General features: G+C 42.3%; 1 long non-coding RNA gene across 1 annotated transcript; it reads left to right on the forward strand.

Annotated features, from left to right (window-relative positions):
* The first annotated feature begins 8,488 nt into the window (after positions 1-8,488).
* LOC142503397 (uncharacterized) lies at positions 8,489-28,630 on the forward strand. Its single transcript, XR_012804009.1, has 3 exons — positions 8,489-8,838; positions 10,205-10,318; positions 27,472-28,630. It is a non-coding gene; the product is annotated as an uncharacterized LOC142503397 (long non-coding RNA).
* Positions 28,631-72,089: the final 43,459 nt, after the last annotated feature.

Genomic DNA, 72,089 nt, shown 5'->3' on the forward strand with positions numbered 1-72,089 from the left:
CCCATACAGTAGGGCTAGATTAATTTAGCAGTGCTTAACCATAAGACACACAACCGCATAATAACAAACTGTACAGCCCATTCACCCTATTGGGCCATATGGCATCTTATGGCCCTGTGAGTTATGGTGCAGCACCATACTCTTTCTTATGGCTTAGCTATGTAGTAAATAGGGTCCAAAGTAGGTTAATTTCTCACAATCAGGAACAGCATACAAAATAAACACAGGTGAAACAAAAAAGTTACTCGGCGAGCAATCCCTTTGAGGTTCTGCTTCATGTCTTCGTGATGAACTGCAGTTTGAATTCGATGTCTAAGTTAAATAAAATATTGGGAAGTTACTACAGGGGGCAATATTTCTCTTTTTAATGTGCAGCCAGACGGTAGAGTGATTTCCATGCCTCTGTCACAGAGTTTAGAAGGTAATGTTCTGTGTCACACTTGCTAGGCCTTAATTACGACCAGCTGCTCTCACTTACTGAAGCTACGTCTGTAAAGTTGGCTACAATCTGCAAATGTCAAAGTTCCCCAGCATGCCTTACAGATGTACCCAGTTTTACCTACTGATAACACAGAACATCACGTTACAATGCAGAATATCACCGAGTTTCCATAGGATTCCATGGCTATGATAACGCTGAATATAATATTCCACCATAACGCGCCAGCGGGAGCAATAACCTCTGCTTTCTGGATATTCATTTTTTCCCTCTAGCACCAATTTGGTGTTGCTTTGGTAGAAATTGAGTAGGAACGTGGCGAACATACTCAGACCATATCTGGTCAACCTTTAATCTACTTGTACTATAGAAGTATTGTAGATGACCTCCAAAGAGGTCTATTGGGAAGATAAGTAACACCAGCCAATAATTTTAGACTAGGTTGGTACAAGCTTAGTTCTACTCCTCAAGGCTCCGAAATTGATCAGGTTTTCAAGATATTGCTAATTGACGTAATTAATCCATTAAAATTGGTAAATTCTGAGTCATTGATGTAACTGTTGCGGCCCCTTCTAACCTCCTTTGTCACGGACTTTGCCGCGCGTCAGCCACATTCACCAGACAGCGCTAATGGCGCTTAACATTGAAAGCGCCCGCGGCGCCCAAAATGGACGAAAATATGCCGCATCTGCCCGTGATTTTAAAAATCGCGGGGAAACGGCCGCAGGAGGTTAAAGGCGGCCACCACTGTAACCTCCAGAGAGAGGACCCAGTGGGATTTGGGGAATAACTAAATGGTATTTTATTGGAAATGTGGTAGTGATTTGTATAAATGGGATTCCATGAGATGCTGGTGCTAATCTGGTGCTATCATATCAAAAGCCCCAATTACTTCAAGCTTATATTTAGCAGTTTTGGTAAAAGTCCAGTGTTGTATTTTTTGGGGAAAATCAGAATGGTAGATTTGAGAAGTGGAATAAATTAAGTCTAACTGAAATTCTGTGCTTTTTGTGGCTTCCTTATAATGACCTTGATATTCTTATGCTTCTCCATGACATGACAATAAATGCATGTGCAATACTGTATTTGTAAGGGTGAGCTATATGTATAAACTTTCTAAAATGTTCATCTAATGCTTGAGGAGTGTCTCAGTGAGTAAAGGCTAAATACACATTTATCTCTCTCAGGCAGCAAATATACGGATGCAGCGGACGGTATTTGAACATTTCACGCGTCATGTACAAGATTGGAAACTGCGGGATGAATTCCAGCCTTCCCGCACTAAGATACGAGCGCGGCGAGAGCATAAAAACAAATTTTAGTGTTCTGGCTTTAAAAACATGAAATTGACACAGTAGCACAGTGGCACAGTAGCACAGTAACACAGTAACACAGTGACACAGTGACACAGTGACACAGTAGCACAGTGGCACAGTAGCACAGTAACACAGTGACACAGTGACACAGTGACACAGTAGCACAGTAGCACAGTAACAGTGACACAGTAGCACTGTAGCACAGTGACACAGTAGCACAGTAGCACAGTAACAGTGACACAGTAGCACAGTAGCACAGTACTGTACACATTACAATTCATCCATTTTATTGCAAACGAAGAAACAGAATCCATGAAATTCAAACAAAATATCCGCGATAAGCGCGGGTGCCTGGGGCGATTGGCTGCGTTCATGCTGCGTGGGGAACAGCAGAGAACTCAAAATCGGCGCCGAGATGTGTTCGAATAGCGGCCGCTCCATAAGTAGATTACAACTCCAGTCCAAGAAGAGCAGATAGTGGGAGGAAAAATATACTATAGTGTGGATATCCCAGTGCTCGGGAGTGAAAACAATCAGATCTAATTGTAGTGGACTCACATTTATATAGTAAAATGGGGGGTGCACAAAGTTTTCCCCCTCCGCACCCCTGCCTGCTCTCCTCCCCTGCTCATGCCCCACCCCTGCTCGGCTCCGGCGTCATGTGACATTACGTGACCCCCGCGACTGCATGATGCCGGGTTACCATGGCGACGCGTCGCCGAAGACAACACCAAGACAACACCATCTGAATTAAGGTAGGAGAAGTTACAGTGGCCTTGCACGGTCCCCTGGCACTTCATTTAAATGCATTGAGGTAGAGCACGGGACCTCAGTAACTGCCGCGCCCTCCTGGAAAATCTTGCGCCCCTCAGTTTGTGCACCCCTGTAAAGTAAAACACAAGCCCGTGAAGGTTTCCAATAATTCAGGATGTAGTTAACCAGCTTTTACTGTCCCAACAAAGAAAAACAGAACAAATTGTATTAGTTCAGGAGACAAGATACAAAGTTAAGTCTTATTTATTTCAGTCACAAAGGTAAGAAGAAATGCAAGCCTGTGAGGGAGTGAAGAGTTAACTCTCTCACTATGCATGCTCAGGAGACCATGCCTTAAGCTGCGGCCAGGGTGGCGCTGAGCTGGCGAGGGCCCTCACGCTGGCCGCGATGAAACACATTGCAGCAATATGTGTGGCCAGTGTGAGCAAGCGCATGCGCATGCTTGGTGCTTAGCAGCTTGCCGAAACAAGAAAAAATTAATTTGTCTCTTGCTCGCGCGTCAATGAGGGCAAACCAGCTCCGTGACATCATGGCCGCTCCCCCCAAATCACCCCCCCCGTGCGCGCACCTAGCTGGCCACAAATCTCCTGGCCAAACAGGGAGCGTGATGTCACTGCGCATGAGCGCCAGCGTGCCCGCTCCCTGCCTGGCCACAGCCTTAGCTGTAAGCTCTGCTATGCTGTTGGCTATTAGCTAACGGAGGAGAGAGCAGAGAGAGAGAGCAGAAAGCTATGTTATGGCCTTTTAAAGCTTGTTTTCCAGATGAGATCCTATGGATTGTGAAATTTAATCTGGTATCCAGGGAAAGGGAAGAGGTGGGATTCAGTAACGCTGCGATCGCTGCCAGCCAGGAGGCTCCCACTGACCCGCCGCTTCTGAGCAGTGAAATGTCCCCAGACACATCAATGGAGATCAGTCCGGTAAGTCGAGCCTGATGTGACTGACCTCCCGACCACGGGCAGTGTGACTCAGGACAAGGTGACTCAGTGGAACTACGCTTCCTTGAGTTCGGAGGGGATGTGGAAACATTGATGCTGCCTCCGAGCCCTGGGCAGGTCTGCTGTATATGGAGAAGGTCCAGATGACACAGACCAACAGGGGACCCATGTCCGACAGCTATTCATTCCTGAGGCATACTGAGCGTAGCTCCAGCGACTGGCCAATGAGATCCCGCTGCCAGAGCATCAAGAGGTGACTCGGATCAGCTATTCCAGGTTGGTTTAGGAAATCTTGCCTACAATATATGTATTTAATGGCCATTATATACGTAAGTATGATAGGCCTAACACTGTAACGCTCGGCATGCCCACAAGCCAGACGAGACCCCGGGACTGAGGTGGAAAGGGATAATACCACACACCTAACAGTAAACGGGGGCACGTCCGGAGTGTGGAAGTAGCGTAGATGGTCCGGGTAACAACAATAGAAAGAGTACCGTACTTGCCAACTCCAGCGGTGGTAGGTATAGTCCATAAGCCAATGGTCGTGGAATGGAGAGAGCAGCGTAGTTGAGTGTCCGTAAGCCTGGGTCGTGGAGTGGAGAGAGCAGTGAAGTAGATTGTCCGTAAGCCGTGTCAAAGGGATATAGAAGTCTGCAAGGTAAAGAGTCCAACGCCAAGTCCAAGGGTACCAGAGAGCAGTATAAACGGAGTCCAAAGCCAATGGTCAATATCCAGGGAGGTCAGCAGAATATCCAGGGACAGGAACAGGGGCTGAAAGACAAAAGGGGCCAGGCAACAGCAGACAGCACCAAGGTACAGAAGCTATGCAGAGCAAGGAGGTAATGGTGAGGGGAGACTAAATATGGGGTTGGGGACCTATCAGAGGAATGGGAGGAACAGAGGAGTGGTCAGAGGAAGGACCTGATAGGAGGGAAGTGTTTGGGAAGCTGTGGCCTATTGGAGCAAGGGGAGGAACGGAGGAGCGGCCCGGGGAAGGACCTGATAGGGGAAAGGTGTCTGGGTAGCTGGGGCCTGCCACAGCAAGGGGAGGAGCGGAGGAGCGGCCCAGGGGAGGACCTGATAGGGGAAAGGTGTCTGGGTAGCTGGGGCCTGTCACAGCAAGGGGAGGAATGGAGGAGCGGCCTGGAGAAGAGCCTGATGGGAGAGAAGAGCCTGGGGGGCGGACCTGACGGGGAAGAGACAGGGAAGCGCGTGGAGTGTGCGCCACGTCATCGGGGGCGGAGTCAGGCACCAGGCACCAGAAAATGGCAGCCTGGGTCCGCACGCGCCCGTAGGGGTGACGCGCGCGACACGGAAGTGTGGAGGCAGCGGGAGAGGGAGCCGCAAGGAGCGAGGTACGCTACCGGGGAGCCTGGGCGGCATGTCAGAGAGGTAAGGAGGCGCTGGCAGCGGGTGTGCCCGCAGCGCGGATCCTTACAAACACGAGCCTGGAGTAGGGGATAACAATTGTGTTAAATCAGCCTACCGCTAGTCACCAGAGTTTTGGTGACTACCATTACAATGAGTAAAATTACTTTGTTGACTCATTTTCATGCTCAGTTGGGATATATTTAACACACACATTAAAATAGGAGTTATTTGAGAAGTTAATAATTGGCTCACTAAAAACAACATATTTTTTCAAACAAAACAATGTCACATGTTTAAAACGGGTGGCACCCCCACAACTCTCCTCGGGATGAATATTTCATCAAAACGCATTTCACAAATGGATGTACTGTACAGTACAACACAAACAGATTTTTCTACATCTGGAAATTAAACAGCAAATGTGTTAGAGGTGGCGATACCTTCACTATCTCTCCATGTGGATGTTAGATCACAACCCTTTTCAATGGATTAATATTTTTTTTATAAAAAGAAAAACTCATGGTAGACTAACAGTTATGAGATTTAAACTATTGTTTACTTAACCATGATTTTGTGTAGTTGTATTGAGCAATGGTTGCTATCCTTTATACAAAAATGTTACAGAGCCACACTTTACATAATGTTCCTGTAATAGGCTCCCCATAGATTTCTACTAAATTGAATTGTGTGTTATCCTGTGTTGTAATGGCATCATAATAATATTCCCACCGCTGTTTTTAAATCATCAGGATTATTATATTATAATGTGAACTTTTTAAGTTAATTTAAATTGTGCTACAGTATATTAGAGGAGATGTTAGTGTTATTAGCTCAGGGGCGGACAACTCCAGTGCTTAAGGGCCACAAACAGGTCAGGATGTCAGGATATTCCTGCTTCAGCACAGGTAGCTCAATCCGTGGCTCATTCGATGATCACCTGTGCGGAAGCGGGGACATCCTGAAAACCTGACCTGTTTGTAGTCCTTGAGGACTGGAGTTGGCCATCCCTGTATTAGCGAGTTGGCCACCCCTGTATTAGCGAGTTACCACCCCTGTATTAGCTTCTACATGTAATCCCTACACGTGTACACATCTACTGTAGTTCTCCCTATATAACTATATTGAATGTCATAGTGGTGTATGCTATTGGAGAGAGAATAGCAATGGTTGAGAGGAGGAAATCATCAACTTGGAGTCAAATAAAGCCAATGAAAATCCAGATGAAATGGGGACATCTCAGGCCATGTAAATCTCACTACTAAATAAGGGATCCTACAATGCGGGCTAAAAAAGACAAATTAGGCAACAAAGTGTAAGATTGTCACTAAAAGACAGAGCAAGCTATCTGACTGTTAACGCTCTGCAGATAGTCGTGTTAGCAATGTCTATGCTTTTGTAAGAAATAAATAATAATAACTTTAATCATATAGCGTTTTTCTCCCAAAGGGACTCAGCGCGTCACAATTACAGTATAGCGCGCAGTACGCAGCACGTAGGATTGTTACAGACACAGTGCCGGCTTATTGGTTCAGAAGAGGATAGAGTCTGTATTGGTCCTGGAAAAAGGAATATTCAATGTAGGGATTTAATGTAGAGATGTGTGAATTAGTCTAAATCCGAGCTGCGGCCCTTCTGGGGTGATAGCCGCATTACGTACAGGACTACGTTTTCCATGTCAGAGAAGTCTAAAAATGAAAGATGTGTCAGGCAAAAATAATGTACAGCATTGTTAGCATGTATGTTCTCCTAACACTACTTACTTCCTAGTAACGAAAGACCCCATATTGTGTTTAAATAAACTCAGCTGGCAATTTATTGAAATATAAAAGAGGCTCATTATCCCAGTTATGTGAAAAGTTTTCAAGTGGTTTCAAGACATTTCTACTGTAGCTTCACATCTCAAATGCCAAAGTGGTTTTTCCTGCAGGTAAGTAAAAATGATAAACCCCAGACTGTATAAACCTGATATTCAGAACGTAATAAAACAGAATGATGTTTCTTGTTACACTTTAGTATTTGTGGTGATGGCGCCTAAATCTTCTTCTTTCCCTAAGCCGAAGATGACTAAAATGTTTGTAAAAGTACGATATCAAAAGTTCACCGTTTAGATTTTTTTTTTGTTTTTACATTTTATAAATAAAGAAATACTTTCATAAGAATCTGGAATATAAGCTATAAAGGACATAATATATTGTTTCTGTACTCTGGAAGTTGTAGTATAAGATACCATAAAATATGATGGTGGACACAGTAGACATATGCAGGTAAGCTACAGTAGATCAATGCCACAGTCATTTGAGTGTTAATATGTATGATGTACCTTGAAATATTAGACATTTTTCTGCTTTAGAAGCTTATTTACACAAAATAATTTAGAGCAATCCCTTGATGCATGCTAATGCCTTCCCATTGAAATTAATAGTTCACATCATTTGTTGTTTATAATTTCCCCAAGTTGCATACCAAATGACACACCTACTGTAGTATTTGTTTATGCAATAATTAAAAATGCATCCAAGTTTATATTCACAGTTACTGTATAGTCAACTTTATGCATTTGAAAAAGAACCAGGATATTGAGTCGATTTGAGTCGTTATAAAAGGATTTGTTAGGTGGAGTAATAACTGAGACAGAGAGAAACACATGCTTAAAGCTGAAATATTTATTGTGTTTTTTATGTGCTTAGGTTTCTGCCAATTTTCTCCCTACAAAAACATAACTGTATATATGTACAGAATGTTATGGTAATAAATGCACAGTTTAATATTGACAATACCATTCTCCAAAATGATTACAAGTAGCTTACAGCTGCAAATAAAATTCAGTGCGGTAATTTGACTTCAGCAATTTGTCCCTCATATTCCGCCTTTTGTATGCAAATGAAGTACTTTTTTCTGCTCAAGTATTATTACTATTATTATTATAATAATTTATTTGCATATTCCGCCACGCAGTGCAAGTGGGAGGGAGGGCACTAACATTCTGTGACAAAAGAGTACATACTGTATACTGACAAACTGAGACCCCAAGGAGCTTACAATCTAGAAAAATCTAAAAATGCTGTGAGGCTGGTTCCCAGTTTAGGAGAACAGTTCAGCGCTATTCAAATGAATGGGACTCAAATCTCTAGCGCAGAGGAGACCGCTTCCCGGCATACTGAATAATGGTCGTAGGTCCATATTTAATATGCTATGGAGACTCCATGTCAAAGACTGCTTCTGAGACATATTTACTTGAACTAAACTGAGCTCAGATCCGACCCTGATATGGCGAAGTGGCCAGAAGTTTAAATATAAACTACTGAATTCCTATACAGCTTTCCTCTATACCCATGAGGAAGTGGGAGAAGTCTCCACGATAAAGAGAAGCAACCACGGCACTTTGGATTTGTTTCATCTAATTTATTAAAGCCAATAGCTGTACGACATGTGGCATATGCCATTCACTTGAGAAAGACCTATAGGTCGAAACATCGAACAGCTATTGGATTTAATAAATTAGATTAAACAAATCCGAAGTGTCTTGTGTTGCTTCTCTTTACCATGTTCATTGGGTTACTTGCAGGCTATCCCTGAACACAAGAGCACCAGTAACGGTATTGTTTTTGTATTTATAGATTGCAGCATTTGCCATTACTTTTGTAGGCCTCCACGATACACGTAGGGTATTACAATCATGATAACCCTGAGGAGAAAATGCATTCCCTGGTGACATCACAACACTGTGACGTCACAACACTGTGACTCAACAAGGCCGGATTCTCCTTCCAATGGAAACACTGTGGGGAAGTCCCCCACGGCCGCAGCAGGGGATAAGACCACATTATCCCCGCCACTGCAGACTCTATCCCCGGCACCGCAGACTCTCTGCCGCCGCGGACCCTATCCCCACCGCCGTGGACTCTATCCCCGGTGCCACAGATTTTATCCCTGGCGCTGCAAAACTCTATCCCCAGAGCCACTGACCTTTGCTTGCTCATCCACGACACCGAGGACAGTGAGTGTCTCGATCTGTATTTTGTATTTTTGACAACCCTGGATTTGGGAACTTTTCAACTAATAATTGGATTTTTTTGGACCAACTAGTAACCTATAGTATCTAAGTTACATTCTTATATATTTCCTATTAATGTAATATTTGTATTACAGACGAGCCAACGAGTATTCTAAAACTTGCCTTAAACTTACCTTAAACTAGCCAGTTTACATGCTGGGTACATGCTTGGTACATTTCAGTGACATTTCTGCAGAGGCTAATGGCCCATCGGATTAACACAGCAGGGGTTCCTGGCAGTCCCATTCAGTTTGAATGGGGCTCCCAGGGACCCCCACTGTTAATCCGATGGGCCATTAGTCTGTCTGCAGAAATGTGTGAAATGTTGCAGCAAGAACCCAGCATATACCCAGCATGTACCCAGCATGTACCCAGCATATACCCAGCATGTACCCAGCATGTACCCAGCATATACCCAGCATGTACCTGGGTCTTTTTGGAGATTGCCCCAGGTTTGTTTTAGAATAATCGTCGGCACTACAGTACTTGTTTTTCATCACCTAATTTATTTCACAGGCTATTTATTATGTTTTTACTCGCTCCCTGAATTTTGGTACACTTCCACACTATTTATAATGTACTGTATATATGTATCCCTTCCCATATACAGTATGCGAGTCCTTCCATATAACTGATACCAGTGGAACTACTTTTAAATATCACTATTTACATAATGCTTTGTGTTTCCAATGCAATTAAAAATGCATTAACTGCATTTATATCTTGTAATGCATTGCCTTTTATTATTACCTAAACTGATCTCCTACTTTGTTGTTCTTAATCATGTCTGATTTATTCTTGTTGAATCTCATTAATACTCATCTGTTTAATTATTGTACTAATCTTTCTGTTGGAATTCAGCTCACATCTTTCCATTTTTGGGGAATAGCTTGTTTTTTTGGGTATTAAAATATGAGCTTATGATTTAACAGCACATCTGTATATCTTTTCAAAGATTACTGGCAAATTTGAATTTCAAGGCAAAATTATTTAGATTGTTAGGATTGTCATTTAATTGTGACTACCTCCTTATTTAATATACACATGTGAATTGTTTGAATGACAGTATAATAATGATTTTAGTTTATATTGAATGTTCAGAAAACCTTGCTTTGAAATTGCAGACTTTTGGGGAACAATGAATTTCTGCCTAGAAATTTTGTTTATGTTTATTTACTAGATGATCAATGAGACAAAGATAATTGGCTTAGTTACACTAAAGCTGTAGAAGTTCACTTGAAGTTGATACCTTACACCTTTCTCTTACGTATGTGATGTGACAACTTTTATATTTGTCTTGTGCTTTCAGTGGGCAAAGAGAATTGTGCATCTGGCAGAAAAAAATCACAGAGATATGAAAACTTTGCTGGAAATTACCAACTGTGAAAATCAAACCTTGGGATGAGCTCCTGCTGTACAGAAGGTACCAATTTGTGCATATATTTAACCAAAACAGCTTATAAAAATACAGGCAAAATTCTGCTCATTGTATGACAGTTTAAGAAATTGAAATTGAGGAGTACTTTTTCTCACAGCAACAATTTCCCCTAACTTGTTAGAACAAGAGTTTCCCCCTCATGCCGTATGGTGCCACTCCAACAACCAGAACAAGTGCAAGGAAAAGATGATGAGGGTGTCACCCTTTTGGGTTACAAGAGGCACATAGTATTATAATTACATATTTACATATTACGTACTTACCTAGTAGATGAGGTTGAAAAAAGACATCCATCCATCAAGTTCAACCTATGCTAAATCTATAAAACAGATATTTATCCTATATTTGTATTTTCATTATTTTGATCCAGATTAAGGCAAACAAAAGATCCCAGTGACACATTATCCAATGGTGTCTCTCGATTATGTAATGGCCTCATATTGAGATGTGTCAAGTTCTGCAAATCTGTGCCTCACTTTTCCTCCGATCTTTCTGTGTCAAAAACGTCACCAAGTTTAAGGCACAGTAGCGTAATCCTGCTTTACAAATTTGCTCCACATGCAACATGCTAAGGCTATAAACTTATTATATAAGTCGCACTTTCAAGCACAAAACAAGATTCTCTTTGTGTTGATAAACAGAAGCCTTTGACATGGGAGGTTAGATTATAAGCTACACTAGTTGTAAGGTTCAGAATCTGTACAGAAAAATGAAATGTAAAGTGTAACTCTGAACTCCTGTAATTGAGCTGAAAGCCAGGCAGTGCTTTTTGGCAATGTTAGAGAGAGAGAGAGTTGCAGATGAAAAGCTATTTTATTCAGACAATAAAAATACTGGAGAGCTCAGTAATATGATAACAATGGTGCATGTTCCAGTGCTTAGTCCGCCAAACAATCAAGATGTGAGCTTTGTATTCATGAATGGATTCAATATTTTCAGCTGCAGTGTCTCTAACAGTCAATAAAATGTCCCACACTATAAATTAATGATATATTAGCCATCATTCGATACCCCCACTGGCTGTTCTGTTATCTTCTCTACTGTCTGGACCGATGGAAACTGACTTTGAAATGGTGACATGCTGTAGATGGTCAGTGTCACGGTAGACCAAGCTTATTAACACTTTACCATCTGGGTCCTTTGATTGAATAAAGCATGAAATAAAATAAATTGTATTTATTCACATAAAGAACACACACAGCTTGAATTACAAAAATATCACGCATAACACACTTACTGGAACAAAATAAAAGGTTTCTGGAACGAATGTTCATGCAATCCGGTCTCCAGGTATCAATTCCCAGAGCGGGGTTGATACGCGAGCAGGAAACAGTCTTTTGGCTAGGGGTGCAACTTGCCACCCCTATATCTTCGCCAAATTAAATAACTTCATTCTGCCCTTGCAGAATTAGTTTCAAAGTCCTTAGATCTACTCTCGCACTTTTGAAGCAGGGTGCAATCCTTAGTTACGATGTTATGACCTTTGCACCGCACGCTGTAGGTCAGATGAATCTGATGGAACTTCTTACAAGATGGAATTAACCCCTGACTGGCTGCACCCGGCTTTTTAAAAATACCAAATGCCTATCTTTACAGTCTTAGCGAATCACTGTGTGGGAACCAATTATCCCACCTGTAGCAGAGTTCTGCCAGGTTCTTAAAAAACTGTCACACAGCCTCAGTATCGCAACTGAGCATGTGCAACAAAAATGTCATCTTCCCTCACTGGCCACTTAGCATATGGCATCCTGCTTTCTTAATGAATGCCGCTCAGTCTAGGAAAATTTTAAATTTAACAGATGGCCCAGTTCAATTCTCTTCCTTTTCCCCCTCCCTGTTACCAAAAGGTTAACACCTTTGAATCCTGCTAAGCATTTCAAAGCCCAGTATTACACAACCCAAGTGTCATCTCCTGTTCTGGACTGAATGGGGGAGAATCTCCTGACTGCCATGTAAATTCCCCCCCAGCTCGCATAACTTTAAATGTACCTAAACCAAGCTATGTCTTTTTATGCATTTATACACATGTTATAAATATTAAAACCATCTCAATCTACATGATTCTCTTCTAACCTTCTGCAGATAAAATTTCAGAAAGCTACGACCTCCCTAACCCCCGGTACTGAGTTAATTGGGTGAGGGCTTTGATGTTGCTTATAGGTTAACACATTTTCTAAGACTGCAATCAGCCCTGGACTGCAGAGCTGACACTTAACGCTTTAACTTAAAACCCCTATAACTCTCTTCACCTTAACCCTGGTGAGAGATTTACTGAACCCCACACTGTGGTCTGGGGTTTGGGCATATTCCGAGAACCTTTAATGTAATTCAGTTCCCTGCCCGGTTTTACTGTCCTGGTTTGTGCTGAAGCAGGAGGATTTGGTGGTGAGCTTCAAACTGTGTTCTAGGGAGGAGTTTGTCCAGTGATCTGTGTTGCTCGTGTCCTCAGGAATCTGGGGGGATTCCTGAGTACATGTTTCAGGGTAACCCACAACAGTGGCCCCCGTCTACCCAAACACACCCTTACAACATTTTACCGTAAAGTCACCCCTGAAACTCACGCCCTGCACATCCCCGCTGGCTGGCACTCCTGGAACTGTAAAACCACGTACATCTTTATTATACCAACAGTTACATACCACAATTGGGTTGAAGAGCTGACACTCACAATTCCCCAATATAGCTCAGGGGCACATTTCACACACTGTATTATACCTTTTCAGGACTGCAGCCAGCTCTGGGCTGCAGAACTGACACTCCACAGTCACCTTTTATGACTCAGGCCCCCCCCCCCCAGCTGGGCATAATGCTTTAATTGGTGGCCTGGGGACCCCTTCACCGTCACAGTCAGTTATTTTTTTTCTCCATTCCATGAAATCGGGTTTAAGTGCAGCAACGTAGAATGCAGCTGGAGTCTTTAGTACGGGTTAATCTCTGTGCCTGTACACTTTCAAACATCTATACTGTATATGCTTCCAGAGCCACTGGATGAAAGACCAAGGGAAGGGGAGGGTCTTTTGAACAGGCCCACCCCCACGGAAACATTTCCTTCTGCCAGGGGACACTACTGTAATGATTTTGTGTGAGCCCCCCCCCCGTCCCCAGCTGCAGGAACCTTTTGTGTGAGCCCCCCCCCGTCCCCAGCTGCAGGAACCTTAAGGCTGGCTACATCTGTAGAATAAGCCCCTCAATATACTTGATCTAAGTGACTAATTTGGCTAAAAACTCACTGTCACTGAAGGAGAGGAAGTGAGGGACAGTATATAACTTGACTGATTTATAGGGAGCCTATATAAAAGGCAGTTATTAACGGTTCATAGGAACCATAGGGGCAATATCTTAAAGCTGCAGTTCAGTCAATATCCTGCATGTGTGTTTTTTTTTAATAAATCAGTTCTGTAGTAAGAAAAAATACTTTTAGCATTTTCTGTTTGTAGCATTGGTGCCCCTAGACCACCAGAGACCCCCTCTCCTTTGTGTCAGCGCAAGCGCGGGTGCCGTCAGAGGCAGCGACGGACCCGCAGGCTGTTCACAAAGGTGGGGGCCAGTGCAGGGAGCGCTCGGCATCCCTGGAGCTCCGGCGGCACAATGCGAAGGTGGGGGCCAGTGCAGGGAGCACTGAGAGTCCCGGCAGTGCACCCGGTTAGCGGGGGCTGCCATTGCCGCTACTCGCGCATGCGCAGTGATCGCGCATGCGCAGAAAGATCCCCAAAGCCCCAGAGAGGTCGCGAATGCGCAGGACAGAGCCTAGAGAGTCGCGCGAGGGCAGGGACTGTTCAGGAGAGGTTGCGATGGCCATTAGGGGTTCGCGCAGGTGCAGGGAAGGCGCGCACGCGGCCCCAATGTATTTGCAGCCTCCACGGGACTACAAATCCCATGAGGCTTAGGGGCAAGCACACCAGGTGCCTCAGTGTGGCCAATGAGGGCCAAGGATCTCCAGAGGGAGAAAGTGGATACATTGTTTGGGCTGCAGCACGTTTGTCAGTTGGAGCTGGGGAGCTGTGAGGGAAGGAAGTGTGCAGAGAGCATGTGCAGCTCCTGCATCGAGTAAGGTCCCCCACATCCCAAGTAAGGCCCCAACTCCCCACCAGGTTAGTGGGTAACTGCTGAGGAATGGCCCAAGACAGGGACGCTGCCCTTAGTGCGTGTGTGTGTCGCTGCATGTGCTGGGCGCAGTGTGTGCAGCGTGTGTGAATGTCTGCAGGCTGACGGTGAGAGCTGTGTGTCTGCTGCAGGCTGTTAGGAGTAGCGAGTAGTTAGATGTTAGGGAGGATTAGGGACTTGGGTAGCTAAGGGAGTGGGGCAGGTTATTACTCCGCAGGCCCTAGGAGATTTCCCCAAGCCACCCCAGGTTGCGGTTCATCAGGGACAGGCCCTAGGTTAGGGTTCCTGTCACGTTAGGGTTAGTTAGGGATAGACAGGGATAGCGGCGGTTGCTGTTCCCGTGATTCGGTTGCTGTTACCGTGAGACGGTTGTGTTCCCGTGAAGCGGTGGGACCCTCGTTGGGGTTCCTGGAGAAGTACCTGGAAAGGATCAGATGGATGCATCGCACGTCTGACCCTTTGAGAAGAGTGTTGCAGGCCCGAGCATCGGAATGCTCGGAAGGTATTTCCACACATGTGCACCAACAGGCCTAACAGTTAATTAGTGACTGCGCAGTCACCCACGACCTCCGTAGGAGTACGGGACATTGGGTGTGGGGGATTACAGGACACTGGGTGGGAACACCAGACATTGGGCCTGAGGTGATAAGGTTAACAGGTTATGATGTTATGTAAATGTGATGATATTCTCCATGCATGTTAGTAAAGTCATATAGTTAATATACATGCTGTCTACGTGATTATTATTGTGATTGTCCTGCGAGGAACCACTCCCCCTCTGGTGGGAGCCATCGCAGGTGGAGGCGCTGTACCGAGAAGATGTTGTAAGTGATCACCCCTAGTATAATTACCCCAGGTTCCCCGTGGCGGAAGCTCAGCCCTCCTGTGAGCCAACAGGTATAGCACCACACTGAGAAGTAGTCAGATACACCTACACACCCCAATCTCACTCAAGGGGGGGGGGAAAGAGGGCTACATTTGGAGGCGCTGCTGAGATTCAGACCTGGGGTGCCCTGTTCCATTTTTTTCCCCAATTTGTCCAAGTCTCAATTTTTTGTCACCATGTTTGGAAAGTCCGGCCATGAGGTCCTTGCCTGGGCTTTGAGGCAATGTATGGAACCTGGCCGGGTGGTGGCGGTTGGAGGCCTTCCCGCAACTATGCCCGCGGTTGAGGTTCAGTATTATATGCGTAAAATTCCAGGGTGGCCGTACGCATGTTTCTTAGAGGAAGAACACGATCCCACGGCCCTATGGAAAACGATACTTTTTGTGGCCATCCCCACTGCAGATATATGCCTGACAGAGGCACCGTCCGCCCTGTGTATGCCCGGGGGCCCGTCTGAGGGGTACCCCCTAGTCTACGCCGACCCAGCCAAATGGCATCTCCCGCCAACGCAGGAGAGCGCACGTGCTGTTGGCTGCAAGCCTGCACTAAATTGTGTTGAAGAAAACTGTCCGGGATTGGCGGGAAAACCAGAAGGCTACCCCCCTATCTATACAGAGAGCCCTAGTGTAATTTCAGAGACTGTGATTAAAATGGAGTCTCTCTCTAGCAGTGAGTCACACCTAAGATGGCGGCTCCCGCCAAGTCGGGAGAGCACCAGGACTGTGCAAGAAATTGTTGCAGAGTATTGTCCGGGTTGGGCGCAAAACCCTGAACCCCGCCCCTGCACTGTGAGTGACTCAGCACAGAGCCAGAACCACTCCCTTGTAGAAAGTGCCCCTCCTTCAGATTCCACCAGGGGGAGCAAGCACTGTGACTTTCAACCAAACGTGGATGAGACAGACAGTTCTAGGGAGGCATTGGCGTGGGAGCCTAAATGTGACTGTTGCGGTGCCCGGTTATTGAAGTCTATTGTGCCCCAGCCTGTAGAACCAGCAGAGGACGATGAGCCGGTCAGTATAGCTAACCTATCTACCCCTCTCATAGAAAATTCTGAGGATCCGATCGTGATAGCCTCAAAACAGGAGGAGGATCCTGACCTCTATATTACTCTGAGTTGTGCTGAAGTTAAGTCTGTCTTCAGGGAGAAGTTACTTAGGGATTCCCGCTACCAACAACCGGTTGTGGAGGGCCCGTGTGCCCGAGTGAACATTTCAGATCCGGTTCCTGAGCGGGACGAGGTTGAAGTCCCATCGGTGGCGATGCGCCTACCGGCGAACCACCCCAGCGATGATACAGAGGAATCACAGGGTAAGGTGTATATACCCCCACCTTCTTCTAGTGAATCCAGCGACCAGTCACTTGTGGTGATGCGCCTGCCGGCGGACCACTTTAGTGACAGCAATGAACACCATATCTTGGCGGATGCAGAGCCTGCTGTGGGCCCGTGTGCCCTAGAGGAGGTGTATCCCGATGTTGCGGACCCTGCTGTGGGCCCGTGCGCCCTACAATGGTCAGTCCGACCTACTACCGAGGTACCATCGGTCCTAGAATGGGGACCAGTACCAAACGACGATGAGGGTGAGTCGACTGCCCCAGGGGTGTGGGGGGTGAGCCTCCAGGTGACCGCGGAGCACGATGGCTCCTTAAGTCTGGTCACCCGGGCAAAGGGCTCCCCTCTGCATCGCGTCCTGGCGGAGGTGTCCTCCTTGGGAGAATCCATCCCAAGCCAGTGGAGTGGTAAGGAACTCCCTAACTCCCCACAATCTCCGATGGAGGTGGCCGTGAAGAAGGCCAGAGTTGCGGCTTCTGAACGGAGTATGAGCCCGTGCGCTCCGACACAAGTGGTCCCAGGACTGGGATCCAACGCTCCCGAGTTTTCCGCGCGTAAGTGGACTGCCCCAGAAGTGCCGGGGGCAGGTCCCAAGACAGCCGAGGTGGGAACTGACAGCATCCCCGAGGACCTGTTGGCCACCGTGAATCACCGCAGTGGTAAGGTGTCTACTCTTTACCCCCTGCCAGGTGAAACAGAGACATTGTCCAGTGCTCGCTTCTCAGTGGAAGCCTCGCAAGTCCGTAGGGACAAGGACTGTGTAAAGGAAGATCCAGGGAGACTGGCCTCCTTTAAGCCCAAAAAGGAGCGTGCCATTCGCCAAGTAGTGGACCGCGGAAAAGGTCCTGGCCTCCTGGTCTACCGCATCCCTGCCGCGGGTGACCTGGTAACGGTCTGCTTCAGAGACATTGTGCTACTCCATCCACCAGGGGGAGGAAGTAGCGAGGAACCCGTGACTTTTGCCCTCCGGTGTGCTCTTCAGGAAATTTATTTTTCTGGGGGAGGCTCACGGACGCAAAAGTGAGGTACCCCCACATGATCAGTTAGGGGCACCCCACAAATGGTCTCAGCTCGCTTCGGTTATCTGGTGTGAAGTGCATTGTAATCAGATGTTTATAGTCAAAATGATAAGTTGTATTTTCTGTGCAATGCATTTTGGTTATATAACTTTTATGCCGTGTGATGTCGTTCCCCAAGCGGGGACGTTGGATTTTCCACCAGGGGGAGAGTGTAGCATTGGTGCCCCTAGACCACCAGAGACCCCCTCTCCTTTGTGTCAGCGCAAGCGCGGGTGCCGTCAGAGGCAGCGACGGACCCGCAGGCTGTTCACAAAGGTGGGGACCAGTGCAGGGAGCGCTCGGCATCCCTGGAGCTCCGGCGGCACAATGCGAAGGTGGGGGCCAGTGCAGGGAGCACTGAGAGTCCCGGCGGTGCACCCGGTTAGCGGGGGCTGCCATTGCCGCTACTCGCGCGTGCGCAGTGATCGCGCATGCGCAGAAAGATCCCCAAAGCCCCAGAGAGGTCGCGCATGCGCAGGACAGAGCCTAGAGAGTCGCGCGAGGGCAGGGACTGTTCAGGAGAGGTTGCGATGGCCATTAGGGGTTCGCGCAGGTGCAGGGAAGGCGCGCACGCGGCCCCAATGTATTTGCAGCCTCCACGGGACTACAAATCCCATGAGGCTTAGGGGCAAGCACACCAGGTGCCTCAGTGTGGCCAATGAGGGCCAAGGATCTCCAGAGGGAGAAAGTGGATACATTGTTTGGGCTGCAGCACGTTTGTCAGTTGGAGCTGGGGAGCTGTGAGGGAAGGAAGGGTGCAGAGAGCATGTGCAGCTCCTGCATCGAGTAAGGTCCCCCACATCCCAAGTAAGGCTCCAACTCCCCACCAGGTTAATGGGTAAGTGCTGAGGAACGGCCCAAGACAGGGACGCTGCCCTTAGTGCGTGTGTGTGTCGCTGCATGTGCTGGGCGCAGTGTGTGCAGTGTGTGTGAATGTCTGCAGGCTGACGGTGAGAGCTGTGTGTCTGCTGCAGGCTGTTAGGAGTAGCGAGTAGTTAGATGTTAGGGAGGATTAGGGACTTGGGTAGCTAAGGGAGTGGGGCAGGTTATTACTCCGCAGGCCCTAGGAGATTTCCCCAAGCCACCCCAGGTTGCGGTTCATCAGGGACAGGCCCTAGGTTAGGGTTCCTGTCACGTTAGGGTTAGTTAGGGATAGACAGGGATAGCGGCGGTTGCTGTTCCCGTGATTCGGTTGCTGTTACCGTGAGACGGTTGTGTTCCCGTGAAGCGGTGGGACCCTCGTTGGGGTTCCTGGAGAAGTACCTGGAAAGGATCAGACGGATGCATCGCATCGGAGTGCTCGGAAGGTATTTCCACACATGTGCACCAACAGGCCTAACAGTTAATTAGTGACTGCGCAGTCACCCACGACCTCCGTAGGAGTACGGGACATTGGGTGTGGGGGATTACAGGACACTGGGTGGGAACACCAGACATTGGGCCTGAGGTGATAAGGTTAACAGGTTATGATGTTATGTAAATGTGATGATATTCTCCATGCATGTTAGTAAAGTCATATAGTTAATATACATGCTGTCTACGTGATTATTATTGTGATTGTCCTGCGAGGAACCACTCCCCCTCTGGTGGGAGCCATCGCAGGTGGAGGCGCTGTACCGAGAAGATGTTGTAAGTGATCACCCCTAGTATAATTACCCCAGGTTCCCCGTGGCGGAAGCTCAGCCCTCCTGTGAGCCAACAGGTATAGCACCACACTGAGAAGTAGTCAGATACACCTACACACCCCAATCTCACTCAAGGGGGGGGGGGGGAAGAGGGCTACATGTTTTTAAAAAAACAACTTTTAAAGACCAATTTTCTTGTATTCTATTTTAACAGCCATTTGCTAAGGCACTGCCCCTTCATGTCCTGTCACAAGCCCTGGCACACCCCTTTGTCAGCCCTGCCCTCCCTCTAGCACATGTCAGTGCAGGATTGCTCATGAATATTCATGAGCTTCCACTGACTGACAAGCAGAATATAAGCAGATCCCTTCACTAATTATGTCACCAAATTTCGACCTATCAATACATGGAGAATGAATTGACTGGCAGCTATACAGTTCTTTAGGTAATTAGAGATTGCCCACATAAAACTATTGAAGTAAAAAAATAAAAAAAGACTGAACTGCAGCTTTAATGGCCAGACTGAGTCGCTGGGAGAGACAGTCTAGGAAACAAGGAAAAGGGAGAAGCAGTGAAAGAGTGAAATAAGAGTGCAGAAGAGAGTGACAGATAGAAAGAGTGTGTGCGAAAGAATTGGAGAGTGAGACAGAGTTAAAGGAAGTGAGAGAAAATCAGAGAAAGAGAAATAAAAATAAATCTTACAAATATATTTATAAAAACAAAGAAAGAGACAGCGCAAAAAACCTCATTGTGCAATATATAAACAAAATTGTATTTGTAAACTGGTGAGTATCACACGTACATCAATATAGTTAGATTTAAGCAGAACATGTTATGGACATGTTACCAATCTGTGCTCAGGGTACAGGACTTCTAGGTCAGCTGGCTTCTCACAGGTCTCGTGGAACAGCATGCAGGATACAGCAGTCGTCACCGCAGGGGAACTGCCACTCCAAATGAAGAGAACACTCCGATACCGAGTCTCACGGTGGAAAGTCCTATCAACTGTATCCAGCCCTCTGAACACCAGCTTCAAACGCCACACGGGGCGGAGAATGATTCGGCTAGGTATGCCGCTGCAGGGAACCTCACCGTCAGCCGCTTACTCGGAGAACGCTAGACGCACATCCGTGACGTCATCGGGCGGCGTCAGCGTCGTGCGCGAGTGAGTCACTGCTTGAGGAAGCTGGAAGTCCCAAGAAAGTCCCGTATAGTGCCCGCTTACAGTCGCGAGCAATTAGACAATGTATAATATTAAAACATCCAGTATATGGGAATAAATGAATGCGCCCTCAGTCCAACGCGTTTCGTGTTTACAACACTTCCCTGACGGTGACGACTGCTGTATCCTGCATGCTGTTCCACGAGACCTGTGAGAAGCCAGCTGACCTAGAAGTCCTGTACCCTGAGCACAGATTGGTAACATGTCCATAACATGTTCTGCTTAAATCTAACTATATTGATGTACGTGTGATACTCACCAGTTTACAAATACAATTTTGTTTATATATTGCACAATGAGGTTTTTTGCGCTGTCTCTTTCTTTGTTTTTGCACTAGTTTGGTTGTGGAGCGGTACCACGAGCGCAGCAGCATAAACCTCTCATATTGTAAACAGGTTATCTTATTTGTATTATTAATATCACTAAGAGCACAATAACACATTTTTTAGAGCGCAATTCACTTTTTTCTTCTATAAATATATTTATAGAAAGAAAGGACAATAAGAGTTTAGTAACTGATTTAGTGTACGTATGGTTAGGGGCAATGTATCAGGAAAGGGGATTCACGTATTATATCAATATATTGTGGGAGAGAAGTAATAGGCAAAATGTGCGCACAAATAGCGAGCTTGTGAAAAAACGGCACAATTCAAGCCACATTTCACGGGGTTTTTTTTATCTACTACTCGTCTGTCACCAAAATGTTTGCAAAATTCAGGAAAAATGTTGCAAACTACACTGGCACAATTACGCACATCTCGGCTGTAGAAGGAGTATATATACGATGTAGATATAAAAATATAGGATACAATAAATAAAGCAATAAAGGTATAGATCAGGGGAGGCAAACTCCAGCCCTCAAGAGCTACCAACAGGTCCGGTTTTCAAGATACTCCTGCTTCAGCACAGGTGGCTGAATCAGAGGCTCAGTCTTCGACTGCACCACCTGTGCTGAAGCAGGGATATTCTGAAAACCTGACCTGTTGGTGGCCCTTGAGGACTGGAGTTGGCCACTCCTGGTGTTGATAGATAAATACTCTGTTAGATATACAGATATGGAGCTTCAAGGATAGATCTGTAAAACTGGGCATACATATAAAAGAACATCATATACATTTGACCTAATTGTTTAAGTCAACTTACAATGAATCTGTTTTTATTTGTTTTAAAACTGTTTCCTGGTTAAAATAAGGGACTTTATAAGCATTTCCATCAACAGGCCACTGAACATTTGAAGCACACAACGTGAAAAGTTGAGCCATATATTTAAACAATTAAAAGCCATAATCATGGTGAACAAATAAAGAGCGACATGAATACCATGCCTTCCAGCTGTGACTGTGGGAGTGGAAAAAAGCCTCACACACTCGTTGCAGATTTTGTTTCTTTACCATCCAAAAATATGTCTGCTGAATCGCTGGAAATGTTTCTATTTCATTATTGTATAGATAAGTCATTAAAAAAATATTTACTCAGTAAATGGGCAGTGACTTTAACAGGTCAGGTTTTCAGGAAATCCCAGCTTCAGCACAGGTGACTCAGAGGCTCAGTCAGAGACTGAGCCTCTGATTGAGCCACCTGTGCTGAAGCTGGGACTGATTGAGCAACCAGTGCTGATGCACAGACTGGTTGAGCCATCTGTGCTGAAGCAGAGACTGATTGAGCCACTTGTGATGAAGCAGAGACTGATTGAGCCACTTGTGATGAAGCAGAGACTGATTAAACCACCTGTGCTAAAGCAGGGACTGATTGAGCCACCTGTGCTGAGGCTAAGATATCCTGGAAACCTAACCTGTTAGGGAGGCTTGAGGACTGGTGTTGAGCACCCCTAACCTAAGGGTTAAACTCATTATACTCAGAAGTGGCCATTCAGCTCGTTTCCAGAGGAATATGCACATTGACATGAATTGCCGCTTCAGAGTATATTGAATTGACCCCTAAATTACAATGAATTACAAGATTTCTATGTACTGTATATTGTAGATTCTATTTGAAGCTGCAGTTCTCTCAGCAGCATGGGACCATGTTTTGTTATTGGCAAGATGCTACAAAGCTGTTAAATGAAACTCTTGAGGGAGTTCCTTGATTCTACGAGACCTCACATTTAATATTTCATCGGGAAATCCACTTTGAAGAGTTCTCTCTTGTACATCGCTCTTTGTGGTTTGCAATGAATTACGTTTCGAGTCAAAAATATCCAACTGATATCTTTAAAGATAAGTTTTTTGTAATTCAGTTTCTGTATTTCTATAATACGACGTGGCAAACATTCAAAAATTAAGTTTGGTAAATATATCAGATAGAACTTGTGTTTCTTAATTCCATTATTTTCAGGGCGTATTAATCTAAAATTAGGAAACACTTAGTACAGTAGTGACCAACTCCAGTGCTCAAGGTACACTAACAGTTCAGGTTTTATGGATACCCCTGCTTCAGCACAGGTGGCTCAATCAGTGGCTCAGTCAATGATACTATTTACTGTATAGAATCTTGCAATCTAGAGTATGTGACAGAGGTCACGACAGTCCCCTATTAGTTGCACTCAAGGCAAATGCTTAAGGATACAATATCCACTGAAAGACTGATATGTCTGAAATAATAACATATAATCCAAATAAAAGGACCATATCCGATTTGTCGCTACCCTCCTCCCACCCGCACCCCTTACAGGGGCATTTTAACATTTTACACATTGTTTCCTTTTCTTGTCACTTGCTTTTCAGCGTTATTATGGTTTATTAAAGTTTTTTTATTTTTTGGATTTTATCAGTGGATGTCACTATTATACTTAGGGCTATTAGACATTAACTGTGGACACATATGGTCCTTTTATTTGGATTATATGTTTATTATTTCAGACATATCAGTCTTCCAGTGGATATTGTATCCTTAAGCATTTGTTCTATTTCATCTGGGACTCTTAGTCCATACTGTGGATATTAATATCACTATGGTATTTACCTTGACTTTGCCTGTCGTGACCTCTGTCACTTTCTTCTGCTATATTCATATGTTTTTTCCCCGTGCACCAGGCTTACTTTATATTATTTGATATTATGGTTTGAGCGGCGTCCCATTCTCTTATCTTCAAATCTAGAGTATGTGCCATTTTAAAGGAGTAAATCCAAGCACCTTTTTATTTATCTGTATTTATTTTATTTGTTTAACAATGATTGAAGCAGGGCATCTCCGAAATGGAACCCCATTAACTTCAGCTCTGGGGACCCCCTGCTTTCGGAGATACTTCCCTCAGTAAGTGGCTGCCGGTAGCCGCTCCGGCAGAGCTAGCTGGGGTTTAAAGTTTAAAGCTCCCTCGTTACGCTGGCCAATAGGAACCTGAACCTGATGATGTTACTGCTTCCTATTGGCCCGCAGGGCACGGGAGCTGTGAACAGCAACCCTTACATGATCCCTGCTAGCCGAACATAGTGGCTTCCATCACCTACTACGGAGGTAATTATCTCTAGAAGCCAGGGGTTACCCGGAGCTGAAATTAATGGGGTTCAGCTCTGGAGAACAGTGCAAAAAAAAAAAAAAAAAAAAAAAAAAAACTCGGGTTGTCTCTATAAGTGATGGTGTCTAAAAAAACATGTTAATTAATTTCCAAATTCTGTAAATTTTTAGCCTTTTTCCTTTAATTGACATATTACCAGCACAATTACTGTACAATTTCAGTGACTGTAAAACAACCCAAGCACATCTTCATACAATCACATTAATGACTCTAAAGCATACAGTATATAATTATGCGTCCAAAAATTAAATAGCTATCAGGTACTTTGAATGTTTTATCAAAGCTGTCACAGTTATGAGGAATATAGTCTTATCCTAAAAAGAAGCAGGCAGTTTGAACTACTTCAAAAAGACAATCAATTTTCAATTCTTTGATTTAAACTGTATTATTAATGTTGTACCAAAACAGTGGGGAGTAATTCATAATAACATACCCAGGAAATGAAATATGTCATAATTTAGATGCAATTGGTGCTGCTGAGAAGTAAAATCAGAGGAAGATACAATTGGAGGTATTCACATCGTTAAACCAATCCAATAGATGGAGCAGATTTCATAGCTGATACACAACATATGGCAAGTTTCCTTAGTATATAGTGGCAGCGATAAAGCAGAATATAACAGAATATCTCACCATAACAAGCCAGTGTTAGCAACCACCTTGGCTACATCTCTTTATAATATCCATTGGTTCCCTTATTTGCTGGAAGAGAGGGCACCCCCAGTGTACACAACACAGGAGTTGGAACCACAACTGAATATTGAAATGCACTGACACAGCGATCATTATTGCAGCTGCGAGCGCAATACGATTTCTCCTGCTGTCACTTTGCCCTGATACAGGTCCTTAGGGCCGTTCTATAGTGGCGGGGCGTGCTATGCTGTGCGCGCGCACAGCAGTTATAGATGGCTGAGGTCAGCCAACCCTTCTATACAAGGGCCGCTCGTGCGCACAGCAGAGGGCGGGGAGCTGACAGACAGCGGCGAAGACGGTGGGAAAGATGATTTTGCGCCCCTACCAGCGCTCAAATGTATGTATGTATGTGTGTGTGTGTTTGGATGTGTGTGTGTGTGTGCGTGTGTGTGTGTGTGTGTGCGCGTGTGTGCGCGTGTGTGTGTGTCAATGATTGCACAAATAAAAAATAAAAATATTTATTAAACTATTTTTTTCTTTAAAAAATCTTATTTAGGACTTTCTTCACTCACACAACCCATACACATACACACACACACACACACACACACACACACACACACACACACACACACACACACACACACACACACACCTGTATCTCCCGGCTCTATAACAGGCAAAAAAAGCATGCGGCACGTGCACGCTCACGCACGTCCGTAACCAGTATAGAACGGCCCTTAGAGAAGACTGACATGTTGGATATTTGGACATTTTCCTGGAACCAGGGTCACGAATGATGTTTGAATAATTCCAGTAAGCTTAACTCATGCCTTCCCTCTTCCAAAGCACAACAAGTCGTTTTGTCTTTCTTAGTTTAATTGAAGGAAAATCACAGGAAGAAAGGAACTTGCAGATGTAGTGTGGGTAGAGAGTGCTTCTCTGTCTGAAGTGCAGTGTATCAAAGATAAGGCAGTGTAAAAACAGAAAGGCCTTGCTGGGGCAAATAGCAGACAGGTACTCACTCAGAGTCCAGGGTGAAAAGGAAGTGAGGAGCAAGGGTCACACTAGAAGGGAAGTGAGACTATACTAACTGTCAGCAAGGACAGGGGGGTAGGAATAGCCCACTCTCAGCTAGGAGAATAGGAGATTGCAGGCAACCAACAGTGTCTAGGACTGTGTAAACAACATGTAACAATAATGTTGCCTTTTCACATGCAGCTAGCTGCTGGGACAGGGAAAATAACAGGCAGCTAAACTAGGGAGATATGAATCCCATGAGCTGCAAAGGGAGACAGAGAAATGTGGAATCTAGTTCCAGGACAGACATATACATCTTTAATTGATGCTACTTACCTGCGTAGTGCTGTCTTCATTGCATTCATCTCTGTGATTCTTGCTGTTGTGGGTGATGTATGATGCTATTTAAATATACAAATTGATATATTAAATTGACACACAGAGTTCCCCAAAAGTACTTTACTAGAATAGCCTGTATCGCCAATAAAAAGTGTTAAATGTTTTAAAAAGATTTGCAGTTTCAGTTATTTCATTTGTTCCAACTTCGATATAGATTTACTTCCAAAGAACCATATGTCTATTCTGATTTGAATGTCGGATGGAATTTTCAGAATAAAAGGCTTTGACATTTAGATGAATATCTGCATATAAATTAATTTGGAAATTACATTCTCATGTGCTGCATTCAAAATACGTCTGCAGAGAACAGTCAAAGACAGCAGTCTCAAACCATTTGCCTTAAAAGGACCGGCAAAAAAAACAAAAACAAATTGGAGGACCGGTTAATACTAGGGCCGACATTTTAAAAATGTTACTGCATCTATAAATTAAAAAAGTTACAATCAAATAAAAAAGTGTTACATTCACTCAATCCCCTTCCTCTCACTCAATCCCGCCTTTTACTCAATTCCCCCTCTCACTCAATCCCCCTCCCCACACTTAGACCCCATCCTCACACTCAATCCCACTACCTAACATCAATCCCCCCTCCTCTCACTCAACCCCCCTCACTCTCACTCAATCCCCTTCTCTTCTCACTCAACCCCCCTCTCACTCAATCTCATTCTCACTCAATCCCCTTTCTCTCGCTCAACCACCCTCTTCACACTCAACTGGTATACAGGGTTATACCAAATAAGTAAACATGGGAAGGATATTGATCCAGGGAGTAATCTGATTGCCAATAATTGGAGTCAGGAAGGAGTTTATTTTCCCCTTATGAGATATCTTTGGATGATGTGTCACTGGTGTTTTGTGTTTGCCTTCCTCTGGATCAATAAGTACGGATATAGGATACATTATCTGTTGTCTAAATTTACCATAGGCTGAACTCCTCACACTCAACCACCCCTTCCTCACACTCAATCCCTTTGCTCTCTCTCAACCCCCCTCCCTCACAATCAACACCCCTCCTCACACTCTGCGGACCACCATTTCGAATCCACAGGTCTAGGTTGCATTCAAACAGCTAATACTGCAGATTGGATAATATCTGCAATACTTTACATTGTAATAAATGAGTCATTATTTAAAACAACAGGAATGATTACAGTATTAGCTTGTTACTATATACTTCAAATAAAAAAAGGCTTAGGGCAAAAATGTAAATCTACTGGAATTGAATGAGTCATATTACTTACGAATGTTATTGGTTTCCACGTTTATCACAGTGTGTTAATCTCATTGTTTGTGCTGATAGATAAAACAGTTCTTTTTTCTAATCACGTTCTGCTTTATACTTTGCAGGTCAATGCACATCCCAGGATTCCTTTGTTGCAGGAACATTTCACAGAAAGCCTTTACACGGCTTCTACTTCAGAACATTGTTACTATGCTCTGCCGGGAAGTCCGCATCGGAACAAAGTGACTGCTAGACCTTTCAGAAAATGGAATCAGTCCAACATTAACATACAGTAACCTGCAACATTCAATGGCCTTTGCTCTTAAGGGGTTCAAAAGAATGTGTAATGTACATTTCCATTAGCCTTGATTTGCTATCTGATTTCTCTTTTATACTTGATGTGTCTACATAAGTCCAGCCATCCTCTTATTCTAAGACTGTGCACTTTAACTCATTTACCAAGGTTTAGAAAAAAAATTGAAGGTACAGTAAAAGGGACAGAAGGGTCCTGTAATGTCATTTTATATTTACTTATACACAATCTTAGCAAGCTCAAAAGCCGGACTTACAATGTTATATATGTATATATTAATGTGTGTCAATTGAAAAGCTACTGGGAGACTTAGCTACAATATACTACAATAAATAAAGGAGCCCCAATGAACATACAATAGGAAAAAATATTTAGTTAATTTCTATCTTTTTATTTTCTGTATTTTTGCTTCTTGTAAGTATGGGTTATTTTGTTTAATCTTTTTTCCAAATGATTGCGTATCTGTGCTTTTACTGTGTTTTTGCAAGCTTTCGAGATACACTGATCTCTTCTTCCAGCGGTGTTACAATGGATAAAGCAAGAAAGGTTTTTACTTAAACAGTGCATCCTGGAATGTATCTGTGAGGAAACCTATCCCTCCCCCCTGTGGAGTATGCGATTTATGACTTATGGTGTTATTGCTGTAATTAAAGAAACTTTTTTTTTTTCTCGAGAAGTGCGGAATAATTGTGGGATTTTAAGAAAACATTATGTGATGCATTGTGTTCATATTTAATCAATTTTTACATTATTAATATCACTACCTTTTTATTTCTCAATGAGGTGGCATATTACAGTATTCTCAGACGGCATGTGTAGACCAATTGAGTTGTGTAACCCAATGGGAAATATTCTTCTCTATTCAAACTGTATACTGTACATAAATATTCCACACACACACACACAGTCTCTGGGAGTTAGAACTTTTATTAATTTAACAAACAATTGTTACAGCTGACAACAAGAATACATTTCACGTTCAAATGGGGCCTTTAATTCCACTGGACTTAGCCGAGTCACCAGTTGTTAAAGACTGTAGAAGTAAAGGCCTGTCTGTGTCTTCTAAGAGGTTTTTAATTGCATGGGTATGCTGAGTCACCCGGTGTAAACGACCATGGATTTCTTTTGACAATGCGAGAAGGGGCGGGGGGGGGGGATGATTAGGCCAAACTATGCTATGCATATACTACGGGCAGTAAATACCCCCCCTTTGGTGCAGGAAACTCTCCCAGCAATACTGCCAGGTAAGACACAGTGCTCAAATCCATGCATGCCAAATCCCTTCCCCCGCAAACACCCAAAAACCTAATGTAAACCTCGAATCCTAATGTAAAGTGCTTTACCCCATGCCATGCATGCTTTGTCTCCCCCAACCCCCCCACCCCAAAAAAAAAAAAAAAAAGAAGATTTAATAATGGACTATACTGGCATTATAGTTGAATATTATTTTCATGTGTAGTCACAATGTAGTTATAATCTACTGTTCCTCATGTCATGCCCTTTCTCCACAAAATCTGGATTGCGTAATGTACGGTGCAATTGTTAATATAGAATATTGTCTCTTTCTTTACGGACCAAGACGTCGAAGAAGCACAAGCCGGTGCAAAGAAGAAAGAGACAAGATGGTAAATTTTGAAGAAGTGGCGATGTTGTATTGTTGTATTATTCTTTTTTCCTTTATTTTCCTGCATAAATAAAACTTTTCATTCTTTTAATATACTTTTAGCGTGTGTTCATGTTTTTACTGTTTAGATACACTTACAGCAGTACTATACATACAGTACTAAGGCATTTAAATATACTGTATATAAATATCTAGTTGACATACAGTACTGTATACAGTATAAACATTTTGCAAAACAGGTGCATTACTGTTTAGATACACTTACAGTAGCACTATACTGTACATATTGTAATGTAAAGTTGTAAAGGTATTTAAATATATATACATATCTCATTGACATACTGTATATATTAATCTTGAAATTAAATTGCTTTTAGTGTTTAAATACACTAACAGTGGTACTATAAATAAAGTACTAATGTCATTTAAATATATCTTTGACATACACTATACAATCATTAAAATACATTGCATTTACTGTTTACATACATGTACAGTAGCACTATACATACTGTAATGTAAAGTTCTAAAGGCATTTAAATTGATAAAAATGTCTAAAATGTCTAATTGACATACAGTATATGCACAGTATACTAAAAATCTAGAAAATAAAAGTTGTTTTTTCTGTTTAGATACACTAACAGCAGTACTACTGTACAGCAGATATCTAGCGACTCTGTGAGGAAATGCACTGTATCTTACTGTACAGTAATTTTATTCTGAACAAGGTTCCATAATGACACGCATGCGCAGAAATGTGATGACACGCAAGGTTCCATTTTGACATACACGCATGCGAAGAATAAACATTTTACATTCAGAAGAAGAAGTGACGTTGTATTTTGTATTATTCATTTTAGCTTTATTATCGTGTTCAAATAAAACATTTAATTCATTAAAAATACTTTTTGGTGTGTTCATATTTTTATTTTCAAATTACAATTACACACACTTGAAATACTGTACGGAATAAAAGACAGGTACCATTGCAATGAGATTTTTAAGACAATTTGTGATCGCCCACTTGAGTTTCTCAAAAGTATTGCAGACAATGCTAAAATTAAATTTTTTGCACTCGATAAAAATACTAGTAAACTCGCGTCTTAACATGGGAAAATTTCAAGAAATCCTGCACCAAGCCCGGGTCTGCCAAGGGATTAAACCTGTAAAATGATCGGATAACAGCCGCTGCATTTGTATTTTACTATAACCTTAGCTAAAGTGTATATAATGAGTGTCAATGGGGAAATTTTAATAACAGTATTTATTTGCATGTTATTTATTTATTGTTTCTTTGTTCTTCAAATACCATAAGATCCTTGTTGTGTAAAAATACAGATTCCAGTGCAGGTTCTTTTGCAGTTTCAATATATTTATTGTTGAGGCATTATTCAATAACAAACTTCGGTTGGTACAGGTAAGATGTCACAGGTCATAGGCTGTTTTTTTCTGCTGTGTTGTAATTTTTCTCAAGCATGGCTTTTTTCTAACTATAAATTAACTTGTTCATTTTAGGCTTGTTAGTATGAAGAGAAAAAACACAAAGTATAAATGTATTATTGAAAGTCGTATATCTGCTATCTGTGTTCTGGACCTTCACTATCTAACTCAGATATACTCCCACAAGCAAAGATGTTTCATATTGCACTGTGTGAATCACTGTCTCAGCATTTTCACAGAGCACACAAAACTAACCCCTTAAATGGCTTCTTCAGTGGAGCTGACCTTTGAACCCCAAACATCTATCTACAGTTTAAAAAATAATTTTGTAGCATATAGAATATTATAAGGCCTGTGGCAGATTGTAAACCATATCCACACAGTAAACATCCACAAGAAGCAAGAAAAAGTCAATATATCCAAATCTATGAAAAAACACAGACATCGTTACATAGTAGATGAGCTTAAAAAAAAGACATGCGTCCATCAAGCTCAACCTTTGCTAAATTTAGACGACAGATACTTTATCCTATATCCGTACTTACGGTATATTGATCCAGAGGAAGGCAAACAAAATCCCCCAGTAAAATATCATCCAATGATATCTCATAAGGGGAAAAATAAATTCCTTCCTGACTCCAAGAATTGGCAATAAGATTACTCTCTGGATCAACATCCTTCCATGTTTACATATTTGGTATATCCCTGTATACCTTTCCTTTCTAAAAAGATGCCCAACCTTTTTTTTAACAAATCTATTGTACAGTAGCTGCCATCACGGTCTCCATGGTTAATGAATTCAACATTTTAACTGTCCTTACTGTAAAGAACCCTTTCCTTTGTTGCTGGTGAAATATCCTTTCCTCCAATCTTAAGTGATGACCTGAGTCCTTTGTACTGCCCTTGTGATAAATAGTTATTTTGAAAGCTCCTTATATTGTCCCTGAATATATTTGTATATAGTTATCATATCCCCTCTTAGACACCTCTTTTCTAATTTGAATAAATCTAATTTAGCTAGCCTCTCCTCATACGTTAAATTGTCCATCCCCTTTATTAATTTGATGGCTCTTCTCTGCACTCTCTCTAGTTCCATAATATCTTTTCTAAGGAGTGGTGCCCCAATTGTACTCCATATTCAAGGTGTGGTCTTACTAATGCTTTGTAAAGGGGCATAATTATGTTTATTTCCCTTCCATCCATTGCCCGTTTAATGCAAGATAAGATCTTGTTTGCCTTTGCCGTTACTGAATGACTTTGGGCACTATTGCTAAGCCTACTGTCTACAAGCACTCCTAAATCCTTCACCATCAAGGATTCCACTAATTTATCCCCATTTAATGTGTAAGTCGCCTGTTAATTCTTGCTTCCCAAATGCATAACCTTACATGTATCTGCATTAAACCTCATCTGCCATTTAGCTGCAAAAGTTTCCATTTTCTCCAAGTACTTCTAGAGAGAAATTACATCCTGATCTGATTCTACTATCTTAAACAATTTAGTATCATCAGCAAAGATGAAGACTTTGCTCTCGATGCCAACCTCAAGGTCATTCATAAACAAGTTAAAAAGCAGGGGTCCCAGTACCGATCCCTGAGGTACTCCACTCATTACTTTAGCCCAACCTGAAAAAGTTTCATTTCTTACAACTCTCTGTTGTCTATCCTTCAACCAGTTTTCAATCAAAGTGCATTCAGGCATACCCTGTTTAAGGACACTCACTTTAAGTTCACTCGCGAGTAAGGACATATCGCCCAATAGGCAAACCCCAGCTCATGCATGTGCCTGACAGCACGTCCTGAACAGCAATACCGGCTCCTACCTTTACCGAAGCTGTGCGCAAGTGGAGAGACTATAGAGCCTGTTACAAATGCGTTATTTAGATCAGTTATGCACGTTTATGATGATTGCAGTACAGTACATGCATCAATAAGTGGAAAAAAGGTTGTGCTTCACTTTAAGTACATTTTTGTTTTACATACATGCTCTGATCCCATTGCGTACATTAATGTGGGGTATGCCTGTATATTTTTACTGAGTCCAATTTCCTTTATTTTGCACACCAACCTCTTGTGCGAAACGTATCAAAAGCCTTTGCAAAATTTAAGTAGACCACATCAACTGCATTACCCTGGTGTAAATTCCTACTTACCTCCTCAAAGAAACAAATAAGGATTAGTTTTGCAAGATCTATCCTTCATAAATCCATGCTGACTATTACTAATAATTTAGTTTTCCATTAGGTATTCCTGAATATTATCCCATATTAAACCTTCAGCTTGCCCACTATTGAAATCACGTTTACAGGTCTGTAATAATTTATTTCAAAAGTGACCATTTTTTGATCACTGTTACCCAAATGTTCCAGGACTTAAATATTTGTTATTAATTCTACATTGTTTGATATTACCAAATCCATTATTGCCCTTCTCCTGGATTGTTCCTCAATAATTTGGGTCATGTAATTGTCTTTAAGCACCCCCAAAACCTGTTTCCATTAGTTGTAATGCTAATCTCATTGCCCCAGTCAATATCTGGATTATTAAAATCACCCATTATGTAAGCATGACCTAGTTTTGATGCCTTCTCCATTTGCAAAATTAATTTAGCTTCTTCAATCACATGTACAAGGGTGAGGTGCCTGAGGTGGCCACACTTAATGTATGTGAAATTATCTATCACTGGAGCATACAGTATATTAGTGCTCAACTCTTAAGAAAATTTGTATATAGAGTTCTCCATGATTTAGGAATAATATAGGTTAAACATAAACTGTACTAGTTAGTATTGTTGGGGTTGCATAGGAATTGGCGTCAACTAAAATATTCTGAATGTGTTATGTGGAAGCTGTCTTTAAACACACCTTATTAGACTTGTGGTCCAATGTAAATGGTTCATACTTTAATGTACTAGCTTACAGAGTTCTGTAGTAGATGTACTAGATGTTATACAGCGTCAGCAAGACTTGTCCCCAGTGTCGCGGGCGAAAAAGAAAATGCCTGTGAGGCTGGGGACAATGTCTCCTGCGATCATTGTGTGGGGTGTCCACGCTTCCGGAAGGGACCCCTATCAATGTTAATCCGCCCGGGCCACAATCATCGTGGTTGCCGGACCGAACGAGGCCGTGGTCACTCAAACCTTAGGGATTGCTACTTCTGTATCTATGTATGTGTGTGTATACTGTATATGTACTGTACAGTGATTCATAAAGTCAGTGCTCACCTTGAAAGTATACGTCAGGCACTCCATTTTATCTCCCCGTGCAGTCTCTTCTTAAGGCAGAGTCCGGCGAACAGCTGCTCTGAGATACTCAAGAGGCAAGAATTCACGACAGGAATGGTGTTCAAACACGCTCAAGCTGCGCCGTTTCATAGATAATTCGTACAGTGCCGCACACAGATTTTCCAGGGCCGAGGACTAGAGTTATGATGCCCTACCCGAATGTCAGCGATTTTGCGAACCCCGCCCCCCATTTGACACCTCATGAGCCACCTCTATTTCCCCCATCTTCCCATGTATTTCTCTCCCCTCTGTCTCATTCCCAATTCCTCACTCACCCCCTCTCACTCTCCCCCCCTCCATCAATTATCTCACTCAATCCCCCCTCCTCACACCTGTCCCGGCTCTCCCCCCCCTGTTGGTGGCCTTGCATGTGAATGTAGAGCAGAAAAACAAGCCCTATTCTTTTTCCAAATCATGTTTACATATTCCCCCTACCTTCAGCCCTTAGTTCTCTGCATTCAGACATTAAATAAAGAGACAAAATAACATTTTAATTAAAAGGCATTGCTTAACAATTACTCTTGTCATTTGCATCTTGCTTATCCTGACTATATTTTGAATAGAAACATACAATAGAATATTAACCAGGCGGCAGCTTGCCTGTCCATCTCCATTTATCTTGCTTTGAATAAAAAGAATTATGATAAAAGTTTGAATATTTGAAAACAAATAATTTCCGTTCTTCTTTGTGCTTTTCAGAACATTTATGATAACATGACAGCATTGCTGCGGATTGTTTAATTTGAAATATTTTATTAATATTTTAAGACACAAAACACCTTTGTAGTTTAACCAGACACAGCAAGAACTGCTTGGCCATCATACAGTTTAAATCAGAAATGTCAACTTTAAGTAGTGGTCTGTGAGTCTCACTGATTTGGGGTCAGTCTCAATGACTTTTAGTATCAGCTTCCCACCAATGAAGTCTCGCTAATAAAAAACAGTACTTTTATATTAGAATGCCATGACTTTGGACCCACTAAGAATGCCTTTAATTAACCGAAACTTCTTTATCTACCTCACTAGAAACTGGATATCTTCTCGCCGCACTGTTCTAATAAAGTCTTACACCAGACAATATACCATAATAAAGTGGTTTATTTGCAGGTTGCAAACACACAACGTTTTGGGGATCTCCCTTCCTCATGTGCAATACAGTATTTAACTACCTGCACCTTACAAAGAAAAAGGACACCCACTACAATTATCTAAAAGGAGTACGGTAAGACCCCAAACCTTTATTGTATCTGCCGAACTAGAGATGTATGGTATTTACAATCTTTTTTGCGTTTTTTTTTTTCTTTTTTTTTAGCAAAATCGGTTCCTGGCAAACCAGTTGCAAAACTTTTAAGGGCTAAAGGTTTGTCAGAAATCACACATTTCCATCATCAATTCAATGTTTCACCAATAAATCACTCTGAATGGATTCGCCAAGCATTTTCTTCTTTCCAGCCAAACCCATGTTTCATGCTGCAGACAGCCAGATTAGCATCATTTATTGAAAATCTCTGAGTCACAACTTTTAAGGGGAAAACAACTGCCAATTTTGCAAGGTTCGCGAAAGGTTTGCACGTCTCTTTTCCTCACCCAGAAGCAAATTATTACACTCAAAAGAACAAGAAGGAGCCAAAAAAAAAGATGGCTGATGACTTCTACAAGACGTTTCACAAGAGCACAGATAACAGAGAGAATAATCAAGCAGATAAAGAACAAAAATAAACCAAAATATCAGGCATCTTCCAGAAGAAGTAGCACAGCCAATCAAATCCATGCAGGATGGAAAGACGCCAAGGTAAAATGGAATTACAACTGAAATCTTGAAAGAAATCTGGGGAAGAAGTAGAGAAAGTCTTTGCACAACTCGACATGTTGCAGGAAAATGTAAGAAAATGTGGAACATCACCATCATTTCCCCGATCCACAAGAAAGAAGATGAATACCTCAAGAACCGCAGACCAATCAGTCTTCTTCCAATCGCTTCCACGTTTTATACATAGATACTGTTGCGGCCGAGTTTATTATGACCTTTACCCGGTCTCGGCCGCAACAGATACCTGGCGCGCGCCGAGGTGTCCCGGGCGCGCGCCGGAGCCTCGGAGGATCGGTCCTCCGATCGGGGCTTCCCCCTCCCCTCTCCGGGTCCGCCGGGTCCCCCGGAGCCCCCCACCGCATCCCCGAGGGAGCAACGGCGCGCACGCTCCCGATGAAGCGTGACCGCGCATCGATGATGCGCGGCACGCCGAGGGAAAGCAACGAGCAAACCGGGACACCTCCCGGCTTGCGGCACAACCCAAGTGCTAATAAAGTGTGCCGCCTCTGTAGTCACTAATCGGATGCAGCAGACCCTGGAAGTCGCCCAGCCTAGAGAACAAGCGGGATTTCACAGTAGATACAACACAATGGATCACGTCTAAGTTGCATAAGAAATGATTTTTCAAATAAATGAATACAATCCCCCACTCAGATTAGGAGAAATAGATTACCAAGAAGCACTGGTGTCTGTTTACATCTCCAGATGTTTTAAATGCACGAAGAAGTCTAATTGTTGAAGAAGAATTCATTGATACAGTATAATAAGGAACATTTCAGAAACCCCCATAGAAACTAGAATGTCTAAAAACTAACAAGAAGTCGCAATGTAAAACATTAATGAAGTTTTACGTTAACTTGTACTGTGTGTTTCCTTACTTAATTTATATCTCCCATCATAACTATCATACATTAAGCGTATATCATTTTTAAGAAGGACGTTAATACACTTGCAGCCGCTTGCAAAGCTTTGCTGGACGGTTAAGGAATTAAAGTAGCACAAAGGCTACAAAATGTTCCTCAATGTTCCTTTATTTACCCGGTCTCTTTGTACAGCAGGGGTAGCCATCTCCAGTCCTCAAGGCCACCAACAGGTCAGGTTTTAAAGATAAGTGCGTTAATCAGTGGTTAAGTCATCATGCCTGAGCCCCTTTTGCTGCAGCAGGGACATCCCTAATACCTGGCCTGTTGGTGGCCCTTGAGGACTGGAGTTGGCCACCTTTGGTTTACAGGCCTCTTAATGTTATTTCATTTTTAATTGTCTAACAACCCTTGACAACACAGCTAATGTTTTAGCTCCGGACATCCATGGCTCGCTGTTGTCCATTTTATCACCGTATCGAGGGAAATAATTCCTATCGTGGCTACTTTGTTTTCTTGATATTGCATTATTCCATTGAATTGTAGTTTTGAGCAAGGAAACGTTCTCCGTCCACTCCCACAGCCGCCCTCATCTGACAGCCACACATTTAATAATGTATTTAGTATTCAATGAAAGCAGCACGGGTCATAATAAATGTATGGGGCATTCATGTGGATGTCAGTCATTTACCCTTGTTTTTCAATGCCTCAATCTATTGAATAAGGTTTCTTCAAACTAATGTACATCTGTTTATTGTTCATAAAAGGCCTTGGAAAGGACATATTGTATTACAGCATATGTTGTGCCCTAGCTTAGAATACTATAAGGGCAACATCTTTGTTGAAAGTCTTCACTTTTTTAGTTTAAGGTGATACTGTCAATGACCCTTCACCAATTGGAATCACAATGAATGTATTGAATAAAGAATGAATAACACAGGACATTTGAAATGAGACATATGGCGAGAAAATAGTATTGTTACACATGGTTATTAGAGGCTGGATACCAGGCTTGGATGAACATAAAGGATTTAAAGTAAATAAAGTATTTAGATAAATGTGATATCTTTATATGCTTCCACCAGAAGAGTTGACTTCATAGCTCTTGTCTGTTGCAGTTACTGTATTTACACAATGGAGCAAGGGTCTCACTTTATAGCAGGACCTCATCAGAGCAGGGATACCTTCATTAGGCTACACTTATAGTGCTGGCGATGGCGACGCAACTGTGACATCAGGCTGCGGTCGCTGGAAAAATCAAATTGAGATGACTTCCAGCGATCATGACCAATCCGCCGCGCCGTCGCATCGCGCTTACTATAAGTGCACGTGATGGCGGCAATGCATTTGTTTTGACGCGATGTCGCGTTGCTGTTGCCGTCGCCGTCACTATAAGCACAGCCTTAGCTGTGCATTGGCCCTGGCACAAAGTGTGGCTTTGCAACTAAAAACCTATGTTGATTCAAAGGTCATATACTGTACAATATTTAGGTATGATTCATGTTGATTTAATAAATGGTATTATTATTATTATTAATAATAATTTATAACGTGCCAACATATTCCATAGGGCAGGAGAATAGGGCTGGAGCACGAAAAACAATAAAATAACAAACAACAACATACAGTGTTACATTAGGTAAGGAGGGTCCTGCCCCAAGGAGCTTATAATCTATAAAGGTAAGTGGAAAAATAGGATAGAGGGGAATGAAAAGGCTGGTGTGTTGTGAATGGTAACAGAGCAGCTGTAACATTAGCAAACGTCTGATACCCTTTGGCTCACACCCTTCAGATGCCACCTGCAAATAATTTACCATTTTAGAGTAATTGGCTATAGAACAGGGGCTCAGAACTTCAAAGACGTCCCTTTAAGCCCCATCACTGCTAGAGGAGGATGACAACGTATCACTCTTCCTTGCATTGCAGCCCAATATTAAACAGCTTCCATCACGTCAGACACAGTTCATATATTGAAGACTTCAGGGTAAGAGACGGCTGTGCAGTACAAGGCTTCTATTCTCTGACATCTATTCATACTAGAGTGAAGGAGCACGCTAGCGCAGTGGTAATAACGAGTCCTTTCAAGTGGAAGAACCTGTGTCAATTCCCAGTTTCACCTCTCCAAATTTACAAAGTAGTCTTTTGCCATAAGACACTTTTTAAAGTTAAATGACACCTTACAGCCCACTGACTTGAATTAGCTGCAAGGTGCCACCCAGCACTAAAAAGTGTCTTATAGCAGAAGAATGCTTAGCAAATGTGGCATTTGACCTCCCTTGGGTTGTAAGCTCTTTGGGGTGTGAACATGCTCTTCCTGCCACGTTTTACATACATTGTCAGCTCTGTACAATAAAACAAAGATGTGTAATTGTTGCAACATCTTCAATCCTTACCTACAGTCATTTTTATTTTAGCAGAAGCAGCAGATTTTCTACCTGAAGAAGGGGCCCCGATCGTCCCAAGAGCTTGCACTCTTTTAACCGTTAGTTAGACATCAGATGTATTACCTCTACCTTACATTTGTTGTCTATTCTTACACAGTTGAAGCTGTTATGTGTGCGCTGGCAACAAGATCCAATCTGATCCAATTTGAACAGCATTGCTTCTTCCTCAATTAAACACATGGTACACACAATCATTATTTCAAGAATATCAAAGACCTGTTCAACATTTGTCATACTATACCAAAGAAAAGTGTACTGAAAGGTACAGAGGTGGGGAAAAAAAGTGTTTTGAGGCATTTTTAGTATCTTAAACTATCTTATGTCAATCAAATATACTTATTGCATATGGCAGAGCAACAATAAAACCTCAAATACAGAAGAAATACAGAAGAAATCACCTTTTCATACAGTACTTCTCTCGGCCTCTGAGTATTCATCTGAGAATCAATCAGCGATCTACTGTACTTGCAAAAAGTTCTCCCAGTGCAAAGCAAGTCCGTGGAATATTTAAGGAACAGAGTGTAGCAAAGAAAGTGATATGGTTAAGGGGTCAGCAAAACACACCTGTGGCAACTGAACCATGCTTTGACCTCGAGGCGTACTGACAGGTTGTTAGACTGCTGCAGGCAACAGGTGACATTCTGAGCTGTGTTGGAGCGGCTGAAGTGGGTACAGATTTTTGGAGATGCTGATAATATTTCCTGTGCTCTGCTGTATGAAGCAGTGAATTAGGTTACCTTGATGTAATACTGCCACCAACCTGTTTCCATTATCTTCAGCCACTAGCCTAACTTCCAGGTCCCTGGGAAAAGCCGACACGTAATATTCCCTCTATATTCAGAAGAATATCTGTCATTTATAGGCTGTCTGATAAAGCCCTGCATATATAGGGCAGGGAGATAGCGTGTCTCCTATAAATTCTGAAAGCACTGAAAGGGTTAACCGCCCTTGGCCCCATTTCATTAGCCGAATAATTGGACTAAGATTCAACAAAACAAAACAGCGAGGAGAAAGCTAAACATTCCCATCCATAACCTAAGATGACTTTTCAGTTTTAAGTGCGCGGAAGAATTATTTTCATAGCAAAGTCAGCAGATATATAGAGTGGGGATATTTATGCCCCATTAAGCTGTCATTTTGACAAAGTTTATTTTTCTACCAAGGAGACATTTCAATATCATGGAAAAAGAATATCAAGAAATACTTAGCTTACTTTCAGCCGCACGTCACGTTGTCATTTTTAAACGAGGGCGCTAAATGGAGTTTGCAGACACGTGGCGCTATGTTACCAGCAGAAATTACTTTCGTTTATTGCTGCTTTAGTATTTATTCCATGGCAGTATGGGATCATTGTATGTTGGTAATCAACTCTGGGGGTTATATATATAAAGATATGGCACATATAATGAACAAGAACTGCGCACTAACTATGTAATAAGGTAGAAATGTTATAAAGAATTACTCTCGCGTGAAAAATACTTAATGAAAAGTAAAAATCAACCGATACTTCACAACAAGAAATATCTAAAATGTGATGAAGGAAATAGAAACACAAACATATTACTGATGTGACACCAAAATAATCAGTGTTAAATGGTGATTAAATAGTCCATAGGGTTAATAAATAATTATAATGTGACAATAAAGTTGATAAGAATGCACATACAAAATAGTCAGTCAAACAGGCAGGGCATGTCTAGGGTACATTACCGCTCGTGGATAAAGGTGATTTGCTTCATGGACAACCCCTTGCAAACAACAGCCTCTGGTCCGGATAGAAGCGTCTTACATCTGGTGCAGTAATCATCCCGGGGATCCTCCACTCGATACACAATCCACGGGTTAGTACCCAAAAGGCGGCATTACTCTGGAACAAACACTTCCCTCATTGTCGGCTCTAAGGCTATCCTAGCCAGAGATTGGTAGGTTTGTAGCTACCTGGTGCCGCAGAACGGGATCAATTACGTCACTGAGGTGCAACGCAACTAGGCGACAACCGGCAAGTAATCGGTGATTTCCCGTTGGTTACTAAACAGGCTACACAACAGTGATCTCGGGAACAATATCTCGCACCAGGCGATAAACGTCAATCCTACGCGTTTCGTAGACTAGTTAACTTCGTCAGGGATAAATAATGTAATAAGAGTAATGACATAACCCCCACATTGGCCAGTGATTGGTGAAACATAATATCCAATCAGCCTATCATGACACATGGCACATATCTAACATGAGTGTTCTCTAACTACCACAGTTAAATAGCCAGATAATATTAACTATATTTAAACTACTGTACACTAATACATTTTATTAACCACAACATTTTAAATGACAATAAAATCAACACAGGTAACAAAAAAACATTTAATCGAACACTGAAATGAGAAAGCAGTATTAGTAATCATATTGTTATATACAAATACATAACTACTCATAACAAAAAAACGAGCAAGAAAATAACAACCAATATTTAGAACAGATAAGGGTTTGGAGAAAGAAACTAGTACCAATATAAAACTATAAATACTAAAAACAAGATAAAAAACCAATGGATATAAAAAGAACAATATCAAACTAATTACAAAAACTAATAGCACAAATATTATTGCATAATTATATATGATACCTGATATTAAAACATTATTTAAATATATAATATTATATATAATTGTAAATGAATTATCCGATATTAATTATTAAAACTCTATCAAATATATATATTAAATCTCATAGAACAATAAATACTATACAAATTAATATATTGGTGGTGAATGCATCATAAAACTAGTAGAATGACGACACATAAAGCTCTTCATTGAGGCCCTCTGGTCCAAAGTCTTCATTTGATAAATCCAAAAAATCTTTTGTTTGGATAGAGCCTTTAACCTATCAACCCATCGTCTAATGGGTTGTACCCCCTGGATACCCTTGTTCCTCATCAAACTAGAATCACTTTGATGAAAATACTTAAAGTGACGAGGTACACTGTGTTTGTCCATACCGAGTGTAATGTTCCTAGCATGTTCTAGGATTGTAGTCTTCAGAAAGTGTTTCATGTGGCCTATATATTGGAGTCCACAAGGACATTCCAACATATAGACTACATACGAATTTTTGCTGGAAAGGCAGTCTTCTATAGGTTATTTACTTTTAGTGACAGTAGAGGTTATATATTTCTTTTCACTATGTAGAAGACTGCAGGCCCGTCATTTACCACAACTAAAGTTGCCCATAGGATTCAAAACCAACCACGATTTATCAACTGTTTTTGTGACACTCGGTCCTATGTCACTAGGGGTCAACTGTTTTTTTTTCATTTTTGGCTTTCCTAGAATTAAATCTTGGTTTCACATCTAGATGTGGACCTAAGACTGGGTTATTAGACAAAATACTCCAGTGTTTATTAATTATGTTCTGAATTTGTTTAATTCCTGAATTAAAATTAGTAATAAAAGGTACCCCAATGGTGCTGTCATTAGAACCTTTGGGTTCTAAATTCTTATGTTTGCTCAACAGTAGTGATTTCCTGTCCATCTCCCTGACCTTAATCAAGGCCGAGGAGAGCAAAACTGTAACCCCTTTGGACAAATTTATCAAATAATTGATCAGACTGGATCTTAAAATCTGCATCTAGGCCACAATATCTTTTAAGGCGCATGAATTGATCTAACGGTATGTTGTCAATCCATGACCTACTAGATGCCAATAATACATTATTTTTATCAACTTCCTTAAAGAAAGTTTTCGTGGTTACAATATTGCCAGGTTTGAGCTCTAAATGTAAATCCAAAAAATCTATAACAGAGGCATCTGAACTATACGTAAATTTTAGGTGAAAATGGTTGTCATATGACAAAAATACACAGTGAAATTATATATATATATATCTTGAAAAAAGAGTAATTTAGTTTAACCTTTGGCCAAAGCATTATAAGCCTGAAAGCCAATTCAAGGCATGACCATAATATCGCAGGTCCTAACACTAACTGATTAAAATTCTTATTTACCTGTATAATTACATATTCATTCATATTGAAAGTAGCTCTGGGCTCCCTTTGTGTTTTGTTTTTTTTGTATTATACAGTGCCACGCTCAGTAGCACTACCTTTGACACACACACACACACACACACACACACACACACACACACACACACACACACACACACACACACACACACACACACACACACACACACACACATATATATATTATAGGGCAGCTGGCACTCCAAATACTAAGAAAATTGCGGTGCATATCCTATACCAATAGACATAAAAAAAGCAATCCACCCCAGCAGGAGCAGACACAGGACAGCACTCAAAGGTAAGTAAGAAAACTTGTATTGCAAGTAAAACACAGCACAAACATGACCAACGTTTCGGTCCTCGTAGAACCTTCCTCAGGTGTAATTTTGGGGGTTTATATGAGCTTAATGGGTATCTGTATGTTTAAAATGGTTGTCATTAAGATGATTAAAAAAGGCTCTAGATACGCCTCATCACTGTCCCAGATGCACAGTATGTCATCTATGAACCGTCGCCACATTATTATTTTAGAGGTGAACGGGTTATGGGACCAAATACATTCCTGTTCCCAAAATCCCATGTATAGCTTTGTATAACTGGGGGCTAATTGAAACCCCATAGCAGTCCCGCAAACCTGCACATACAACTGGGACAGGAACAAAAAGTAATTATGTGAGAGGATATACTTAATGGATTTTTAAACGAATTCTCCATTCAGTGGGTGGAGTTCTACATCTTTTTGAAAATAGGTCTTAGGCTACGGCCCTGCTGTCTGCGCTGCACTAGCACCTGTCCGGCTGGGGGCACATGCAGCTGAGTTCCGTTGTCTGCAGAGAGCTGCAGGGAGAAAGACAGAGGGGGGGTGATGGGGGAGAGATGGTGGAGCAGCCATGATGTCACCTGGCAGGTTCACTCTCATTGGATGAACCACCGGGGGGCATGGCCTAGCGTGCCCTCACTAGTATGGATCACAATTTTCCTGTCTGCAGGAAATACTGTCCGCACAGCGCGTTGGCCACCCCTTGCAGTGGACCTGGCTCTTGTCCTCGCAGCGCCCACCACAACAGCAGGCAGTGGGGACCTGGCCTTAATTGCATCTACTCCCAATTCATGTGGTATGTGTGTGTACAGTGAGGTGACATCAAATGTCACCCAACTATATGTGTCTCTATATATACAACTTCTCCTCAGATAGTAAATTAAGAACCGATTCTGTCTTTTATATACGACGGGAGTAGACTTCCTGTTTGTAATCCTCACAAATTTGTAAAACTACCCCCCCCTTGTCCGCCTGCCTAATATTTAAATCACTATTCTCTTGTAGACTTTTCAATGCTTGATGTTCATTAAAACTAAGGTTATGACGTAATTTATTCAATTTAAAACCGCTAACCATATCAGAAAATTCATTATTTACAATATTAAAAAAAGGTATCAATAAAACTCCCTTTGGAGAGCACCAGATACAATTTGGACTGAGACTTAAAATTGGTATGATGACATTCATAATGGACCCCATCTACCAGATCAATGGCAGAATAACCAATATCAATTAATGGTGAAATGTTGTCATTAGTACATTTAAAAAAATACTGCTTCAATGTGAAATTCCTGGTGAATTTATTAAGGTCCGTATATAATTGGAACCCATTGGGGACACAAGTTTCGGCAAATGAGAGACCTCTCCTCATTACATCTTGTTCTTTATTTGTAAGTGTATAAGAGGAGAGGTTAAAGATTCCCCTATCAGAGCCCATTACTTTTCCTACCGCAGATCTTTTCTCTTGGACACGGCCCCTTCCCCCCTCTTGTCTTCTCGTGTGTGGCGTCTTTTTTGCCCCTTTGGGGTATCCTAATTTGGCCTTTCCGTCTCCCCCTCTGAGCTCTCTGAGCCTCGTGGGGCTTGATATCTCGATTTCAGCGGCTCTAAAAAAAGAGAGGGTTAACTGGATTGATGATCTGACCAATATCTGGAGGCTGGGTAGCTTTAATTAAGCCTGATACCCATACCAAAAGATGGGACCACTCACCATCTCTCTTTAGAATATGGTTGTTCACATTTTGATTTCTTATATCCATTGGAATGACCTCTTAAAATACCTAGGATTATCATGACGCCTATCACACACTGCATCCCCATCAGTTTTATCTCGTACAAAATATATGGACTGGGACCCACCTGACTGATAAGTAGGCGGTTGCTGCGGATGATTTGCGACAAATGATCTTTCCGTTTTTCCCCAATCCTTCTGTCTATTATTAATATAATCAGATTTATCGCGGGAAAAAAAAATCTGTTTGGTTTTCATTATCTCACTTTCTGGTTGTTCCAGGGTCAACCTTAATTCATATTCTATTGTTGTACAATTCTTCTCCTTAATCAAGGGTTCTATTCCTATATTATAAGCTTCATTAGCTCCATAGAGCACTCTGCCAGGATCCTGTCCCATTCTTTTTGAAAATGGTCTTTACCCTTTGCAAAGGTAGGGTTTTAATTATCTGGAGTCCTCTAGGGACTGTCTTGCACTCAATATACTTTAACAAAACTAACAATATGATTACTAATACTGCTTTCTCATTTCCGTGTCCAATTCAAAGGCTTTTTAAATTGCAACATGTGTTGCTTTTATTGTCATTAAAAAATTTGTTTTTAATAAAATGTATTAGTGTAGTTTAAATATAGGTAATATAATCTGGTTATTAAACGGTGGTAGTTAGAGAACACCTGTGTTAGAGACCTTCCATGTGTCATGATAGGCTAATTGGATTTTATGTTTCACCAATCACTTACCAACATGGGGTTTTTACAGTATGCCATTAGTCTTATTACATTATTTATCCATGACGAAGTAGATACGTCTAAGAAACACGTAGGATTGATGTTTATAGCCTGCTGTGAGACATTGTTCCCTGAGATCACTGTTGTGTAGCCTGTTTTGGTAACCAACGGGAAATCACTGATTACTTGCCGGTCGTCGCCTGGTAGCTACAGACCTACCAATCTCTGACTAGGATAGCCTTAGAGCCGACAGTGAGGGAAGTGTTTGTTACAGTTGCATGCTGCCTTTTGGGTACTAACACGTGGACTGTGTATTGAGTGGAGGATCCCCAGTATAATTAAAGCACCAGGTGTAAAACGCTTCTATCCGGACCAGAGGCTGTTGTTTGCAAGGGGTTGTCCACGAAGCAAGTCACCTTTATCCATAAGTGGTAACATGTACCCTAGACATGCCCTGTCTGTTTGACTGACTATTTTGTACGTGCATTCTTATCACCTTTATTGTCACATTATAATTATTTATTAACCCTATGATACGTGTTACTGACTAGGGATGGGCGAATTACTCGCACACGTTCAAATCCTCTGCGAATATTGCATTTATTCGAATAGACGGATACTCACGAACACGTCTACATCTGGACAACCCTGCCTTTGAAAAAAAAGTAATTTGCACAAAGTATTCGCAATTTCGAGTAAGAATTCAATTAAGTTTATATAACACCCCAATCCCCAACCCACCCGCTCCCCTCCTCCCAGCTCCCCTCCCTTTAGATCAGACCTGCACAACTCCAATCCTCGAGGGCCGCAAACAGGCCAGGTTTTCAGGATATTCATACTTCAGCACAGCTGACTCAATTAGTGGTTCAGTCATACTGAGCCACTAATTGAACCAGCTGTGCTGAAGTAGGGATATCCTGGAAACCTGGCCTGTTTGCGGCCCTCGAGGACTGGAGTTGTGCAGGCCTGATCTAGAGGGTACCCAAATAGTTAACACGGCACTTTTGAATCAGATAAAAACATAGCTTGATTAAAATAAGGATCTGCCCTTAAACTAGATAGCCCTTATAATTAATTCTTGTCACATCGCATTTTCAGTGTCAGCTATTTTTGAAGTGACACGTCTTACCGGGCCCTCATACGTAAAAAAATTGCTTTGGTGTAAATTGCCTTTATGGAAATTAAAATTGTTGCCGAAGTAGGTTACTGCGCATGACCACACGCGGCCAGTGCATGTGCAGGCATGAACGGGGGAGCTTTCAATGACTGCTGGAGACTGTTACTCACGCATGCGCAGCAGAGGCTGCCTTCCCCTTTGGCGCATGCAGTGGAACGGAGGAAGCCTTCCATGCATGATGGATAGTGTAAGGGTGCCCTTATAGTGCTGGTGACGGCGACAGTGATGCGATGTCGCGTCAAACCAAAGTTTTGATGCCGTCGAGTGCGATGGCACGACAGCTTGGTTGCAATCGCTTGAAGTCACTTCAATTTGATTTTTTCCAGCAACCGCAGCATGACGTCAGCGTTGCCGGCGCATTGCCGGCGATAGTAACAGCACTATAAACGTGGCCTTATATGCCCAGTGGTGGCGGATGGGTCCCACGCATGTGCAGAGTCAGCTACTACTGGTAGGTTCTGCACATGTCCAGAGCAGCTGGCAGGATGTCCGACACTCACGCATGCGCAGCCTCAGCCACCGGCTGACACACACACCTCATGGACACACAGCGACCTCAGTGATATCTACTTTCGTCACAAATACACACACTCCTCAGTGACATACAACACACACACACCACCCACCATCCCAACTCCCCCCACGCCCCACCCCATTGAGACTAGAAATATCAACGTGCAAAAATGTAATAAATGGTGCATTGTAATTCAAACTTCTTTGCATTTTGTCACTACAATAGTACAATGATTTTCATTGAATTAAAGAATTTTCCAATTTCTGCGGGAAAAAACCCCAATAACAATTTAATTCAATCAAAATCATTAAAAAATACAATTTCAGTGGCAAAGCACTAAGAAGTTTCACTTACAACGCGCGTGCTTGTCACACACACCCTTTTTAAAAAAAAAATATTCAGCTGTGTATAATAACTTTATTTTACTTACTGTAGCAGTTTTGTCAAAATGTTAAAGCACGTGGAAGAGTCAGCAGGGGTGATGTTGTTTTCATTTTGTGTCTCTTCACGTCAACGCCTCAAGGCTTTTGCTCCAAGCTTTCCACCATGTCTATCGAGCACGTGATTTGGGAATGTGCCAGAAGAAGCAGTTACAGTACATGATCCACAGATTAGAATGAGATGTAACAAGTCTTGCACTTTTGTCTCTTGTATATGTGTCATGTCGTGCGATGTCCCAGGTGGCGTCAACGTTTCTTGCTAACAATTCGCTTCAAATATAAGAAACCCTCTCTACTGTAGGTCAAAATTCATTTCACAAAATTTCCTGAGCTATCCATTCAAAATCCATTCCGCGGTGTCAAATCCGTCGACGGATTGTGCCCATTTAAATTCATGCGGATTAATAAAAAAACGCCATTGGGTACAATCCGCTGGTGGATTTTAAGAATCCAATCCGCTGATTCAGCAATCCTCGAATCTGTGGACGGAGTGTCAATGCAAATCCCCCCCCCCCCCCCCCCGAAGATTCAAATCGCCCTTTTTGAGATTGATCCACGGAAATATCTAGAGCTGATGACAATGAAATTGAGAAAGCTTCACAACAAATATAATAAATGCAAGGATTGAATTCTGCTATCTCCTGTTCAACTGGCTTGTGGAATTTACTACCCATGAAACAATTTCCCAGTTCATAAAACGTAAAACACATGCTGGGTAATGAAAAGCAGACATAAGCAGAAATGTTGGAGAACATCCCTTTCATATCTTGTGCTTTATTTTGGATGATGACAATTGCACTGTTACGCACAGTATCATCATTAAAGTAATTGAAGGACTCCACATATTTTCAATGTATTTGCTCATCTCTTTTCTCTACTTTTGCTTGAATTAATTGTTACAGATGGAGCAGGCTTCATTGTTCTACATTAATGGGATATTATGTACCCATATAAACAAGAGAAAATAAACCAACCGCTCAACCTTATTGGACTATAGTGAATGGAGTAGTCTGATACTGGGGTGCATGGGGAATAGGAATCAATGGATACAGAGTGATCAATTAATGATCAAAAAAGAATCCCCTATGTTTGCACTCATCCACAAATATTATATAGTAACAATAGACCAATAGTCTTCTAATGATGGTAAGTATGTGTGTCTAGGTTAGAGGTCAAAAATATATGTCAGTTCTCAACCTGAAAAGACTGATACCAGAATGACATGCAAACGAATACAATGTTATTAATATAACTCATCTAAGTGCAAATATATACAATGTGAATAGGTGATATTAAAATCCCCAATGGTGGGGTAGGATGCATGGAGATCAAGTCCATATGTAGGGAATATAAATAGACAAAGTAAGTCAATATAACTTTATCTCAAATAACTCCTATATGGACATGATAAGTAAATAGGAACCCCGTAGGGAGCCAGTTGTATGTATGTATGATATGACGAACCAAACAGACATTTTTAGAAAACCGAATTCAAGGAACACCCTACTTTCAGCTAAGAGTTGTCATCCTCGCTCGTTGGTAAAAAGCATTCCCAAAGCTCAATTTATCAGATTGAGAAGATTATGCTCTGACAATGATAGTTTCCTTGTACAATCCAGGGAACTGTCAAAAAGATTTTTAGCTAGAGGGTTTACTAATTCTGATATTGAGGTAGCATTTGAATCTGCACGATCTATGGATCGATCAACACTCCTGAAAAGTAAAAAGAGGGTAGCAAAGAACAAATCCTGTTCTAGATACAGTGATGCAAGTCCACTCTTTATTACTACATATAATCGTCAATCAAAACTTATACATGACATTATACAAAAGCATTGGCAAACGTTGTCTTTGGATAAGGACATCTCTGAATACGTAAAAAATGGTCCAAAGTTTACTTATCGTAGGGCTAAAACCCTTGCCTCACATTTGTCACCAAGCCTTTTACAGACTTGTTCAGAATATACCAGTATACGAGGGATACCCAAAGGCTTTTTTGCATGTGGAAATTGTTCCATGTGTAGATATGTACATACTACTAAATTTATTAAGTTTGATGACAATAAAAAGACTCATTATATTAAAACCTTTTTGAATTGTAATACCACCTTTACGATATATCTCTTACAATGCTGATGTGATAAGAAATATGTCGGACAAACCATTAAACCATTAAGAACGCGCATTGCAGAGCATGTTCGTCTGATTAAAAGGAAAAATTTATCACATCCGGTGCCTAGACATTTTTCTAAGTATCCTAGAGGTGGTATAGACAATTTTTCATATGTGGCTATTGAACATATTCCCCCTCATGCAAGGGGTGGTTATAGAGAGGGTATGTTGAATAGACAGGAAATGTGCTGGATATAGTCTTTGAACACTCTCCATCCGTCTGGTATCAACAAGGAGTGGGAGCTTAAACACTTCTTGGTTGGTTGACAGATGTGGGGGGAGTGTTTGGGGTGTGTATCAATGATCACTACAGTACTAGAATAGCTTATATTATGAGTATATTGGGTATATACTATTTGCGTGAATTTTTTGTCTATCTACATATGTATTATTGGATCCCTACATTCCCATATATGTGCCACTAATATACTTATAGTTGTGAAATCTTTAAATGGTTTTATATCATTAATATCCAAATGTTTTATATAATGAATTTTCCATTCAGTATTCACATTTATTATATTATATATTTTCTTGTTTATAATAATTATGTGAGCATTCGGTTGTCTTGCTTTTAATTCAATGTTTTTATATTTTTATCCTTTTTTTCTTTGTATTCTTTTCTTAGAATATTTGTATGTTTGTGTGGTGTTGTGTCGCATATTGCGTTTTTCTTATATTTGGGGTGACGTGGGCTTGATTCCATTGGTCTAGATTGAGTCTCAGGTGAAGGAGAGGTCCTATTCCTGTGATTGAATAATTAATTTTATACGTCATGCCCTATATAAAATCCGGTAGTAGACATGGATAATCACTCTTTGAAACAGTCCACTAGGACGAAACGCGTCAGAGTGTATGGCACTGATGCTCACTGTTAAATTTCAATAAAGTTTTTTACATTTTTCAATGCGTTGGCTGGTGGAGTTGCTGTGACCACAGTCTACTATTGTCTTCCTGTATGTATGTATGGGACCAGATTATTTTTGTTTCACCGACAATCCAATCCATGAGTCCCGCAATCTGCTGGGGGTTTTAGCAACCCAATCTGCGGAGTCTGCGATACATTGCTGATTGTATCCAATGGCGGTTTTGGATTCATCCGCATGAATTGAAACAATTCCTCGACAGATTTTACACCGCGGGATGAATTTTGAATAGAAAGCTCGGGAAATTCCGCTGATTTTGACAGTTTCGTTCATCTCTAGTATTAATGTGTGAGAGAGCTGTCACAAATATGTGAAAATCCTAAATATTTAATTATCCAGTAACAGATATTTACTGTAGTCTCCCGGTTTGGAGATGTACAAACTGTCCAGGATTCGGTTCGCAATTTTTCGTGTGAAATTTGTGAACAATTAATAATTTTGCTAAAACATTATGGGGCGTTTTTTCGCTTACTAAGGGTGCAGAATTTCACTTTTTTTTTAAAATTGGCCATAATTTCACAGAAATGGGGCACTTTCACAATTTGTACTGAATGTTTTTTACACGAGGTTGCGTTAATCATGTGACCTTGCACCCCACGGTCACATTATCCTGTACCCCACGATCACACTATTCTGCACCCCACGGTCACACTATCCTGCACCCCACGGTCACACTATCCTGCACCCCACGGTCACACTATCCTGCATCCCACGGTCAAATTATTCTGCACCCCACGGTCACACTATCCTGCACCCCACGGTCACACTATCCTGCACCCCATGGTCACACTATCCTGCACCCCACGGTCACACTATCCTGCACCCCACGGTCACACTATCCTGCACCCCACGGTCACACTATCCTGCACCCCACGGTCACACTATCCTGCACCCCACGGTCACACTATCCTGCACCCCACGGTCACACTATCCTGCACCCCACGGTCACATTATCCTGTACCCCACGATCACACTATCCTGCATCCCACGGTCACACTATCCTGCACCCCACGGTCACACTATCCTGCATCCCACGGTCACACTATCCTGCATCCCATGGTCACACTTTCCTGCACCCCACGATCACACTATCCTGCATCCCATGGTCACACTTTCCTGCACCCCACGGTCACACTATCCTGCACCCCACGGTCACACTATCCTGCACCCCATGGTGACACTATCCTGCACCCCACGGTCACACTATCCTGCACCCCACGGTCACACTATCCTGCACCCCATGGTGACACTATTCATCACCCCATGGTGACACTATCCTGCACCCCACGGTCACACTATCCTGCACCCCACGGTCACACTATCCTGCACCCCACGGTCACACTATCCTGCACCCCACGGTCACACTATCCTGCACCCCACGGTCACACTATCCTGCATCCCACGGTCACACTATCCTGCACCCCACGGTTACACTATCCTGCACCCCATGGTGACACTATTCATCACCCCATGGTGACACTATCCTGCACCCCACGGTCACACTATCCTGCACCCCACGGTCACACTATCCTGCACCCCACGGTCACACTTTCCTGCACCCCACGGTCATACTTTCCTGCACCCCACGGTCATACTATGCTGCAACCCACGGTGACATGATCCTGCTCTCCAAGGTCACACTATACTGCACCCCACGGTCACATTATCCTGCACCCCACGGTCACACTATCCTGCACCCCACGGTCACACTCTCCTGCACCCCACGGTCACACTTTCCTGCACCCCACGATCACACTATTCTGCACCCCACGGTGACACTATCTTGCACCCAACGGTCACACTTTCCTGCACCCCACGATCACACTATTCTGCACCCCACGGTCACACTATTCTGCACCCCACGGTGACACTATCCTGCACCCCACGGTCACACACTCTTTCACCCCGTGGTGACATAATCCTGCACCACATGGTCACACTATCCTGCACCCCACGGTCACACTATACAGCACCCCAACGTTACACTATACAGCACCCCACAGTGACACTATCTGGCACCCCACTGTTTAAACTATCCTGCACCCCACTGTGACACTATCCTGCACACCACGGTCACACTATCCCGCACCCCACGGTCACACGATCCTGCACCCCTATGGTCACACGATCCTCCACCCCATGGTCACACTATCCTAGTTAGGTCAGAGCTAAAGGTGGCGTTACTCACATCCAGACCCTGCGATTGGGCTGTTACAGGGTAAGTGTATGACCACAGGTAGGTAAGATAATAACTATCATATTGTTATTCACAGGGTTCTTTTCCTCTCCTGGTTTCTCTTGCCTATAATTAAACACATATTCAGGGACCTGATAGAAGTAATGCCCCCTTTGGGGAAGACAGGCTTAACACCATGTTATGCGACGCTAACGCACGGCAGTGCTAACTTCCCACTGCGTTACACCTACACCCTTGAGATCACCACCAGTCGTAGTTTTCACATATATTTAGCTTTGTGGATACCCGTTAAACCCAGAGAAATTACGTTAGTAGTCCAGATTTAACGATACTCTGTGTACCTGCCCCAAAATATCTTGTGACTTCACACCATGCAGTAGACACAATATAGCCCTAAATCTCACACAGAAATGCCTGTTGAGGTCATTGTGTCTGCCGTTTATAGAATAAGGGTCAATGTGTCCTTGTGTATTTTGCCACTTTGTGTCTGTATTTGAAAGCTACAGTGTGTCAAACTATAAACATTACCAAGTTACACAATTACCCTTTATTTAATATGCAGTGAAGCTGCGCCCAGTGCTGGAGAAAAGGTCAGCTTCGTTCAAATAAGTGGGACTCAAACCTTCACAGCATACAGTATTGTAAAAGGTAAAGTATAAAATACCTGAGCACTTTCACTATTTCAATCCAATATCTGATTGAGTCTGTTTCATTTCTACAGTTTATGTTTAAAAAATGAAAATGACTAATTGATCATCCGTATTATTTCAAAATAACATTTCTTATAACATTTTGGACAAAGTTTCCCCGATAATCTTTTTAGGCTGATATAGAATAGATCTTAATAGTGTGAGTAAGTTCTACATGGTACACTGTATGGGAAGGAGAAAGAATTTCTAATTTCCTGTATGTTTTTGCCTCCCCTAGAGGTATATCTCTGGCAAGCTTTTTCTTATCACAATATCTATCTATAAAGTGACAGGTTACAGTACTTAAACAATACACGATGAGTTGTAGCTGCTGCCCTCAACTGAAACACCAACCAAGATAGTCAGTGGGTGGTTTAATTAAAGCTAGAAAGAAGAACAAGATTCATTTAGCTTTCAGGACTGCATGACCCTTCGTTGTGAAATGCCATTTGCTACAAATAATATAGCTTCTTCCATAAAAGCTATCCTGATATTCTGACCATCTTAAACGTGACCCTAACATGACTCTCTATTTTTTTAATAAACTTAAATATTGGTTTGCAATATACAGAATAATGAAAAAGCCCTACTTCCATAAAAACAAATAATGTTACTAGCAAGAATAACATCAATACTAAAAAATCAATACCTTGATATTTGCAACTGTGAACATTCTCCAATACTGCACTGTATGTAATTGATATCTGATTACAATAAACGTAATAGGTAGCAACTGTTACGTTACTATTTTGTTTTCAAGCTTTGGAATTGGAATATTGGCATCAGAAGCAGTGGGTCTTATTAAATATTCTTCCAACGTATTATTTTTCTTTATTTATGAGTTTATATATTCAGTATGAGAGGGGGAGAGGGGGAGAAAAAAAGTAGTCATCATTTCGTGCTACAATTCTGCTGCATACATGTCTCTGTGGGGGACACTTTTTCAGATAGATCCCCACATACTGTACATATTCATGAGCTCCTTGTAAGGTTTTGCTTGCTATGCATCTGATATCAGAGCAGCTGTAAAAGTGAAAGTGTGTTGATGTTTGATAAACTGAGCACAAGTTACACAATGCATCTACAAGATGTAACTCAATTGATGTGCAACGGGTCGTGTATGTGCATCCTTGCCATATTGATCAATTGTCTAAAATATTAAATATGGATGGACAAAAGATGGGGTTGAAATCATTTACGATTTCTTCTGTGACCCAGTAATAGGAAGGGCAGCAACATAAACTCAACACTGGGGAAGTGGTTGAGGAGACTGAGGAGGAAAGGGTGAGGAACAACTAGCAGAATAGGGTGAGGCCAGGCATCTGGAGGGGAATATATAGGGAAGGAGTCCTCCGATGCCCACATAATCCAGGAATCTTCCCAACTCAGAGCAATACTCAATATGCAGAGACTGCCTATTCTTGCTATTTTATTATCATAGCTGCAAATCAGCAGTTTGAATCCAGCATTTTTACAAGTTCTGTACATTTGGTATCGCCAACTGAGCATCATGAGACTGGAGAACATCTCTGCTTTCTCAAGTCTGTATTATTGATAAAGTCTATTGCTAAGCAGAATCCACTGGGATAAGGTTCAGAACACATGGAATGGATGATGAACCAAGTTGGAAATAACAGGACATGTTGTAAAAGATAACACACAGATACCCAGCAAGCTCTGAAAACCCCCACAATTACCACAAAATGTGTGTGTGTGTGTGTGTGTGTGTGTGTGTGTGTGTGTGTGTGTGTGTGTGTGTGTGTGTGTGTGTGTGTGTGTGTGTGTGTGTGTGTGTGTGTGTGTGTGTGTGTGTCTGTGTGTGTGTGTCTGTGTCTGTGTCTGTGTCTGTGTCTGTGTGTGTGTGTGTGTGTGTGTGTGTGTGTGTGTGTGTGTGTGTGTGTGTGTGTGTGTGTGTTTGAGAAAGGAGTGCTTCTGGGCATGGATAAATGTATACAACAAGAAACAAAGAAGCCCAAAGCTATATCCAATATGACAAAAATACACAGTGAAATACTTATATATTCTCTTGAACAAGGGTCATTTAGTTTAACCCTTTGGCCAAAGCATTTTAAGCCTTCTGCCATATCAAGGCATGACCCTTTTTCAAGAGAATATATAGGTATTTCACTGTGTATTTTTGTCATATTGGATGTAGCTTTGGGCTTCTTTGTCTCTTGTTGTATACATTTAGCCACTCCAAGAAGCACTCATTTTGACACTTATACATATATATATATATATATTGTGTGGTAATTGTTGGGGGTTTTCAGAGCTTGCTGGGTATCTGTGTGTTTTTTTTAACCTTGTCTCGCTGGTCTCAGCTGTTTTTGGAGGTTAGTGGCTCCTCCACCCAAGGGGTTAAGCTCGCCCCTCCCCACTTTCCAAGTTAGCAGGTCAGTTTCATTTTGCTGGGTTGCGACAGATCCAATTTTGATCATTCTTCCTCTAATTATAGAGTTAAATAAGAATTTTAACTCAGGTAGTGTTAGGGCTTGCTAAGGTCATGCCTTGATATGGCAGAAGGCTTAAAATGCTTTGGCCAAAGGGTTAAACTAAATGACACTTTTTCAAGAGAATATATAGGTATTTCACTGTGTATTTTTGTCATATTGGCTGTAGCTTTGGGCTTCTTTGTTTCATGTTGTAAAAGTGTAATATTTTAGCTATGCCCTCACAACCGCTGCGGCACTTAGAGACACAATTACAATGAGAATCCTCCACAATGTATTTTTATTATAGAAAACACTGACTATATTTTAATACCAACAATGGGCCAGAACAAAGCAAGTACATAAAATATAATAAAAATGTAGAACACATTTTTCAGTGTTTGATTAACAGGGGAACCTCGGAGCAAAAATCATTCAGAAATGCATTCTATTTTTTACAACATTTTTAGGTTTTCAATATTTTCTCATGTGTTAATAACATTAGATTTTTAGTCTATGTTATGTACAGTTATACAAATGTTTGATCTCTTTTCCGGGTATTTTTCTTTTCCAAAGCATTTTGAGCCTGCTGCCACATCAAGGCATGACCAATTTCTTATTGTGTTTGTGTGTGTCTCCGAAATACATATAGATGTTGTGAGGACCGGGGAGTCACGCTGCTCCCGGCATGCTCCCCGCTTACCTTCTCCAGCTGCCGGGTTGTCCCGGTTCCCTCGCTCCCACCTCCGGTCCTGCTCTCCCTGCTCCGGGGACTGTCCGCCATGCGGGGCACGCGCACCACAATTGGAACTTTATGCCTCCATCTCTGGCCCACCTCTGGACTCCACCCACGCCACTCCATCTGCAGAGCGCAACGGACATGCGCAGCGCACGACCAGAATGCACAGGAGACGTGTCAGCTGTAATCCCCCTAGGCGCCCTCCCACACTCTACAGAGCAGCCAATGATGGTCACCTTTGCTAATACCTCCAAACTACCTCCCATCTCATTGGTCATCCTCTCCTTTATATGCTCAGCTTTGCCACTGGCACATTGGCTGAGCATAAACCTATGTTTCATAGTGTTCACTGCTGCTTGCCTCTGAAGTCTGTTCTTGTTGTTCCTAGCTCTCCGTTCCTGACCTCGACTTTCTATTGGACCCTGCTCTTCTCCACTCATGACCTGGCTACTCTCGACGATCCGCAACTCTCCAACCCCGACCTTGGCAATGTACCACGACTACTCTCTACTCTCCAATCCAGACCCCGGCTTATAGTACCTGCAACAATCCACTACTCTCCTACCCCGACCTCGGCAAGTATTAAGACCATCCTTACCTCTCCAATCCTGCCCCGTCTAACTCGACAATCCTACTTTCCAGATGTGCCCTGACGTGGTGTTTATATCTACCCCCACCTCAGTCTTGCGGTCCAATCTTGTCTGTGGTGAGCACTGCGTTACACCTGTAACCTGTGCTAATATCCCTGGAGCCGTAGGAAAAATTTATAAGGCTCTATCCATAAAGAAGACAGATTTAAGTGTACAAGGTAAACAAATACTCAACAGTTCTGGATTAACCTAACGTAGGCAAATGTTTCCATCCAGCAATCAAAAGGAACAACCATTATTAACCAACGTTTGATGCAGACGTACAATTTTTTGTGTACATTTAGAACTTGTTACAGTCCATATACCCTAAGAAGAAGTACACGCAAAGCCAACAAGGGTTCTTATTTGTAATCCCTTCTTTGTGAGTGAATTCCTTACTTTTTTGCACTGGCAAGAATAACTCTGACACTCACAACAGGCAGCAGTTGTTATATTGTTCGAAAACAGGATTTGCACATGATGTAGGCTCGTGCTTTGCAAATTTCCTAACCTACACTTTCAATAGAAACACAAAATTCAATTCTAAAATGAAATGTCGCAGGCAAATTGGCTTTGAAATAATATAATGCGCAATAGTTATTTCTTTATGGACATGCCTAACCCTGCATGCTGATTATGGAAATTCGAGGACTTCGTGTCGTTATGTGTTGTTATGCAAAAACGCCGTCTCTATCAATGTGGGAAAATATTTGTGACCTTTCATTCTATTTTCTTCGTAGACTGCAATGAAAGGAAACTTAATCCACAAAAACCTGTACAGTAAAAAGGACTTGACAGGGGAAAAAAAAAAATCAGAATACCATCTAAATGCTAAATAGCAAATCAACCTAATCTTACTACTGCACTGTGCTAAAGTTTCAAAATTGAATTCAGAAGAATAGTCTGCAGGTCTCCGGAGAATGTATGCAGTGTTGTCAATCATCGGTGTTATACAAATTATTATAATGTCATAGAATCTTTGTAGTGCTATATAGTACAGTATGTGTATTATCTCTCTATTACATGTGTTTACTTTCTGCTCATCGGTTGGAAAATACAGGAAGATTTCCGCAGCGACTGAAATGTGTTGAAATGCATTACTTTTCCAAATGAAATCACTGGAAATATAATTTTCTAACGAAGTCCAAAGAGCTTGTAATTTAGAAGAATTAGTCTTTCCTGTACTAAAACCTTCTAATGCTATATCTACCAATGGCTATAATGTGGTTACACTCACACTCTGTAATCTGCAACATTAAAAAAACTGTTCATGTTTCAGGTTTTTAATATAACGATTGACTTTTAAAATTCAAACTTAGAGTACCCAAGGGCAATAATGTATATATTCCCTCACACACACCATCAATAGCACGGTGAGAGACATCTGGGCACACCTGAGGTACCCGAAAAGTATACTAGTGAGTCATTTGCATTTCTGATTTCCCAGGTACCTCAGGTGTGCCCATTTCTTGTGCACAGGTCTCTCCCTGTGCTGTTTAAAGGTTTGTTTGAGGGTAAAGGTAGCCCTAGGGACTAAGGATAGACACAACCTTTTGCTGTGATTCTGTATTTCTTTTCCAGAAAAAAAAAACATATTCCAGGTTCTAGGCAAATCTAATGTGTGATATGAGGCCACCGTTGCAAGTGCAAATATTCACACAAATATAATTGGTGGATATTCATAGGCACATCAAATATTAACAAAAAATATACATATTTGTGGGCTGAATTGTGACACATTCGCCCATCTGTAACAGTGAGCAGAGTTGAAGGAAAAGATCATCATTTAGCCATTTCATGGCTCAAGCTATAGATGCTATACCTGTTACAGCTCAAGGTGACCTCCAAGATAAACAGAGTTTCACATCCTGTTTTAGACCCTATGTAAAAACCAGTGGTCTAAAAATGTTGAACCTTAGTTTTTGCTTTCAGTTTAATTAAAAAGATGTTACACAAAAACAGAAAGAGAATATCGATCAACTCAAATGCCTAACTATAATAACCTATACTAGTTGACAAAAATCAGTTGTTGAAAAATGGGTGCAGCACATTTTCAGTAATTAAAAGGATTTTTTCATGTTGTAAGCCATCAATTTGTAATTCCACTGTATGTGGTATGTCTTTAATATAGACGTTCCCCTCACACATTTTTCTCATGATATATTTTTTGTTTATAAGATAGGCTTTTTCTCAAGAAGATCTCATGTAGTATATTGAGTCATTTAGACACATGATGAGCCTATGAATGTTTTAAACTCCTGTTCAGATAATGGATGATAAAACACATCACTTTTAATCATAGTTTTTCATCTCCTACAATTTGTGCAATCATTATGTTCGACATACATACGTATAGTATCAACCATTATGCACAATTTCGCATTCCTCAGACAGGATACAGCCTAAATAATTATGAAAAGGATCATGGAAATGGACTTCTTTCACTTGGTGAGATACAGATTGCTCCAGCAGGTGAATTAGGACGGAATATTCTGTGACATTCCACGTTAGACACCGACATTGAATTCTATTGAAACTCTGTGATATTCTGCATTATAACGCAGTGTGTTATCAGTGGAAGCAATGGAGTATGCTACATCTGTACCTACTAATCATTGTTCACATGCTCCAATTGCCTTTCCTATTCTTAATGTTGCAGAAAATTGACTTTCACTTGGTTCGGGGAACAAAAATCCATTATTGGATAAGATCACGCACAGTAAATATAATATTCAGTTCTCATGTCCAACTTCCCTAAAATACAATGATACACAAAATACATAATCTGAGGAGGAAAATCTGAGAATCTGATCTCATTCTGCTAGGGAAAATACCTTTTTTTCCCTCAAGTCATGTGATTTTTTATGAAGAGACTTGTGTTGCTAACATTACAATGAGATACTGTAACATTATTAATCATGGATCTTACTATGGCATCAAAGGGGTACTTCAATAAACTTCAAAGTGATCTAACGTTGCGTGATCTGCTGAAAACGCCTATTGACTTGAATGTACTTTGGGAATACCTGTATATTGAATTACCCTCTAAGACCAAAATGTATTAATTGGTGCTATGGTGGTTCTGGTGCCAAAAGGAGTCTTTCAGCACAGAAAGGTGCCCTACTATAAGTTCATCAAAATGGCGCTCCATTGGGCTTGGTCTTCTATTCTACAGATGTTCCTACTTACAGTGGTGAGATGTGCATCTGTGGCAGAATGCAATTGGACTTGTGAGTGTTCCTGTCCTATTATTGCTATTAAAATTGTTATCCACCGCCTGTTACCTGTTTTTATTTCTCCATTTCATCTCATGACTGTTGACAATTTCAAGAAAAATATGGAATCCATTTGGGAAGACATCCCCTCTGTAGCCTCCTCCAATTCTACACCTCTTCCTAACTCTCCTCTTGCCATCCTTGACACTTTTTCCTCTGTCACAGAGGAGGAGGTATCGTTGCTGATCTCAATAACACTTGCCCTCTTGACCCCAATCCCTCCCATCTCCTAAAACCTCTTGCTCACACATTTTTAACTACTACCTCTACTCTGACACTTTTCCCTCCTCCTTCAAACATGCAACAGTTATAGCCTTACTCAAATACAGCAAGCTTAAACCTACCTGTCTCTTTAATTATCATCTTGTCTCCCTCCTGCCTTTTGCCTCTAAACTCCTTGAACGCCTTGTATTGTCTCGCTTGCTCCATTTTCTCACCTCCTATTCTATCCTAGATCCTCTATAACCTGGCTTCCGTACTGCTCACTCCATTGAAACAGCCCTTGCTAAAATAACTAATGATCTCCATGTTGCCAAAGACAAAGGTCACTACACTCTGCTCATATTGCTTGACCTCTCTGCAACCTTTGATACTGTGGACCACTCTCTTCTCCTTCAAATTCTCCATACTCTTGGTATCCATAACAAAGCTCTATCGTGGATTTCCTCTTACCTCTCCAATTGTACTTTCAGTGTCTCGTTTGTTAACACCTCCTCATCTATCAATTTCTCTGTTGGGGAACCCCATGGATCTGTCATGGGACCTCTTCTATGTTTTATTTACACACTCTCTCTAGGTGACCTTATCACATTTCTTGGGTTCAAATATCACCTCTATGCTGATGACACACAAATGTACTTTTCAACCCTTATCCTTACACCTGCTGTACACAGTTAGTGAATGTTTCTCCGCTATACTGTATTACCCTGGGTGGCCCTCTGCTGACAAGCTTAACATGTCAAAAACAGAGCTCCTCATATTTCCTCCCAAACCTGTCCCTACTGCAGTACTATCATACTGTACATCCAGTATAACAAACACACTGCCTAGGGGTAACACTTGAGTCTTCCTTCACATTTTCCTCTCATATTCACGATGTAGCTAAAACCTGTGGTTTGGCCTCTGCAATATTACAAAGATAAACCCTTTCCTCTGTTGCTCTACTGCTAAAACTCTGACACAGGCCCTCATTCTTTCCCATCTCGACAACTGCAACATTTTGCTGCCAAACCATCCTGCCTCTTACCTGTCTGCCCTACAAGCTATCCTAAATGCTATTGCCAGAATCACTTTGCCCTCTCCTAAATCTCCCTCAGTGTCTCCACTGCTGAACTCCTTCTCCTAGCTTCCTATCAAATCCAGTATCACACACTCAATTCTCCTCTTCACTTTTAAGAATGTACACCCTTCTGTCCCTCTTTACATCTCAGCCATAATTTTTGGTAATACAACACCCCGACTCTTGCGTTCAACTCAAGGATAACTTCTCTCTACCCCTTTTGTATATAAAGCCCTCTTCCACCTGAATTCTTTCTCACCCATTGCTCCAAACGTCTGGAATGTCCTTCCCCTCAATATCCGACTAGCATCCTCACCTTTAAGACCCATTTTAAAACTACCTCCTTAATGAAGCATATCTGTAGCTCTGTGGCTGATACTATACACGACCATGGCTACCTTGCAGATGCACTGTAATGGTTCCAGACCAGGGTTTTGCAGGATCTTGCTCTTATATGACTGTTGTGGCCATCTTGGGTCCTGGCAAGTCTCTTCCTGACCTTCCTGAATTGTGTTCCTGCCCCCTTGTATTCTGATTCCTGAGCCTGCCCTGTTCCTGAACCCTCCCTTTTCATTTGGATTCCTTGTTGCCGACCTCAGCCTGTGACCCCGACCACCACTCCTGTGCCGCCTGCCTTGACCCAAGCCTGTATCCAGACTTGCAACTTTGCCGCCTGCCTTGACCTCTGCCTGGATCACGACTACTCTAACTGGACTCTGTCCCCTGGTCTGGACGGTGATCTAATACCTCTACCTCAGCCCTGTGGGTCCACTTCCTATTCTGAGACAAGTAACGTTACACGCACTTACCCGAACATAATCCTACTGCCTCTGTACATTCTTCCCACTTAGATTGTAAGCTCTGCAGGGCAGGGATTAATTTTCCTAATGTCAATTTTATGTCTGAAGCACTTATTCCCATTATGTTATTTGTATTACTTGTTATTTATATGATTATATCATGTCTATTACTGCTGTGAAGTGCTCTGTACATTAATGGCGCAATAAACAATAAATAAAGATATACATACATACATTTTCTATAAGTATATATGTAATTTGAGAAGTACTGCAAAGAAAGCAGATAATGGAGACAAACTGATTATTTCAAACTTTACAAGCAAGAAATTGCTCCATTTAGTAACATTTACCGTCTTCACTCCTGTCGTTGTAACAAGGTTATTAAAACTATTAACGCCTCAATCTTTGACATTTTCATTGCATAGTCGATTGATTTTTGAAAGTTAATTTCAGGTGCCACCTTTTAGCCACTTCTATGCGTCAGGAGAGAAGACTTTAATCACAAACCTATTACACAGAAATGTGGAGTGGTTCTTATTGTAGTGTTTTACAATCCCCTAAGTATTTATGGTAGGTCACCTAAATCCAGAGCAAAACAACTCATTTCCTGCAGTACCGATATTGCGTAGCCTCTCCCTCGCTTAACACTGTGGCTCTGCCTAAGGTGGCACTCCCTGAAAGAAGATCCCCCAAGTCCTGCAGCCCCACTGCACAGAACCAGCTGTCCAACGTGCAAAAGGGTTAAAGGCTCAGCAAAGACACAGACGGCTGGATATTGTCATGCTCTCAGCTTGCAGGTATATATCTCAGTGGCTGTTACAGCAGAATTGCAGCCCAGCAGAATCACATTCCATCTCCAGGCTCTCTTTCTTAACACCCTGGCCCTAGCTCACACTCTCTCCACCCTGCTTCCTTATTCCCCATTATTTACTGTCATCTCCTTCATTTTGCAGCCATCAACTCCTTCTGCCTCTTACTTCACATCCCCATCCTTCAAAAAAAAAAATTCAGCATCATCCTCTTCTTCTCTTTTCCTCAACTTACTATTAATCCTACTGTTGACATATCCCCATACCCTTGGCCCTATCCACATACTGTATCAATCCTTTTACACCCCACATCCTTTCCAAAAGTCTCCTTCACACCACGTATACTACCAATCACTCCAACCTCATCCCCATCTCCCCCCTCCCTCTCATTTTCCTGTGCCCTATGGAATACATGATCTGACTGCAACAAACTTACAGTAATACATGACTTATTAATTTCCAACTCTCTCTCACCCTACAGTAGCCATTACAGAAACCTGGCTCACCCCCTCAGACACCTGCTCTCCTGTTGCACTCTCCTATGGTGGTCTCTCCCTTAGTCACACCCAAGACCAGGGAATAGACAGGGTGGAGGAGTAGGCATACTACATTCCCCACACTGTACATTTCACATCATACCCCCATTTCCCTCCCTCTCCTTCTCATCCTTTGGTCCATGCTGTCCGTCTTTGTTCCATCTGTAGCACCCTTACCCCCCCCTCCCCCCCCTTGGCAGAAGGGTGTAGGGTGTACATGTGTAAACAGGGTTCTGCTCCGCTCCCGATGGGATTAGAGTGTCAGCTCCTCAGTCAGTTACCTGTGATCTCAGGGTTCTCTCTGGTGGGTTCAGGCCTTGGCTGTAATGGAGGGTAGTTGGTGGGTTGGAGTACAAGATAAGATAAGAAATAGGGCGCCAGGATCTTTTGCAACTCACAGGTATTTTATTGTCAGGCACAACAGTTCCAGGCTTGCACAGGATCAATTGTTCTCATATAAAGCACAATACTTTATTAGACAGGTTGCCTGTATAATGCTCTCTTCAGGGCAAGTTCCCTCTGTGCCCCTTTTTAAGGGATAAAGAGAACTGTTACTTTTTAACTGTGCTAACTGTGTCTCTCCACAGTTATATCCCAGGAATCAGGGTGCGTGCCACAGAGTGTATCTTTAGAGCAACCAAATAGCTAAAGGGGCAGATCTCCTTCCATAAGGCCTGTCCCTGAAGCAACCACAAACTGGGGCAAGGGTAACTGTATCTGGGGCCAAGGGGTTAACTGGCCTAGTGCAAGGGGCTACTGCTCCCCTGCACCCTCACTTACTCAGCTCCCTGCTCCAACTGACACTCTTCAAACAATGTCCTAACTGTCTCCCTCAACTGACTAAAACTGTCATCTCCCACAGCTTCACTGGTTGCCTAGCAACATGTAACTGCAGCCTCTCTTAACTGCCCCTATTCAAAACTGCCAGCGCGAGCTCCCTTGCACTGAAAAGGCCTTAATTGCAAATGCAGCCGCCCTATTGACTAAGTCGCAGCATGTGACATTCCCCTGAGGCTTATGGGACTTGTAGTCCCTGTCTTGAGCCTTTCCCTATTAGCCACCCTTGTGGGGTCCTCCTGTGCTTGCGCGAAGCTCCAAAATGGCCACCGCGCATGTTATTCGTTCTGCGCATGCGCAATCAACTACAAAATGGCGGCACCCTGCAAAGGGAGCCGTCGGAACCTCCGGCGATCGCTCGACCTGTCTATGGGCCGTAACTGTTGTGCACCTGATTGCTTCCCCCCCCCGGCAGCACCTCACCTCTTGTGCAGGCGCGAAGCTCCCTAATGGCCGCCGCTCATGCTATCCATTCTGCGCATGCGCGGCCAATCATAACATGGCCGCCAAGAGTCATCCTGCACATCTGCGCATGCGCAAGCCCTACGCGCGTGTGCACACATAACAAACATGGCAGCGCCCTGCATAGGGTGCTGCCGGAAAGCCCATCACCACCCGCAACAGCCCCCCACAGCAGCGAAAGTAAAGGGGGAAAACGGAGGACCGGGGAGCCAGAGGGGACCTGGCTATACATCTTTCTCTCAATAACACCACAATCTCATCAACACCCCAAACCCGCTGCCAAGGCATCATCTTTGACTCTGTCCTCTCCTTCATTCCTCATATTCACCCTCTCTCTGTCCTGTCATCTCCACCTCCGAAAAACCGCTATGATACGCCTTTTCTCAATTAATATCCTAATTCACTCACTCATCTTGTACCGCATTGACTACAGCAACCTTCTGTTAGTTAGCATTCCCTTTATCTACCTCTTCAAGCTCTAATACATCCCAAACTCTCAGCACCCATCCATGAATATATCCCAAAATGCCACCCTACATTCTGCCCAAGACATTCGACTTATTACCTCCTCTCACTCCCACCTTGAAGACTTCTCCCGTGCTGCCCCTTCTCTCTGGAATTCCCTACCATGCACCATCACTCTCCCCCATCTTTCAGGTGTTTAAAAACTCCCTGAAAACTCACCTTTTCAAGGAAGCCTATCTGACATACCCCTAACATCCACCTCCCTCCTCCGCCCCCCCCCCCCACTCCAACCCTATTGAGACTAGCCGTGCAGCTGGACCAAACTCCTTGCTAACACCCCTAACATCCCCTCCCCCAAATATTAATGGGACCAGCTGTGTGGATGGACAATACTCAACACTAATGTATGTAACAAAAGGGATAGGCAGCACTCAAATGGACAATAAACTGAATGCACAGAGAAAAAGGAACAAAGAGGACCCTAATTCCTCCCAAATAATAACCAAAATATAAATTGTGTTCCAGCACTCACTGACTGATAGAATGCTATAAAACGTTGGAATATGCCAAAAATGAAAAAAGTTTAATACCGTAATAGAAGCACAACATAAATACATTGGAACAATGCAAACAATGTGGGGAAGGAAAGAGAAAAAGAAAAGAGAAAAAACTGGTGCACAGCCAAGAGTTTGATGATGTATAAAAATTCTTTCTTTATTGATCCATCATTAAAAAGGAGGTGAACACCCTCCTACGCGTTTCGTGTAAAATACACTTTATCAAGGAGTTCCCTGTGTTGGGAAACAAGACAAAGGAAGGGGAAAAGACAGGGAACCCCACAATGGGGAAGAAGGGGGGTGGTAAACAAAGGGGGGTGGGGGAGGAATATAAGGGGGCAACGTTTTGGGGTTAAAACCCCTTCGTCAGACCCACTCCCTCGGGTCCAATATGACCAAAAGTACTTCCCTTACCCTGTGTCCCCAACAGACTGTCAACCCCCCAAAAAGATAGTCATAATATAAATGCACTAATGTCCAATACAAATAAATGAAGTCATAATGCAAGAAAAAGAATATGTGTCCAACCGTCAAAGTCCTCAAAATGTGTCACCCTCTCTCACTGCTTCACCCAGGGGATGCTCCATCCCACAATAAGCAGCCTCTTTACCTTTTCTTCCAACATTTTCCCTTACTCACTCTAGAGCGTAATCTCTCTGAATCTGGGCCCGCATTACCTCCTGTATCTGTTTGTGCTGTTTAAGTAATATACATAACTCTGTACCCCATTGTACCGCGCTGTGGAATATGTTGGCGCCTTACAAATAAACAATAATAAATATAACGACCCAGGACACTATTACATGTGTTTCACTTACAGTATTGCACATGCTTTATTTAACTCACACAAAGTACACACGCATGTCCCTGCAATGCACCGTACAGCAGAAGTTTCACATCAAATGTTATTTTGAAAAGAAATTGTGAATGCAACATTGTAGAGCATTATTGTTTCAAAATGTTCTTCAGGCAGAAGACAAGACCAAAGGTAATTTCCTCTCCCTTAAAGCAAGCAATATCCTACATGTGTTTTTTTTAATCAGTTCTGTACTATGAGAGCATGTAGCATTTAAAAAAAAAAAAACGCTGAATGAATTTTTTAATGTATTATAATGTAAAAAGCATTTTTTGTTTCTATAGCAACCATTTACAAAGTCATATCCCCTTGCTCTTCTGAAACAGGCTCTGGCACACCCCTTTTTGTGCCCTGCCCTCTCTCTAGCGGTGCACCAATTGTATCAAGTGACTGCCTGGTCACATGATCTTCCCCACAGATCTGTGCATCTTTGGTCCTCTTCTGCTGCACTGACAGCAATTTAGTGAACCCCCAAGCCAAATCTTCACCTATCGATAATTCGGAGAATGGATCAATCGGCAATTTAGCTAATTACTATCATTGAGTTGATTGTATTGATGAATATATTAAAAGGGATTTTTTTTTAAAATAGCAGCTTGGACTTCTGCTTTAAGAAAAGTAGTATGATCTTAGAGTGAACCCTACAACAGCCACAGAGTAGTACAAATACATTACTGTCTTCTGTGCCACTGCCACACGTGGTCACACGACTGCTGCAGTCACAACACAGAAGAGCTGCAGAATTCATGCTGTGGGAGGGTGGGTGTCCCATTCTGAAGCATGCCCCTCTCCCCCTTCCCCAGCTCAATCATGGCAAACGCTGTCTCTGGCGCTGCGGACAGTAAATCTTGCTACTTCTGTATATGTGTGTCAAATATATTAGTATTCAAATATTATTATTTGTACTGTAAAGTATTTACAGTATGCCTTTCAATAGCCTCACCGGGGCCTTAGACACTGTGCCACCTGGCGGAGAGATAATGAAAATGCAAGAAACTGCAGGATGTAGGCTGCAAGTTGCTTGCTGTTGGTAAACCATGTCGTCCTTGGGGGAAATCTCGCACCATGCCCGATACCGGAAATAGTAATTAGGCTACACCTATACAACTGGGAACCCACTGATATAGGAGGAACTCACAGACAAAGACAGTTACACTCATTAGCAAATCATGAAGAGGAAAGGATATTATCTTGCTGGATTGGTTTGCTGGCAATAAAGCTGTGTGTGGCCAGTTGAATTTCCATTTTGCTGGCTGGATTTCGCAGCCAGATTTCTCCTGAAATGGAGGTCTTCCGAGTTCTTTAGCTTGGGTTATAGTTACTAAGCAGGGCTATTTCAGAAGACACTTACTGTATTGGTGCCAGAAGAGCCATTTCAGCCCATCGCCGAAATGGGCTATAAGGTGTCTTCTGCCACTAACAGGTGTCATATGGAATAGCACTGTTTAGTGAATATAGCCCATTGTGTTGTTGCAATATTATTTTTTAAATGTACCATCCTAGTCAATATGTGCTAAAGTATAAATTAACAATAGTATCTATCTATCTATCTATCTATCTATCTATCTATCTATCTATCTATCTATCTATCTACTGTCTGTCTACTGTTTGTCTGAGACGCCAGGGACGGGCATAGTATCGCATCTTATGCTAGAATTACCAATGTACAAAACACACCTCCTTAGCATAGAAAGATACGCCATTTCCTCTGTTGCTCTCCTGCTAAAACTCTGACTCAGACACTCATTCTCTCCCATCTCAACTATTGTAGCCTCTTGCTGTCCGGCCTTCCTGCCTCTCACCTTTCTCCCCTACAATGTATCCTAAACACTGCTGTCAGAATCATTTTACTCTTTCCTAAATCTGTTTCAGCGTCTCCCCTGCTGAAATCACTCCCCTGGCTTTCTATCAAATCCTGCATCTCACACTCAATTCTCTTCCTCACTTTTAAGGCTACTGTACACCCCTCTGCCGCTCCTTACATCTCACCCTAATTTCTTGCTATACACCATCCTGACTCTTGCGTTCTGCTCGAGGATATCTTCTCTCTACCTCTTTTGCGTCTAAAGTCTTCTCCCACCTAAAACCTCTCACTAACTGCCCCACACCTCTTGAATGCCCTTCCCCTCAATATCTGACTAGCACCCTTACTATCCACCTTTAAGACCCATCTTAAAACCCACCTCCTTTTCAAAGCATATGAGTAGTTCTGTGGCTGATACTATACACCTAATACATAATACTTGGCCCCTTGAAGACACACTTACCGGGAAAAACCTTCCTACTGTCTCTGTACATTCCTCCTACTTACCAATTAGATTGTAACCTCTTGGTGGCAGGGGCTCTGTATCTGGGACTTAACCCTGTCTAAATTAGGCTGCTATAGAAAGCCTCTAGTAGTCTGAGGAATCCAGCGGGGAGCTGGTTACTTGCAGCTAGACAATTAACCACTCTCCACCTGGTTAATCAGACAAATGTTAAAGCATTCTGCTGTGAACTAACACCGAGATTCTTGAGCACACATGCATGAGTGTGTGCTTAAATCAAGACACCAGGGAACCAGACTTCTCTTGCAGGGTGCAGGAAACCCAGGAACCTGCCAGAGGCTGGCCCCTCAGACACCAACAAGACTCAGAGACTGCCACAAAAAGCCCCTGCTTACAGGTACCTCTTTAGACTTTGGGGTGATAGGTTGGTAAGTAGCTTTCCCCCCTAGGGAAGTGAGTTAAACCTTACACAGGGATAGGTGTTTGTTTCTTTTTATAAATGTGTATATTGCCTTAAACTGTTGTTTAAATTGACAGGCTGAAAAAAGCCATGGGTTAATGTTCCCCCAAATCGGTCTCACTGAGTGTACCTCTGCACGTGTCTCTTACAGACACCTTTCCTAAATGTCACTTTTATGCCTGAAGAACTTCTTCCCTTTATGTGTTATATGTATTATTTGTTATTTATATGATTGTCACGTGTATTACTGCTGTGAAGCGCCATGTACTGTACATTAATGGCGCTATATAAATAAAGATGTACATACTGCACATATACTATACACCCAGTATAAAAGTTGGGTCTAAATGTATTTACTTCACTGTCTATTTAAGCTGTTTTTAAACTGATTACTTATCCATGACAGAATGGAAAAGTTCTCTAAAGATGTAACTGGACGTGAGTTTTTGAGACTTCCAATTTTCTGGTCATCACAGTAGCAACTTCATTGCCAATTACTGCGTTACTGTCACAGCATACTATAGTAGTATTGTTATTTGGTCCGTATTTTAAAGAGCAAAATGTCAACATTCTCAATCTGATGGAAGTCTGTTTTTTGATGTGACAAAGATCCCTTCTGTAACTAGGCAGACACATACAAAAATGTGAAATATTAAAAATAACTATCCAGAAAAAGAAATGAAGAGGAAGAAAGTGGGAGCGATAAAGGCAAGAAAACATATTTTTGTTGTGAGTCAGTAACTGAGGCAGAGCACAGTCTATTTATGAACCATTATATAATTATTCACTTGTGTCAATTGCTAATTCCATTTAGAAGCAAGATAATGCTTAGCGACTAGGAGAAAATATAGTTGATAAAGTATAAATGTCAGAAGTCAAACTGAGAATACTCTGGGATACAATAGACAAGAGTCAGGATCATTAGGGAGTTACAGATATAGCAGACATTATGGCTCCTGCTGGCACGGTGCAGTTGGACACATAAAACACGTCTGTGTGGGCAGCCGCCATTTAGAAGGATTAACCATGCATAGAAAAATGGCGAGGCTACCGAAATATCGTGCGGGTTTTTTTTTCGCGTGGCGGCCGCATTACGTGAGCGGTTCAACCAATGAGGGCAAACTGCCTGGTGACGAGTCACCCACGCCTCCCCAATCACCTCCATCTCAGTGCAACTATTGCTCGGGCGACAGGCGCACTTGACGCCATGAGCTCTGTCGCCCGTGCGCCTACTATCATCTTAGCCTTAGTGGCTACAAACTACTGTCTCCCTGAGATTGGCCACAACTTGTTTTGGAGTCATTGTACTGTAGGCTGTGACATCTTTTAAGGAATCAACATGAGCTTATCATAAATTAAATTGTAGGATGTCAAAACTGGAGAAACCCCCCCAGTGCAAAAGACTAGGACAAACTCAAATAGCTTTCAATAGGATTCTAATCATTTTCATCTATGAAGAATTTTCATGTTGGTCTATTAAAATGCATCACAACTTGAATAACGAATCCATACGTCCCCATGAAAAAGATCCCTACTACAACTTTGAACTACACTTATATTTCCATAACTTCCACCGAGTGAAATTGGAATTGAAGATCTCACCAGTCTTAGTTCACTGAACAGTTTAATTATTTATAGAAACCTTCCT

The sequence above is a fragment of the Ascaphus truei genome, chromosome 10 (genome assembly GCF_040206685.1).
Source record: "Ascaphus truei isolate aAscTru1 chromosome 10, aAscTru1.hap1, whole genome shotgun sequence".
Taxonomy (NCBI): Eukaryota; Metazoa; Chordata; class Amphibia; order Anura; family Ascaphidae; genus Ascaphus; species Ascaphus truei.